General features: G+C 44.4%; 1 protein-coding gene across 8 annotated transcripts; it reads left to right on the top strand.

The window, feature by feature from the left end:
* The first annotated feature begins 18,928 nt into the window (after window positions 1-18,928).
* On the top strand, window positions 18,929-34,116 carry LOC136525879 (glutathione reductase, chloroplastic-like). 8 transcript variants are annotated; one of them, XR_010776528.1, is made up of 12 exons: window positions 18,929-19,598; window positions 20,341-20,566; window positions 20,673-20,953; window positions 21,057-21,233; window positions 21,331-21,384; window positions 21,504-21,652; window positions 21,788-21,851; window positions 21,940-21,996; window positions 25,822-27,606; window positions 27,716-27,762; window positions 31,677-31,748; window positions 32,692-32,736. XR_010776528.1 is itself a non-coding variant. In XM_066518736.1 (12 exons), the coding sequence occupies exons 3-11, from the start codon at window positions 20,699-20,701 to the stop codon at window positions 33,384-33,386; spliced, it is 1,002 nt and encodes a 333-aa protein (XP_066374833.1). In that variant the 5' UTR covers window positions 18,929-19,598; window positions 20,341-20,566; window positions 20,673-20,698; the 3' UTR covers window positions 33,387-33,408; window positions 33,710-34,116. The 8 variants fall into 8 exon arrangements, 4 of the variants coding, with proteins under 4 accessions (XP_066374833.1, XP_066374828.1, XP_066374823.1 ...); XM_066518736.1 differs by lacking the exons at window positions 25,822-27,606; window positions 27,716-27,762; window positions 32,692-32,736 and adding exons at window positions 33,116-33,253; window positions 33,351-33,408; window positions 33,710-34,116; XM_066518731.1 differs by lacking the exons at window positions 25,822-27,606; window positions 27,716-27,762; window positions 32,692-32,736 and adding exons at window positions 33,116-33,253; window positions 33,351-33,408; window positions 33,722-34,111 and having other exon boundaries at window positions 20,341-20,571.
* The last annotated feature ends 31,575 nt before the right edge of the window (window positions 34,117-65,691 follow it).

The raw sequence follows: 65,691 nt of genomic DNA on the forward strand, positions 1-65,691 counted from the left end.
GACGGAGCCCGTGCCCTTGGGGTTGGGTGACCTAGATCCCGCGTCCTTGAGGTCGGGCGAGACGGAGCCCGTGCCCTCAGGGCCGGGTGAGACCAAGATACGCTTTTGACCATCTGAGGGAGTTAGCGTCCGTGACCATTAGCTTCCTTCTTCTAGGTATCCCTGATACTGATACCCGACAAAAGGGATGCATGGCAGCAGGGTATTGGTTGTGGCAGGGCATCGGACCGGACCATAACTGGTCCGATGGTCTTGCCAAAGTAGTCTAGTGGCCGATTTATAGTAATGGCTAGGACCGGCTTGGGGTGCTATATATGTTTGAGGGCTGGCCTTGGGCGCCCTCTCTTGGCCATTTGACATCTCTTACATCCCCTAGAGCTAAGAAACAAGTCTCCCACTCATCTTCCTTGATTTGTTCATTATCTAGTGAGTTGGGAGAGCATCCAAGTGCTAATTGCTTTGAGTGATTGCATCTAGTGGCACTTGTTGTTGTATTAGCTGTGGATTTTCTTATTACTCTTGATGGTTGCCGCCACCTAGACAGCTTGGAGTAGTGCTGACCATTGAACGGAGGGTGGTGCTTGTCTCTGGCTCCGATTGGTGATTTGTGAGGGATTCTTGTGCCTATGCCCCGCGGGAGATTGCGAAAGGCAACTCTAGTGAATTGCTCATGGCTTCTAGATCCTCTCTTATGTTACTTCTTACAGCACCCTTGTCTAGGGCTAGGCGTGTGTCAACAGAATATCATTGGCAGTCCTCTGAGGGGTATCCCACGAAGGTAGATTGATCGGCAGAGGAGCGCGTGATCAAGAACAAGAAGGCAACAGAGACACATGAGTTATATAGGTTTAGGCCGTCAGTACGACGTAATACCTTACTCCTATGGTCTGTTGGTTTGTATTAGCTATCGTATGATATGCCGTGATTTTGGAGGGGGTCCCTGCCCACCTTATATAGTCCGGGGGGTAGGGTTACAAGTCGGTTAGATCTGAGAGATAACCAAAAAGTAATAACAGATTACAAGCATCATGGGATCATACGTATCCTAACATATCACAGTAGCATCTTTAGGATATCTTCCCCATGTCTTATGGAAGGCGCTGAGCAGAGTCGTGCCCCACGAGGCTTCGTCTTGTGGGCTGGGCCGCCCCTGGGGGTGCAGCCCATGTGGTCTGCCGTGGGTATCCGGGGTTGTACCCCCCCACAGCTAGTCCCCGAGCACCTTGCATCCTTTATGCAACACCGTCTTGAGCTTGTCCGAGCAGGTGCGATCAAAGCTGAGCAGTCGAACTCATGGTCCGACCACTGTGATGAGTTGCCAAGCAATTGTGAGCAGTTGCCATGCTGCACATGCTATTACCGAGTAGCACAAAATGCAACCAAGCAGCATAACCCAAGCATGGCTTGCTATAAGGGTGTAAGGAGCTCAAGTTCAGAATCAAAAATTTCCTCGCAGTAGATGAAGTGTGCCCACTTAAAATCCAACCATGAGAGGAGGAATTAGTCTTGTTCAGCTTCAACAGGCATCGAGTCTTCTAGGAAAAAACAAGCACATTCACCACGAGGTGAATTGTGCCCACTTAGTCCCCGAGCCTGACAGTAGGTGATGGAGTCATGTGATGCCAGGGTCCAAAGTAGAAGAACAGAGGCCCAGCCGAGCAGGCAGCCAGTCCCCACGCATAGACCTAAAAAACACATTCACCGCCAGGTGAAGTGTGCCCACTTAGTCCCGGAGCCTGATAGTAGATGACATAGTCATGTGGTGCCAAGGTCAGAAATAGAGAAATAATGAAAAACAGTCGAGCCGGCAGCCAGTCCCTAAGGCCAAAGTGAAGATATCGGAGAAATCAAACCATGGAGATAAAATCGGAGGAACAGCTGTACAGTAACCGTTACTGAGCATCATTAAATGGCAGAGAAGTTGGCGTTTACTCGGCGAGTAGCAACTGACGGTAGCAATAAATAAGCAACGTGGGCTGTGGTTGCGCGAAAATCTAGGTAACGGCCCAATAAGCCGCATCAGAGAATTCAGAGCGGCGCAGATCGCGGGAATGGTTTCCCAAAAACCCTTGAGTCATAAAAGTGGGGAAAGTGCTTTATAATAGTACCGCCACCCCCCATTCTCCCACCCTTGCCACTTCGCCATTTCATCTTCCTCCTCAGCCACCACACCTCCAGATTCGCAACCACACACGTTGTCGACACCAGACCGCATCCAGATCTAAGTGATGGCGCCGAAGAGGAGAGCCGTGAACCTGAAGAAAGCAAGCCCAAAGAAGGTAGGTGGCGGAGCCAGTCGCGATGAAGAGTGGACGCCGTCGCACACTGGAGAAGTGGAGCTCGAAAGAATGGTAACGGCGGGCATGCTTCCTGACCGCGTCACCGCCGGATGGCGGCCAGCCAGTGGTGAGCCCTTTCCAATGCCTAACACCGATGAAGTTGTAGTCTTTGAAGATTATTTCTCACGTGGATTGGGGTTCCCTATTCATCCTTTCCTATGAGATCTATTGGTATTTTAGTCAATTAGTCTGTGCAATCTCCACCCCAACGCTATATTGCACATCTCGATCTTTATTCACTTCTGTGAGGCGTTTCTTGGGATTTTGCCGCACTTCAACCTATTTAGACACCTATTTTGGTTAAAGAAGAAAGGCGGCGGTGGCTCCAAGGTGGTCGGCGGTGTATATCTGTAGCTCCGGGATGGAATGGCCAGTGATTATATCAGCATACCACTAAACACTTCTCTGAAAGGGTGGAATTCCAAGTGGTTCTACATGAAATAGAGCCACCCGGTCGTCCACTGCGACGTCCACCATATCCCGGAGAACCAAAGAAGCTAGTCGGAGAGACCAAGAAGTATCGACATGGAGCAAGTGAAGGAGCTCCTTGACTTGATTCAAGGTGTGGAGTTGAGAGGTGAACTTGTGGCAGCAAACTTCATAGTACGCCGTGTCCAGCCTTGCAAGGAGAGGTCCTACCCTGCTTTTGACTTCAAGGGCGATGACGATGGGACCCAGGAGAGACCTTAACCGCTATCAAGGAAAGAAGTAATAAGCCGCGCCATAGAACTATTCACCTCTGGCGCCTCATTTAGCTGGCCGAAAGAAACAAAGGCCTTCAACTGTACAAACCTGCCTCCTCAGGTAACCATCTTAGTTTGCATTGTTCAACTGTCGATTGCTGAGCAGGGAACTAACTTACTTATGCAAAGATCCATTCGCAGGACAGGGCAGTGTATTTTTTGGACATGCCGAGAGCTGAATGGCCGCCGGTGGTGGACGTCCGACCAACAGTACACCCTGAAGAAAGTTCCATCGGTATCTCATCAGAATCCAGAGATTCGGATGTTGATCACACGGTGTGTCCCCCCCCCATTATCAGAGAAATCCTAGGGGAAACGGGCAGCAGCAGATGAGCCGGCCCAGAAGAAGAGGAAAACGGCGACTGCTGCTCCCCGCAAACCGGGCGATATATCACTTGGTGGCGACCAGACCACTCGACCGCGGAGGGCCACAGTGATCAAGTGGTCTAATGATGATGAAGATACAGTTGCCCCTCCTCCGAGCGTGCAAACAGCTTCACGCAACACACGTGTGGAGGAGCAACCAAGGCGAAGCGAAGAAGTCCCCGAGCAGCAGGCAACAAAAATCCCTGTGGAGCAAGCGACGGGAGTCCTCGAGCAACAGGCAGAGGTAAATCCAGAGTTATGGGTGGTGGAAACACCGGAACAACAGGCAGAGCAGTGGCCAACTGTAGAGGAGGACAGACCTCCACCCGAGAGCACGGAGGTCGACCCCACAGCCGCACCTAGGGGCTCGAACAGGCCTCGCCGATTCAAAAAAGTGCACCGGCAGATCGAACGGTAAGTATCCTCGTGTTGGTGTTGTTTTGCTATTTTATCTTAGCTTTTTGGGCGATTGACCAAATGTTCTAATGTAGTGCAAGGCACATGGAGGATCCGAAATCGTCCACCCAGACTGACGAGCAGCCTCGGGCTAATCCCGAGGCAGAGGTAACGCCTGCGGCCCCTGTGTCAGGGTCCCCCAGTGCTCGGTAGCCGGCAGAAAAATCAACGACCACTATGGGTGGAGCTAGAGACAGCGAGGGGTCGGCATCAGCAGAGGCTGGCTCGATGACAATGCCCGAAGCAACGTCGGGTAGCACCGGACCCTTGGGAGCTGAAACTGGAATTGCCAGCGAAGCAACAGAGTCTAGGTCAGTGAGACTAGGGGTGCCTGAGGAGCTAATGGTACCCCTTGAGGCATCGCAGGTCATGCTCGGACCCACTGTCTGGCCATAGAGCCCCCCAGCAGTGACTCCCACTGCTGCGGAAGAGGAGGACGAGGTGTAGGAGATCATTCGTGATGAGCCTCGAACCCAATCCGTCTGAATCCTCTGCAAGCGCGGTGACAAAGTGGTAGTTGTCGAGGAAGAGGACACCCTAGAGAAATGAGGAGGCTGAAATCCACCCTCGGTGGAGTAATAAAACAAATCGAGGTTAATACTGAATCCTGAGTATTCTTCATTGACATTGGTGGTGTCCTTCCGTCATTGTCATTGTGCAATTCTAGGGGATAACTCAGACTGTCGAGCACCGTTACCAATTGATTAAGAGGATGGAGCCCCTCGCCGAGGAGAACAAAAAACTCAAGGAGGCGATGAACCGTTCGGAGAAAAACATTCAAAGGGCCCAGCGCGAGCGAGACCTTGCTGAGTCCAACGCGCGGGACCTAGAATACTAGAAGGGGGTCCTATCTAAGCACCTGGCGACTGCGAAAGAACAACTTTGGAGCAAGTTCGAGCAGCTGACCACTGCCTTTACACAACTTAAAGATGCTTCCGAGTAGTTGGAAAAGCTACAGAAAATCTCCGAGCAGAAGAAAGGTACATATGATCCATAAAAATGCCTCACATAGTTGGATATGATTACTTTTGGTGATGAATGATGTACTTGTAGAACAAGACGTGGAGCTCGGCCAACTACGCCAGGCCCTCGAGCAACTCCGAGAGGAGAAAGCGAAGGAGACAGGGTGAGCGAACAAACTGACCGAGGAGCTAAACGGTGAGTACCCCCTGGTTAGGTTTTCTGCTGAAGTAATTGTCTTGCCTGATGGAACTTCAAAATACATGCAGACTACCATCAGAGGGTCAAGGCATAGTTCGATGTGTTGGAGCAAGACACTTAGACCCAGAGGAACAAATTTGACACCGTAGTTGCCGGAATCAACCCAGTGCTCGACTACGTTGAACCGAAAACTGCTCCTCAGCCTGACGGCAGGCCGCCGCACCTGGACATCATCATCGAAAGATGCAAGATGGCGTGGGAAAGCTTTAAGAGCTTCAACCACGACGCCGTTGTTTCCGCCGCTACCCATGCCCTTGCTGTTGTTTGGTCCCACTATCCAGCCATTGACCTTGAGGCGATAGGGGGCGGGTACACCGAGGGGCTGAGCGAAGCGGAGACCCAGCGGCTAGAGGATGAGGTGGAAGACGTGGCGAAAAAGTTGGCCGGCGATATATACCTGTTCGGAGAGACTGACGGCAGTGGTGAAGCACAATGATCTCCTTGGTGATATCATCTGTAATTTCTGGATAGTATAGTTAGAATGCGCGAAAGCATGGAAAATACTTATACAGATGATAACTGTTATGAAGTGCATGCGTATGCAGTCAGAATGTATTTTGGCAAAAAAAATCTTTGTAATTACGACCATAAGGTATTTATACGGAGTATAAGTAGAGTCCGAGCAGTTAGTTCGCTACTGACCCCCATGGCCTCAGCTAGCCCATAGTCCATGACATCGAGCGCGGAGCCCGTGCCGTGTAGGAAGAAGAGGCGTGACTAAGGAACTGCAGCCGACCACCCATAACGCAGAGCGTGGAGCCCATAGCACGTGTAGGGAGAGATCAGAGACTGGGTCTTCTCCATAGAGAGAAAAAAGCAAAACATGTGCTGCTCGGCGGTTTATCGACATAACTTGGAGATATGGATCGTATAAGCGTAGTCCGAGCAACTAGTTCTGTGCTGAGCATTTGGCCTTAGCTAGCCCGTAGTCCATAATGTGGGGCGTGGACCCCATAGACGTGTAGGATAAATAGGCGTGACCAAGGAACCACAGCCGGCCACCCATAACGCAGAGCGTGGAGCCCGTAGCACGTTTAGGGAGAGATCGGAGACTGGGTCTTCTCCGAAGAGAACAGAAAAGAAAGTAAGCTGCTCACTGATCGGCGAAAGGTCTTGGAGATTTGGAACAAAGTGTTTGGCAACTTGGAGCAAACGTGTGGTGAAATACGTTGGTGGTTTGTGGAAAACATATTCGGCGACTTGGAGAAAACTTATTTGGCGATTTTGGGCGAAAATTTGTCAGCGTTTTGTTTGGCGAATTTGGAAAAATCATTCGGTGCTAGCTTTGGAGAAACTTATTCGGTGAAATCATTCGGCGATTTGGAGAAATCGTTCGGTGATTTGGAGAAATCGTTTGGCGCTAGCTTTGGAGATTTGGAGAAACTTATTTGGCGAAATTGTTCGGCGATTTTGGGGTAAACCGTGTGGCATTTTCATATTGGAGATCATTATGGAGTATTATGATGCTTGGCGACCATACATGGAGATTAAAACAAAAGGGGAAAAGGAATATAACCAAATTATGGAGATCAAAACTTTATTCATCACAAAGTGGAGAGTACATATCTGGAACGTTTCAAGGGTAGAAATGTATAAGGTGCTCGATGAGCCACGAATTGGGAACATCAATTCCATCTAAGTCACATAGGCGATAAGAGCCTGGTTGGGTGACCTCTTTGACAACGTAAGGTCCTTCCCAAGGGGAGGAGAGCTTGTGCAACCCCTCGGTCTTTTGTTTTCTACGAAGAACGAGGTCACCAACGGTGAATGAACAACTTTTTACGTTGCGGTTATAGTATCTCTGCAAGCCTTCTAGATATTTGGCTGTGCAGACGCAGGTGATCAGACATTCTTCCTTGGCCCGGTCGACGTCCTCTGTCCGGATAGCTGTGGCCTGCTCTTCATCATAATTTTCCACCCTAGGCGCTCGGAAGGTAATATCTGCTGGTAGTATGGCCTCTGAGCCGTAGACCAAAAAATATGGAGACACACCAGTATTGCGACTAGCTTGAGTGCGTAGTCCCCAGACCACAGCTGGCAGCTCCTTAAGCCATCTGCCGGGATGCTTTTCTTCTTTCTGATATAGCCTCTTTTTGAGTGCGTCAAGGATCATACTGTTCGCCCGTTCAACCTGGCCATTGGCTCTAGGATGGGCAATAGAGACATATTTAACGGAGATGCACCAGTCCTCGTAGAAGTCCCAAAAATGATGGCTGGTGAACGTGGTTCCGAGGTCAGTGATGATGTTGTTTGGGAGACTGAATCTGTGTATGATATCTTCAAAGAGCTCGACTACTTTCTTAGCAGTAGCTGAGGCGAGCGGTTTGTACTCGATCCATTTGGAGAACTTATTAATGGCGACGTATACGTACTGGAAACCTCCTGATGCTGGCTTGAAAGGCCCGATCATGTCCAGTCCCCAGCATGCGAAAGGCTAGGAAGCTAGGATGGTCTGAAGTTCTTGAGCAGGCACGTGTATTTGTTTGGTGAAAAACTGACATCCTTCACAGCGTCAGACGAGGTCTTCTACGTCGGAGATGGCTGTGGTCCAGTAAAAACCAGCTCAGAAAGCTTTGCCGACCAGGTTTCTCGAGCCCACGTGGTTGCCGCAGGAACTAGAGTGAATTTCGAGAAGTAGCTTGACCCTTTCACCTTAGGTGATGCATTTTTGCAGTATCCCTTCCTTGGCACTTTTCCTCATCAAGTTGTCGTCTGCCAGCACGTAATACTTGCTTCGGCGAATTAAACGTTCAGTTTCGGTCTTGTCGGCGGGTACTTCGGCGCTGGTGAGGTACTTGATGAACTGCTCCCTCCAATTGGCGACCGGCGAAGGTACAGCAAGTACTAACTGCTCGGTAGGGGGAACCTCTACAACTTCCTTTTCTTCTTTAATGGATGGCGCTAAGAGATCTTGAACGAAGACCCCTGGCAGAACCGCGGCGTGAGAAGAACCTATTTTTGAAAGCTGGTCAGCGATCTGATTTTGATCTCGTACCACGTGGTGGTATTCGATACTGTAGAACTTCCCTTCAAGCCTCCTAATTTTGGCGTAGTATGCGTCCATCTTCTCACTGGAACAAGACCAGTCTTTGTTGAGCTGGTTGATAACCAGCGCAGAATCCCCATACACCATGAGGCATTTGACGTTGAGCTCAACTGCTATACAGAGACCGTGGAGACATGCTTCATATTCCGCGGTGTTGTTGGATGCCGGAAAGTGTATCCGGAGGACGTAGCGGAGCTTATCTTTAGTCGGTGTAATGAACAAAATTGTAACAGAACCGTCCAATTATATGAGATTAAGTAAGGAAATCTTTCACCGAAGCAGACAATTTAGCAAACTTAAGCCCGTATAACCCGGTAGTCCATGAAACCATGAAGGATTTCAAACCAATCGACATACAAACCAAGATCCTACAAGTTTAGCAATTACTGTCACATGCTACATAAAGTTCGCAATGACAGTTGGATACATCAGAGTTTAGAATATAAAGTTATTACAACCCAAGTTCAAACTGAAATAGCAGAAGCAAATAGTTTTAAAGCCACACACACACTTTTGGTTCAGATACAGTGCCAATAGGTAGTCATCTCCAACAAAAGTATCAGATGAGAGATACGGAGAGACCATTGCCCTTGGTCCTAGTTGTCACCCATCATCGGGTACAGGCAGTTAATGCAATAGCCGTAGTACATTTGACCATCTGCAACAACAATGGGAACAACGCCCTGAGTACAAGAAGGTACTCAGCTAGACTTACCCGTCTTAAACCAAAATGAAGTGACACCAAGGATTATGCAAGGCTTTCTTTAGTGGGCTAGCTGACTTGTTTGCGAAAAACATAAGCTTTCATGAAGAAACCATTTTAAGTACTTTGCATCATCTTTATTATGACCTATCCATCTAGGTAAGCACCTGTACTATAACAATCACTTGATTAACCAATAACATTCAGTTACCAATTTAGATTTAGCATATCCCATACCATCCAGATAACCATCATTGTTCCATCATAATTACTACGATGCTGTAGCTCGAGTCAAGTGCTCACTATCTAGGAGCGATATCGATTCGAATCAATTCCTAACCAGCTGGTGATTTATTCCTCATGCAAACCACACTCATCGATCAAGTAAGCTACAGATCACCAATGACACTTTCCAAGTAGCCGCAGGATAACAGTCATAGACCGCACTACCCAGGGACCGCCCGACTGCCAGGACGCACCTTAGGCTCACTCTTCGTGTCCCCGTCATACCCCCTTCAGCACCAGTCTGCCAATCCAAGTTTATCCCGGCTCGAATAGTGTCACTAGCTTCGCGGTCGAAAGGTACTTTATTCGGCCAGCTAAATGTGAGGCATGCGTTCAACATGACAAGAGGGACGAGCAACGATCGGTCCTTAATCGACACAGACAGAAAACTAACAGCACCCCAGAACCCTGTTTGGTTGCCTCCAACTTTTCCGTCCGGTCTCCAATTATCCATCACACATGGTTAATTTCAGGATATCATTCTTTCCATAGCTAAATTCTTCCAGTAACCACCTATAAATATCGGTGACCGAAAATCACCGATCGCTACCGGTCTAAGCAAGGCTAAGCAGTTATTCGATGCCGACCTAACAGGGTAAAAAGGTAATAAGGTAGGCAAGGATAGTAATAAATGCATCAACGGTTTCAATCAACTCCTACAACTTAATGCAACAATATATAAACTCATATATATAGAAAGAATTGCTTTTATAAAGTAGGAGGCTTAGAATGCTTTGGGGCTTGCCTTGTTCGAACGAACTAGGTTGATGATCCACGCACTCGGGCAAGTCCTCTCCTTGCTCCTCTTCCTCTGGCACCTCCTGTGCCTAGACTTCTTGTGGATCTGTCCCGGTCTGCTCTTCCTGAACTACTACTAGCAACTCCTCCTATGATCCTGTATGATGCAGATGTATAAGTGCTAATGCATAGGTGCATCGAAGAGATGACATGTAATGATCATGATGCATGAAATGTAGATGAACATGTTTAACTTTATTGAACATAGTAGAAGTAAAGCTCTTCTACAAGGTAGCCAACATCATCTAAGAACATGAACTACTATACTACTACTACAACCACTGTACTAACATGCCAAGTCACCACAGCAATCTAAGATGCTTCAAAGATACACCAAAGCAAACATTATTAACTAATCATGCATTAAAGAAGATTAGTTTATTTCATTTTTAAACTAGGGCTACAACAGCAACATATATTTATGGTGCTCATAAAATTATGAGAAAATTACAGTAGCTTCCTTAGGCAATAATTAGTCTACCATAAAATTTTCATTGTATTTGGATAAGTATAACAGCCTACACAAAAATGACAAGCTATGGTTGATAATTAAGCATGAAAATACTTTGTACTATGAAAAGTGTCAAACAATAGATTTGGTATTTTTCCCATGATCTAAATAGCATAAAATCACTGTATAAAAAGTTTCACCTACATGTATTATTCATATTTTTAGCCCTAGAAATTTTACCAGAAATCAGCAATTAATACACATAAAATACCTAGCCATATTTTTCCACATAACATGCATGTCATATATTTTTTTCCAGAATGTACATCACAACGCTAGACAAACAAAATATGAATCACATATTTCTGATACATATAGGATTTACTAAACATTTTACAAGATATCAGCAATATCAAGAATTAAATAAAGCTCTACATTAAAGTATCTCAAAAATGATATGCAATATTTTTATCATGTAGATCTGATGACAAGGAACACAACAAAATTTGTTTCATCAATTTTGGAGCAATATAACTTGAGATATACATTTTACAAGCTTTTTAATCAATTTTTGAAATCATTTTAGAAATCCTTTTCTTTAAAACTAAAATTCCACCGAACCCTAATATGCTAGGTGCACCTAGTGCAGTGCACCCAGAGGTGCTGCCACGCGGGACCCATGGTCAAGCCGGGCCCACGCGTTAGCCGGAGCCGAGGCAGGGGTCGTCGTTGACCGGCCGGCTTTCGCCGCCGGTGAGCTCGCTGGCGGTGAGGTCACCACCAGCGGCTTCCCGCTACGAGGCGGACCCGATGCGCCAAGAGCGGGCACTGGAGGAGCTCGAAAGTGAGCTCGCCGGCGCACATGGCGACATGGCGGCGTGGCATGCCCACGTGCGGGCACTTTCCGGCCACAGCAAGGCATGGGGAGGCGCACACGAGGTTCGCAAGGGCAAGGCGGTGCAACGTGCACGAAATCGGAAGGAGAAAGGGAGCGAAAAGGGGGAGGTCCATAGAGCCGTGCTGCTCCGGTGATATCGGTCGTGCTCCGGCGAGCAATAGCGGCCGGCTCAAGCCTTACCACGTCGAAAGGAGACGAGCAAAAGCTGCGCGATGCCAGGGCGAAGGTGTGGCGAAGATGTAGCGAGCTCTGGTGGTCAGGCGTGGCCGGGACGGCTACTCCAGCGATGGCGCGTGGCGGAGCGAGTGTGCTGCGGCTGCTGCTTGCGCTGGCGGAAGAGAGGGCGAAGTGGAGGGGCGAGTGGGGAGAGCGGCGCGGTTGGGCAGGTGAAGGCGAGCGCGTGGGCGCACGCGGGGGCCACCGGGACGGCCAGGTCGGCAGTGCCGCGCGGCGAGCTCGCTGGCGCATGGCAGCCACGCGGCTTGTGCTTCTTGGCGTGGTCGGACGAAGGCGCATGCGTGCGGGTGAGCGGGCGATCGAGCGTGGAGGCAGGCCGGGCCGGCCTGTGCTGCTGGGCCGAAAGGGAGGCGGCAGCCCGTTAAGGAAAATAAAAATGATTTTCTTTTTATTTCTTAAATAAATAGAACTAAAATTCCATTTTGAACCATTTAAAAGAATTTTCACAAGTTGGTGTAAAAATAAAAGTTGTTCAGAAAAAAGTACTCTACAACTTTGTCAAAAAGAGTAAGGCCAAAATCCAATTAGATTTTGAACTATAGATTTAAAGTTAATTTAAATCAAAAACCCTATTTTAGAAGATTATTTTTAAAAGCAAAATTTGGGAAAATTTGAATACCAACCTTGCTCCAAAATGCATGTGAAACATTTCTAAGTCATTTGTACTCCCAAACAATCATGTTAAACATTATTACTAGCACAAACATGACTCATGTTCATTTAAACAGTAATGCAACATACATGTTTCAGGAGCATGTTTCAATTCTATATTTCATGTCATGCTTATGAATGCATGATGGTGATTATGCTCATGATTTGCAAAATGTTAATGCATGCTTAACACCGAGGTGTTACAAAAATGCCCGCACCAGCACCGTTGATGTTAAGGGCGCCGTCAAAGTACATCAACTAGTGCTCGGGGCAAGTGGCGGCAATGGGTTCTTGGATCTCGGTCCACTCAGCGATGAAATCAGCGAGCGCCTATGACTTAATGGTAGGTCTGCTTCTAAATTCGATGGAGTAAGTTCCAAGCTCAATAGCCCACTTTATGATACGGCCATTGGCCTCTTTGTTGCGGAGAATGTCCCCTAGAGGGAACTCGGTGACCACGGCGATCTTGTAGTATTCGAAGTAGTGTCGGAGCTTACGCGACATAATCAGAATTGCATATAACATCTTTTGTACCTGAGGATAACGAGTTTTTGGCTCATTAAGTACTTCGCTGATAAAGTAGACCGGACGTTGCACCTTGTAAGCGTGCCCAGCTTCCTCGCATTCGACGACGATAGCAGTGCTGACGACGCAAGAAGTAGCGGTGATGTAGATCAGAAGAGTTTCATCTGGTCATGGCGCAGTCATGATCGGAGGCCTTGTTAACAACAATTTAAGCTGCTCAAAAGCTGTGTCCACCTCTTCCGACCAAGAAAAACGCTCAGAAGCCTTGAGGAGTTTGAAGAAAGGTAGCCCTCTCTCGCCGAGGCGCGATATGAAGCGGCTTAAGGCCGCCATGCAGCCTGTAAGCTTCTGTATATCCTTGACACATGTCGGTCATTTCATATTGGTGATGGCGGAGACCTTGTCAGGGTTAGGCTCGATGCCACGAGCACTGATGATGTAGCCCAGCAGTATGCCGGATGGAACTCCAAAGATGCACTTTGAAGGGTTCAGCTTCCATCGGTACTTATTCAGGTTGGTGAAAGTTTCTTCGAGGTCGGCGATAAGGTTGTCAGCGGTCTTGGTCTTGACGACCATGTCGTTGATGTAGGCTTCGATATTGCAGCCGATCTATTGGTCAAGGCACATCTGAATGGCCCTTTGATAGGTAGCCCTGGTGTTTTTGAGTCCGAAGGACATAGTTGTGTAGCAATATGCCCCAAAAAATGTGATGAAAGACGTTTTGATCTGGTCTTCTTCCTTGAGGGAGATCTGATGATAGTCGGAGTAACAGTCAAGGAAGGAGAGCAGTTCACCGCCAGCCGTGGAATCTACAACCTTGTCTATCCAAGGAAAGCCAAAGGAGTCTTTAGGGCAGTGTTTGTTAAGATCAGTATAATCAACACACATTCTCCATTCCTTATTCTTTTTTTTGAACGAGAACAAGGTTTGCTAACCAATCTAGGTGATACACTTCTTTTATAAATCCGGCCGCTAACAGCTGTTTTATTTCTACCCTAATAGCCTCCTTCTTGTCTGGCGTGAATCGATGGAGTTTCTGCTTGATCAGTTTGGCGGTCGGTGAGACATTCAAGGAGTGCTCGATCTTCTCCCATGGTACCCCCGGCATGTCCACAGGTTTTCACGCAAACACATCGGCGTTGGCACGTAGGAAGGAGACGAGCGCGCTTTCCTATTTGGGGTCAAGGTGAGCCCCAATCTTCATGGTCTTGGAGGGGTCATCGAGGCCAAGGCTGACCTCCTTGACTTCCTTGGACTTGGCGGAGGCACGAGGAAGTTCTAGCTCTAGGATCTCCATGTCATCGGTGGGCACCATCTTGGCTTTGGCGACCACGCTAGCCATCTGGATGGAGAGGTCGGTGGCTTCGGCGAGAGCGAGACTCTCTGTCTCGCAGGTGTAGGTGACGGAGAGGTTGGCCCGCAAAGACAGGACTCCTGCAGGCGAAGGCATCTTCATCACCAGATATGCATAGTGCGGCACGGCCATGAACTTGGCCAGAGCTGGCCAACCAAGTATGGCGTGGTAGGCAGTGTCAAAGTCAGCGACGTAGAAGTTGACATGCTCGATGCGGTAATTGCTTGCCATGCCGAACTGTACTGGCAGAGTGATTTCTCCAAGTGGTCTGGATGCCCTGCCAGGTACCACACCCCAAAAGGAGGAGTCCGAAGGTGTTAGATCTGTTATCGCGAGTCCCAACTCCCTTAGAGCCCCGGCGAAGAATAAGTTCAAAGCACTGCCACCATCGACAAGAAGATCCTCGACAACCCGGAAGAATAAGTTCAAAGCACGGGCCGTCGAGGATCTTCTTGTACTACTCGTCATAGTTGCGCTTGGCGCGCGGCTCATTGACGTTATCAACAAAGTGGTCTGGCCAGCGGCGGCGATTCTGACTTGGCTTGGATCCTTCTGGCCGATCACGGCCGATGTCCTAGTGGAAACTTTGTTCGTCATAGCGATGGTCGTTGTGGCGCCGGTTGTCAGGGCGGTCATCGTAGCAGTGAGGCGGGCAATTTGTGCCCGCGTCTTCATTGAAACGTACTTCAGCTTCCTCCGCGTCAGCGTACTGGTTGGCCGTCGTGATCATCTCGCCGATGCCTGTAGGTGGCTTGCGGTTGAACTTAGAACAGAGCTCGCGGTGATGAAGTCCCCGGACAAAGGCGGTGATGACCTCGGCTTCCGTGATGTTGGGGTTAGAATTCCTCATCTCGGAAAAGCGTCTGATGTAGCTGCGGAGGAGCTCGGATGGCTTTTGGTTGATGCAGTTGAGATTGTGCTTGGTGCCCGGCCACGTACATGTAGCCATGTAATTATCAGTGAAGACTTTCTTCAGCTCTTCCCAAGATCCGATGGAATCCGAGGCAAGGCTTGTAAACCAGCTCATGGCGGCTGGCGTGAGCATGACGGGGAGATAATTCGCCATGACGTTGGTGTCTCCTTCGGCGGCGCGGACAGCAGTGGCGTAAGCCTGCAGCCACTGAGTTGGGTTCATCCTTCCCTCATAGGGCTCGATCCCGGTGATTTTAAAACCACGGGGCCACTGGAGTGTTCGGAGCGCCTTGGTGAAAGCTGGGGGACCTTCCGGGTTGTCGGCGTCGTTGTCTGCAGCGTTGCCGGCGGCGATCGGCTTCAGAGCTGAGTCTGGATCACCGTACTCTCGCTCGTACTCCTGGCGGCGGTGTACTTCATCTTCATGGCGGCCGAAGCGACGCTGCTCGATACGCCGTCGTGCATCCTGAAGGTTACGGAGGTGCACTCGAGCGTCCTGTTCGACCTCCTGGTCGTGCTGGCGATGATGCTCGGCTCGGTGGCCCCCGGCTCCCCCCTGGAGAGGTAGTGACTGGTCGGCGAAATGGCTTTGACTGGAGGGGTCGTCGAAACGGCCTTGGTTGCTCCTCCACGCGTGTGCTGCCTATTAGCATGTGAGTCACCAAATGAGTGTATCGTCACAACGAGGACGTAGGTTGCTGGCAAGCAACTGAACCCAAGGATAAATCTTATGTCAAATTGTCTCTTGGTATTCTCACTGGACACTTGCCCGGTTCGGTATACATCTCTATCACTTGCAATTTACATTCATAGCATATTTGTGTAGGGGTATTTGCTTGCCTAGCTAGTTGAGTAGCTCATAGTGGTAATTAGTGTAACTAGTTCTTTCACTAGCTCACTTGTTGGTGTAGTTGTAACTTAGCTTAATTGTTTGTGTGACATACAACCTAGCAACTAGCTTTCGGTAAGTGGCTTGCTTAGTGTTTTATAGAGCTAGAGCAAGACCGCATTATGTTCATCTTGTTGTCTCACACTTTGCTCTAGTGTTCTTGTAGAATTTTTATTAGGTTATCCACCCACCTATCATATCTTATTTGGGAGATTGACCCATCCTATGTAGGATCACCTGCAAGGATGACAGAGTTGTTTGCCTCGGTCCTACGCGTAGGTGTAAAAAATGAGGTTGAACTGAATGGAAAGTTTCCTATGTTTTTCGTATAGAATCAGCCATGTAGGAGTTTTTCCTCTATTTTTCCTATGGAGCGTTCCTATGAACCAAACACTGCTACAATACTTCAATCCTAAGGAATCTGAATCCTATATTTTTCCTTTGTTTCACCTCCATTTCAAAGGGCCCTTGTTTTTGTCCACTGCCGATACTCTTGTCTGTTAGCATGCACGTTGATTGACATGGTTTCCAAATCGCAATTCGGTTACAAACTTTAAGGCTACTTTTGCCACCTGTATTGATTTAGGTGGTCCTATATTTGTATGTGTCAGTGGTCTGTGGGATCAATCATGATTGCTTAGTTTTTTTTTGGCAAATTTATGTTTTAGTTAAGAGTCTTGGATGTTCTTGCCTTCTTTTCTCATGCATATCCAATAATCTATTGAATCACTTCTAAAAAAACTATTGAATCAGGCCTTTAGGTGTCTACAGAAATGTTAATCCAATTCTGGAATGCCTGTGAATGATCCTCAAATTTGTTTAGGGACTGTTTGGATTCTTTCATTTGGAGGAATATGAATTTACTTAATAAATTAAACTATTTGGCTTAGAATTTGACATTCCACCACTTTCGAAAGTTCACATATAAGCCTATTTCAAATTTATAGGGTGGGAGATGGAAATTGATTCTATAGATTATCATTCTATGTTTCTACTTTGTAAATTATAACATGCTCTTTAAATCACTCCCCTATGGTAGAAATACAACACATAAGTATTTCTCTCATATAACCAACAATAATATACAAATATAATCATATACAACCATATTAGCTTAATTAGTATGTGTCTAAAATGTGGTGTTCGATGATTGGTGGGACAGATTATGGCATGCTGCTCCGGAACAGCAAAAGAAATGTCTCAATTCTCTAGTTGTACTAGGTGCTTGGGTTCTTTGGACTCACCGCAATTCTTGTGTTTTTGACGGAGCTGCTCCTAGCATTGCAAGGCCTCTTAATGTTACCAACGAGGAACGACGTCTTTGGGAGATAGCAGGTGCACGAAGCCTCTCTTCCTTGACTACACCAGCACCTTTGCTTTAGAGTGGCCTGGTTGTTTGGTTTTTGTGGTCGTCTTTTTATGTTTAGCAGACGAGAATGTAATCTAAATCTTTAGTTTGGCATGTGTAGAGTGTGTTTGTATGTGGGTGTTAGGGTTCTTATCCCGTATTTTCTTCTTAATAACTCTCCTGTGTGTTTCGAGAAAAATATTATGTGTCTAAATTATGATTATTAAAATGAATTCAATTCCAAGGATCCAAACAGGGCCTATTCTTGCTTTGTCTAGGGGCAGGGGTAAAAAGGACATTTTACAGCCCTTCTCTCATCACAAGTTAGAAATTAATATTTTATTGGGCGGAGTGTTCACCAGCAAATTTGTCAAGAACCATAGTGTCCTCCAGCAAATCGCTTCATTTTGCATGTCCAGCAGCAAAGCGTTGTCACTTTCAGTGTCCAGAGCCAATTTTCCCTTATTTAAGTGTGCCCGGTATCCGCCATGCCCGTGGCCACGCCGGTCGTCAATCTAGCCGCCTCAGCCATCGATCCAGCCTCCTCGGCCGTCGATCTGGCCACGCTAATCACTGATGTGGCCATGTCGGCCGTCGATTGTGTACGTTCTTGGCTGCCTCGACTCCAACCTTGCCGCGTCCTCGGTCGTCTCCACCCCGGCTGTGGCCTCGCTTCCTCGGCCGCCTCCAACCCTACCTTGACCCTGCGTCCATTGCTACCTTCGACGACTGCCGCGACCATGCATCCTCGACGTTGATGAGCAGGCTTCGGTGGGGGGAAGATAAGATTTGTGTCTATGGCATGGTGTGAGAAGAGATGAGTGGAGTCGGGTGAGAGGAAAGATAGGAGGGAGGTTTTTTTTTATCTAAGAGCTACCTTTTAGCTGGGATCCAAACAGGCAAGGGTGAATTGCTAGTTGGCTAATTTTTAGTCACAACTAACCATTAGCACTAGTCTATATAAACAGATCCTAAGCCCTTATCTCAAGTCATCAACGGTTCTGACATTCCGTGACAAAATTTATGCGGGCCGGAATGGTACTCTGATTATTGGAGCATCTGAGTTCATGGACCCATGGGGTGTTGAGATTAGTTGACATTATTCGCCCTGTTCGTTTGAGCTACTTTTCAATCATGGAATATTATTTTTCTCTCACAATATTTCAGCATAAATATCAGTATAAATTAAATTTCAGCATAAACGAACAGGGTGATCATCCCAGCTCGGCCCATCCTTTCCCTCCACAAAGTTCATGGTTCAGTGCCTCAACGGTCACCGTTTTGTCGAAACTCGTAACTACGTGTCTCAACAGAAGAAAGCGTAATCCTAAGACAATTACGCCAGCGGCTGGATGCCACCTCACGCCTCACTGAAGTAAAGCGTCGCCGCCTTCCACTGGGCCCCAGGCGGCGCGCCTCCAAGCGCAAGCTGCAAAAGGCGGGCCAAGAGGCGTTTCGGTTTGGGTACCGTTCCACTTGATTTTGCAAAATTATTTAAGATTTTTCGTCAAATCGAATCTTTAGACGTATATATGAAACATTAAATATAAATAAAAAATAAAATTAATTATATAATTTAGACGAAATTCACGAGACGATTTTTTTAAATCTAATTAGATTATAATTGAACACTAATTATGAAATAACAGCTACGGTAGCTTTAGTCAGAAAATTTTGCAACGCCGCCGCGAGGGGAAGACCGACGGCGCACCACCGCCTCCCTCCTATCTTTCCTCTCACCCGACTCCACTCATCTCTTCTCACACCATGCCATAGACACAAATCTTATCTTCCCCCCACCGAAGCCTGCTCATCAACGTCGAGGATGCATGGTCGCGGCAGTCGTCGAAGGTAGCAATGGACGCAGGGTCAAGGTAGGGTTGGAGGCGGCCGAGGAAGCGAGGCCACAGCCGGGGTGGAGACGACCGAGGACGCGGCAAGGTTGGAGTCGAGGCAGCCACCGCGAGGGGAAGACCGATGGCGGCAGCGACGCTCCCATCCGCCTCCGCCAAGGTGGCGGTCCGGAATCTAGCCCGCGCCGTGTCCTCGCGCCAACCGCTCCTCCTCCTCCACGCCTCCTCCCGCCGCGGCCGCGGCCTCCACCCCCTCCCCCTCGCCGCCTCCGCCGCGTCCCAGGGCGCCCACCTCCGACGCGCGCTTTCCGCCTCCGCCTCCGCGACCGCTGGAGGGAACAATGGCGCCGCACCGCGCGCGGCAGAGAGGGAGTACGACTACGACCTCTTCACCATCGGACGCGGGGAGCGGGGGCATGCGGGCGTCGCGCGTTGCGTCCGCCCTCTACGGCGCCCGCGCCGCCGTCTGCGAGATGCTCTTCACCACCGTCGCGTCCGACGCCCTCGGCGGCGTCGGTGGCACGTAAGCAGACGCCCCTATCCCACCCTGTAATCAGTAGTTCAATACAATTCATTTGTTTTGACGGCGAATGTTTGGTTCGCCTTATGCGTTTGTGCTCAATACACTTAGCTCCATGAATGATCAGTTGCTTTGCGATCGTTAATTTAGTATGAGTGGAGACGATGGCATGACCTTTAAGCACAATCTCTTCCCATCTATTTTTATGCGCATCCCGATCGACGATCAGGTGACCACTATATGAATGTCAAAACTGATCAGTACATTCACCACTTAGAGCACATGTTTTCGGAAGCCATTAACATCATAGTATCGTTGCATTCAGAGATACCATAGCTATATGCTATGAAGGAAAAAAAAAAGAGAAAACTGTAGAATGTGTACGAGCTCAGCTGGAGACAAAATTTGCCATACATCAATCGACAATGGCAGGTTGCAGTGAGCAGGTGCAGAAGTGACAAAGAGCATACATTTTGCAAACTACTATGGACTGTTGATTACTGCCATGATGTACTGAGTTAGCATGACATTTTACTGCTATTAGCATCCTATTGATTGATTTTCTTTTTAACTGGTTATGCTGTTTCATCTCCCTCCAACTTGAAGACAGGCTCCTCGTGCTACAATACAAATAATGTTCATAATAACTATGTTTAATTGATCGGTCTTTCCTTGAACTCTTCTTAACTCATTTTGGTGTCAAAACTTTTCATATAAGATCGATGTTAGTTTATTTGTATTTCAGATGTGTGCTTCGTGGCTGTGTTCCGAAGAAACTGTTGGTGTATGCATCCAAATACTCTCATTAGTTTGAAGAGAGCCGTGGCTTTGGGTGGGTGTATGAAACTGATCCAAAGCATGATTGGAGAACTCTGATAACCAACAAAAATTTGGAGTTGCAGCGCCTTGTGGGAATTCAGACAAATACACTGAAGAATTCAGGGGTTACTGTAATTGAAGGCCGCGGAAAGGTTGGGTAATGTTTTAATGGAGATTAACTTTCTACGAATAACTTCCTGTTGAGGGATTCATGCAATAATGATAGCAATTGATACATAATCTGTTTAAATTATGCAGATTGTTGACCCACATATACTGTCAGCATGGATGGCAAGCTTTACACTGCCAAAAACATACTTGTAGCTGTTGGCGGTCGGCCGTCCAAACCAAACATCCCAGGGATAGAGCATGTCATTGATTCTGATGCAGCATTGGATTTGCCTTCCAGACCTGAGAAGATTGCAATAGTGGGAGGTGGATATATTGCTTTGGAATTCGCTGGTGTTTTCAATGGCTTGAAGAGTGATGTTCATGTTTTCATCCGCCAAAAGAAAGTGCTGAGAGGCTTTGATGAGGAGGTGAGAAAGTATCATAAAATAAAATACTTGGATATCAAAATTGAAGGTGCTAATCTGAGTTGAAGATCTATGCCTTGAGTTATATCCTAACTGCTTTGTTTAGGTCAGGGATTTTGTTGCAGAACAGATGTCTTTGAGGGGTGTCAAATTTCATATAGAACAAAGCCCTGAAGCAGTAACTAAGTCAGATGATGGTTTGCTGTCTCTGAAGACAAACAAAGAAACTGTCAGTGGGTTCTCACATGTCATGTTTGCAACAGATCGAAAGCCAAACACAAAGGTTAATATCATTTTACCACGTCATTTCTGCTTATGTTTTATGACATATATGTAGTATTCTCTTTGCATGCATCTTGATACAAAGCGTATGTTTTTAGAATTTGGGTCTGGAGGATGTCGGGGTCAAAATGGATGAGCATGGTGCTATTGTGGTACGTATGTAATATAATGAGATCAAATTTTGTGCATTTACTTGGACTTAAAAACTTTCCTGACTGTTGATCATCATTAAATGGCATTGGGAACTCATGGAATAAATCTGTCATTCTAGGTTGATGAGTATTCTCGGACTTCAGTTGACTCAATCTGGGCTGTAGGGGATGTCACCAATAGATTGAACCTGACGCCAGTTGCATTAATGGAAGCTGGGGCAATAGCAAGGACCATTTTTGGCAATGAACCTACCAGAGCAGATTACAGGCACGTTTGTATATGATGTACTTCATGTTAGTTCATGAAAACCCATATGCCCCAACCTTTTACTGAATGTCAGTCATGTAAACTACTTATGGCTATAAATTTTGAAATAAATTTGTACTTTGTGCTTTTTGATAGTTCCGTGCCATCTGCTGTGTTTTCTCAACCGCCAATTGGGCATGTTGGCCTTACTGAAGATGAGGTAATATAATTCACAATTATATTCATTTGAAATTCATAACTTCTTTTTGTCAGTCTATGATTAATTGAGTAAAACATTACGCTTGCAGGCTACTGAAACATATGGTGATATTGACATCTACATATCAAATTTCAAACCTCTCAGGGTAACTCTTTCTGGTCTACCTGATCGTGTGTTTATGAAGGTTATTGTGTGTGCCAAAACAAATAAAGCCCTTGGAGTGCACATGTGTAACACCCTAAAATTTGCATGGTTTTAAAATAGGAGAAAATGATTTAATCATGCATTTTGTGAGCATTGAAATTTAGAAAAATAATAACTTTGTTGAAATTAAAATCAAATATAGGTCTACATACATGTCTATGCATTCATGCTGCTGCATATTATTTTTGAATTGTGGTTTGAAATCAAACTTCAAATTGATTTGAATTTGTATTTCAAAATTGGTTTGTAAAATTAGAAAAGAAAAAGAGAAAGGATTTTTCCCCTCCCCTCTATTCGGCCTGTTGGCCCAGCTCCCACGCGGCCTGCCTTCTCTTCCGCTTTGGCCCGCCCCGCAGGCCCAGTTCCTCCGCATCTCCGCAGCGGCCCTGCAGCGCACCACGCCCCTCCTTCCCCTTCTCTCATGCTGACAGCCAGGACCGCCCTATTAGGGCCTTCTTCCTCGCGCGTGTCCGCGCCCAGACTCCGCCGCGCTGCTGGGAGTCTACGCCACCCACGCCTCCCTCCTTGCCTTGCGCCCCAAGCCGCTCCTGGCTATAAAAAACGGATGCCCGCATCGTGCCGCTCCCAGTCCCAAGCTTCGGAGCCGCAAGCTGCCCTCGCATTGCGTCGACCCACACTAACCCTAGCACCGCCGCCATCTCCGCATGCCTCGCCGAGCACCACGCTTCTCTCATTCGCTTCACGTCGAGGTAAGCTACCTGGTAGAGCTCACTGTCATCTCCTCTCTCTCCCGGTGCCCTTGTTTTGCTGTTTCATGGTCCGTAGACTGTATTCTATGAACGTCGCTTGTCTCCGGCCATGGCGCCGCCTGTCGGGGCTCGCCGCCGACCACGCTGGCGTCTTTCATCCCCCTCTGATCTGATCTGATCTGCGTCGTCCGATTCCGATCCAACGGTCCAGATCTTAAGATACCGCTTCGCCTGTCGTTTTGCAAAAAGGCTCCTTATAATTATTTGGATCCCAACCCGCCGTCCCTGCATTTATTCTAAAGAGCCCCAGTATTCCTTCGTTTTTATGCCCGCAGTCCCTATTTCGGTTTAAAACCAGATTTTAATTATTTTAAATTCAAAAATCAAGTTTCATCTATTTACAAAATTGCAACTACCTTCTGTAGGCCATAAAATATTCGTTTTAACTCCAATTTGATCCGTTCAACTTGCTTATGTTCGTAATTCTATAATCTACATGTTCATACTACTGTTAAGTATGTTTTGAACTTTTAAAATTCGAGGTTAGATTTAGTCTGTTATTTTACTAAGGGAAATCTTGTTTAATTCATAACTTCTTCGTTTTAACTTCGATTTTTGTGATCTTTGCGTCTGTGTGTTCATAGCGAGACGTAGATTCGTTTTACAAATCTTTTCATCTTGATTTTATGCTTATTGCTGTACTGTTCTAATCAATAGCTTTTGTTTGCTATGCATTTTGTTTGCTATGCATGATTGCTTTTGGATGCTTGTGTGTTGCTGTGATTGTTGAGTATAGACGGTGAGCAATTCGTGAGTGATCAAGGGTACTACTTTGACGAAGCAAGGATCAGCAGGAGCACTTTGTTCAAGGCAAGTATAATATGAGGCTCCTTGTTACCTATTTATTTTAATGCAATCTCAATTCATATGTATATGTTAATGAACTAGCTTGGAGTCTATTTACCTTGATATTGATTATCCTGTCCTTGATTTACCTATGTGTTTTGCATGTGGGTAGTATAATCAGTTTGCTCTAACTAATATTGATTAAAAAATACAATTAAAGATATATGCAACATAGTATTAAAAGATGCTTTTTAGCAACATGGAACCAAGGGGGCTAGAGCATTGGGCCTTTCTTAGGGTGCTCTAGTTTCTCTCCATAAGGACTCATCTTTAAGTGGCAACCTAGGACTTACAGTACAACCATGAGGACCAGCATGGCTCTGGTCTTAGTCTAGTACCTTACTCTTTCTAGTTTGTAGCAGTTTACCGAAAGGGCAAGAGGGGCATACCAGGCTGGGTATGGGCCTCATCCCCAGGGTGTGTACTATGCTGCGAGTATTAGTGCCATTTTTGGAGATGACTCCATAACACTTGGGAGATGGAATCCTTAGCGGCGGCTCCTAATTAGAACGACTGGGGAAAAGCTTCGTAGTGTACCCTGCTCACCTTGGAAGTATTTTGGGAGTAATTAACTCGGGCATATGGGTAACACGACTCATGGTGAAAGTGTACAACCTCTGCAGAGTGTAAAACTAGTATATCAAGTCGTGCTCATGGACACGAAGCGACCTGGATCCTTACTGAATAGTTGGTTACTCGGATGGTTTGGGTTATGATTAAAATTGACGATATCTCTAACTATTCATATTTGAGAGCCTAAGCATGACTTAGCAACTTATGATTAATAATAAAATATGTCCAACTAAAAGTGCTTACCGCAGTTCAGCCGTGTCAAGCCTTTTGAGTCTACATCTCCTCATGTTATGCTTGCTAAGCGGTAGTAGCTTACTCTTGCTTTATTTCGATACTTTGGCAAAATCCTGGATGGGTACCAGATGGAGGTTCTTCAGTGGAGTTTTTCAAGAGGTGTTAGGCTTGTGATCAACCAGTTGACGATTCCTGTGGTGTTGGAGGTTTCGCCAGAAGAGTAGAGTTAAAGTATATATTGTAAAGTAAGACTATATCATTTGTAACAAAAATTTATGCGCTATGTAATTAAGGCATTGTCTTTGATGTTACCCCTTCATTTATAACTATATGTGAATTGAAATCCTAGGCACACATATGGGATGTACCTAATTTAGTTCTTAAAACTGGGTGCGACAAAGTGGTATCAGAGCAATGTTGACTGTAGGACGCAAGCCTAGCTAGAAAATGGTCATTTTAAGGTTCAGAATTTGCCATGAAATCCTTGATCTATAAACCTTGCTATTTTCTTCTATGCTATATTCTTGTTTTTGCTGTTCATCTCCTCCTTGTTGCTACAAATTCTTGTCCCTATCTCCATCCTTGCTTTGAGTTTCTTTTAGAGCTATCACTTACCACAATCTTGCGCAACATCAAGATGGAGCCTTAGAGTTTGAACCCTTGATACAACAAGAACGCTAGTAACATGAGTAGAGTCATTGAGTCCTATTGCTTGAATTGTGAACCTTTAATGTTTGAATGGTTGTCTTGATGTTCATGCTTGATTTGGATCTTTGTAATGATTGTAATGATTTTGTGGGTTATGCTCATAATTTCATTTAGTTTACATGATAAGGCATAAGGACCAATGATTAGATAGTTGGGTTGATTTTTCTCGTCTCTGCGCGTGCTGTTTTCTGAGCAGTCAGTGTTCATCGGGTTATATCTCCAAAGGTAGATGCCCAAAAGTCATGAGAGTTTTATGGATGAAAGAAGACTTATGTATCTTTCATATGCCACTAGGAATCACCTTCATATCTATTATGGTTTGGGAGTTATGACCTCTACAAGTGAAGTTTCTGCACTGTCTGGGAGTCTAAACAGTTTCGGTTATGTTCTGTTTTCAACTAACTTAACCTCAGAATCTAGCAAGGTGGTTTATACGAAAGTTGTAGAGAATTTCATAAGCTTTCTAGCCAAATAAGGAACACCTTCATATGATTTCTGGAACTTGAGATATGGCTATCTTTCTGAACTGCTACTAGTAGTTCTCGTCTAGAAAATTTCAGATCGATTGTTTTATCATGTGAACTACTTCTGGATCATGGATTACAACCAATAATTGTGCTAAATGTTGCAAACAGATGGTTTCTACCAGGAGAAGTGCTTCTTGTGATGCCAGAAGGAATGCCCCCAATGTTAATCCATCGCCACCAAATCCTCCAACTATAGAGCAATCTATGATGATACAGACTCAATTGTTATAGACCTTTGTTCAGAATGTATGCATCAACCCACATCAAGCACCACCAAGAGACAAGCGTGGTGAATTTATGAAGGGACATCCGCCGACATTCTCATGCAAGCGACCCACTAGAAGCTGATGACTAGCTTAGAGCTGTGGAGTAGCTCAGTGTAATGACCATCAGAAAGTGCTTTATGCCTTCGGTCAACTTCAAGGAGTAGCTTCAGACTAGTGGGAACTATTTCAGATTGAGAAATATGTAAATCAGATTTATTGGAAGATTTCAAGACTGCTTTTAGATCTTATCATGTTCTAGAAGGTTTGGTGGAGATCAAGGACGAGGAGTTCCTCAACTTGAAACAAGGCTCCATGACAGTGTGTGAGTATCGTAACAAATTCACTCAGTTGTCACGTTATGCTCCAAGAGAGGTGGCTAATGATGCCAAGAAACAAAAATGCTTCTTGTAAGGATTGAATAATGGACTTCAATTGCAGTTGATGACTGTTGTGTATCCTGACTTCCAAACTTTGGTGAATAGGGCCATTTTGATTGAGAACAAGCATCAGGAAATGGAAGAGAAGAAAAGAAGAATTCAAAGCCAATTTGTAGGTAGCAACACATGCCGTCACTACACTCCCCAACAAGAATTTCAGCAGAGGTACCAGGAACCAACTAGTCAGTGGGATTTTGATCCTCCTCAACAACTCCCTCAATACCAGCAAGAGCAGCAGTATGTAAACCAGAGTCCACCCTAGGAACCTCTCATCAACTCTCCAATGAAGGATAGTGTGCCCAACACTCCCTTCAGGCAAGAAGTGCTACCGCTTGTGGTGAACCCAGTCACTATGCAAGTCAGTGCCCGAAGAAACCGAACAAGCAGCAGCCCCAGAATGTAAACCACAAACAGCGGAACCATGTGCAAGGCAGAGTCAATTATTTGACAATAGAATCTGCACAAGAAGCCCGAGATGTTGTGTTTGGCATGCGTCTAATCAACTCTAGCCCTGCATCAGTTTTATTTGATTCTGGAGCTTCATATTCCTTCATTGCACATCAATTTGTTAAGGAGCACAATATACCAAAGTGTCCTATGAAGAAACAGATGTTAGTTGACTCACCTTGTGGGGATATGCAAACTACTCTAATGTGTCCCAATGTAAGAGTTGAAATAAGGGGGTAGAGTTTTTGGTAAATCCGATTGTGCTAAAGTCTTCAAGCATAGATGTAATTCTTGGAATGGATTGGCTAAATCCACGAAAGGCTATTATCCAATGTGAGAATGGTACAGTACACTTGACATCCAAGTCAGGAGAAGAAGTTATATGCAAGGCAACTACAATGACAAGATAGGTGTGCAGTGTTAATCAGATGAATGGTGCAACCATAGATAAGACCAAGGTTGTTAATGAGTTTCTAGATGTTTTTCCTGATGATTTACCGGGTATGCCGCCAGATCATGATATTGAGTTTATTATTGAGCTTTTGCCTGGAATTGCACCTATAGCCAAGAGACCATATCGGATGGGAGTCAATGAGCTAGAAGAACTTAAGAAACAGTTAAAGGAGCTACAGAATAAAGGTTTCATACGTACTAGTTCTTCACCATGGGGAGCCCTAGTTATATTTGTTGATAAGAAAGATGGTACATAGAGGATGTGTGTTGATTATCGCTCTCTTAATGAGGTAACCATCAAGAACAAGTATCATTTGCCTAGAATTGATGATATGTTTGATCAATTACGAGGTGCCTTGTGTGTTCTTCAAGATTGATCTTTGCTCTGGTTATCATCAGTTGAGGATTCATTCATCGGACATTCCCAAGACTGCCTTTACTACTCGGTATGGATTATATGAGTACACAGTTATGTCTTTTAGATTGACTAATGCCCATGCATACTTCATGTATATGATGAATAAGGTGTTTATAGAGTATCTCGATAGGTTTGTTGTGGTCTTCATTGATGATATTCTGGTCTTCTCCAAAACAGAGGCAGAACATGAAGAGCATTTGAGATTAGTTCTGTAGAAACTTAGAGAACATCAACTATATGCTAAACTAAGTAAGTGTGAGTTCTGGCTGAAGGAAGTCTCTTTCATTGGGCATGTTATCTCTAATGGTGGAGTAGCTGTGGATTCTAAAAAGGTTAGTGATGTGTTGAGTTGGAATCTGCCTTAGGATGTAAGTGAAGTCTGGAGTTTTCTAGGAATGACTGGATATTATCGGAGGTTCATTGAAGGTTTTTCTAAGATTGCCAAGCCTATGACATCGCTACTTGAGAAGAATGTTAAGTTTGTATGGACTAAGCAATGCCAAGCTAGTTTTGAAGAGTTGAAGAAAATGTTGACTATAGCTCCGGTGCTGGTACTACTAGATCTAAACAAGAGTTTCTCCATCTACTGTGATGCATCTCGACTTGGTTTGGGTTGTGTTCTTATGCAAGAAGGACGAGTAGTGGCTTATGCGTCTAGACAACTAAGGAAGCATGAACTAAATTATCCCACCCATGATTTAGAGTTAGCAGCTGTGGTTCATGCATTGAAGATTTGGAGACATTATCTTGTTGGGCATAAGTGTGAGATCTATATAGACCACAAGAGTTTAAGTATATCTTCACTCAGTTAGAGCTGAACCTGAGGCAATGACGTTGGTTAGAGCTAATCAAGGACTATGATCTAGAGGTACACTATCACCCTAGCAAGGCAAATGTTGTAGCTGATGCTCTGAGCCGAAGGAGCTATGTTAATGCAGCTCTAGTGACATAGTTACCTAAGGAGTTATGTGCTGAATTCGAGCATCTTAATTTGGGAATAGTTGCTAATGCGATGGAATTGGAAGTGGAACCTACATTTGAACAAGAGATCCGCAAGGGTTAGTTGGAAGATGAGAAAATCAAGGAGATAGCAGAACTTATCACAATTGACAAAGAACCGGTTTTTGATTGGATGATCAGGGAACAATGTGGTTCAGAAAGAGAATATATGTGCCAGAGACAAAGTCCATTCGAGAGATGATTCTAAGAGAAGCTCATGACTCAGCATATTCCATCCATCCAGGTAGTACTAAGATGTACCTAGATCTAAAGGAGAAGTACTGGTGGTATGGTTTGAAAAGAGATGTGGTCGAGTATGTAGCAATATGTGACACATGTCAACGAGTCAAGGCAGAACATCAAAGGCCAGCAGGTTTACTCCAACCTATGAAGATACCTGAGCGAAAGTGGGAAGAAGTTGGTATGGATTTCATTGTTGGATTACCATGCACTCAAAGTGGTTATGACTCAATTTGGGTAATAGTAGATCGGTTGACTACGGTTGCTCATTTCATACCGGTCAAGACTACGTATATAAGTGCAAAGTTGGCAGAACTATACATACAACGGATAGTATGTTTGCATGGAGTTTCTAAGAAGATTGTGTCAGATAGAGGTACTCAGTTTACATCACACTTTTGGAAGAAATTACATGAGTCTATGGACACCAAGTTAAACTTCAGCTCGGCTTATCATCCACAAACTGATGGACAAACAGAGAGAACCAATAAGATCTTAGAGGATATGTTGAGAGCTTGTGCTTTGCAGTATGGCATGAGTTGGGATAAGAGTTTGTGTTACTCTAAGTTCTCCTATAACAATAGTTACCAGAAGAGTCTCAAGATGGCACCATTCGAGGCACTATATGGTAGAAAGTGTAGAACCCCGATGTTTTAGAATCAAACGGGCGAAACTCAAGTGTTCGGACCGGATGTTTTAAAAGACGCAGAAGAGCAAGTAAGGATAATTAGGGATAACTTGAGAGTGGCACAATCTCGACAGAAGAGTTATGCTAACACTCGGAGAAGAGAATTGATTTTTGAAATAGGGGATTATGTTTATCTAAAAGTATCACCTATGAGTGTGAGAAGGTTTAACATGAAAGAAAAGTTAGCACCAAGGTATATTGGGCCTTTCAAGATTTTAGAGAGACGTGAAGAAGTAGCTTATCAGTTGGAATTGCCTGAGAGTTTGTCAGGTGTACACGATGTGTTCCATGTGTCTCAATTAAAGAAATGTTTGTGTATAGCAGAGGAGCAGATACCGTTGGAAGAGCTTACAGTTAAGGAAGATCTTACAAATGAGGAATTTTTGGTAAAGATTTTGGAGACGACAGAAATAGTTACAAGGAGCCGGGTTATAAAGATGTATAAGGTTCAGTGGAATCGGTATACAGAAGATGAGGCTACTTGGAAAAGAGAAGAGGATTTGAGAAAAACATACCCACAGCTTTTTGAGTAAGCATTGTCCGAATCTTGACATTTTAAGGGGGTAGAATTGTAACACTCTAAAATTTGCATGGTTTTAAAATAGGAGAAAATAATTTAATTATGCATTTTGTGAGCATTAAAATTTAGAAAAATAATAACTTTATTGAAATTAAAATCAAATATAGGTCTACATACATATCTATGCATTCATGCTCTGCATATTATTTTTGAATTGTGTGGTTTGAAATCAAACTTCAAATTGATTTGAATTTGTATTTCAAAATTGGTTTGTAAAACTAGAAAAGAAAAAGAGAAAGGATTTTCCCTCTCCCCTCTACTCGGCCTGTTGTCTCATCTCCCATGCGGCCTGCCCTCTCTTCCGCTTCAGCCCGCCCCGCAGGCCCTGTTCCTCCGCTTCTCCGCAGCGGCCCAGCAGCGCGCCGCGCCTCTCCTCCTTCTCTCACTGACAATCGGGACCGCCCTGTTAGGGCCTTCTTCCTCACGCGTGTCCGCCCCGGACTCCGCCGCGCCACCGGGAGTCCGCACCACCCACGCCTCCCTCCTTGCCTCGCGCCCAAGCCGCTCCTGGCTATAAAAAACGGATGCCCGCATCGTGCCACTCCCGTCCCAAGCTTCGGAGCCGCAGCTGCCCTCGCATTGCACCAAGCCACGCTAACCCTAGCACTGCCGCCATCTCTGCCTGCCTCGCCGAGCATCACACTGCTCTCGTTCGCTTCACACTGAGGTGAGCTACCTGACCGAGCTCACCGTCATCTCCTCTCTCCCGGTGCTCTTGGTTTGCTGTTTCATGGTCCGTAGACCGTATTCTATGAGCGTCGCCTGTCTCCGGCCATGGCGCCGCCGTCGGGGCTCGCCGCCGACCACACCGGCATCTTTCATCCCCCTCTAAACTGATCTGCGCCGTCCGATTCCAATCCAACGGTTCATATCTTAAGATACCCCTTCGCCTGTCGTTTTACAAAAAGGCCCTTATAATTATTTGGATCCCAACCCGCCGTCCCAGCATTTATTCTAAAGAGCCCCTGTATTTCTTCGTTTTCATGCCCGTCGTCCCTGTTTCGGTTTAAAATCATATTTTAATTATTTTAAATTCGAAAATCAAGTTTCATGTATTTACAAAATTGTCACTACCTTCTGTAGGCCATAAAATCTTCGTTTTAACTCCGATTTGACCCGTTCAACTTGCTTAGGTTCGTAATTCCATAATCTATATGTTCATACTACTGTTACGTATGTTTTCAACTTTTAAAATTCGAGGTTAGATTTAATCTATTATTTTACTAAGGGAAATCTTGTTTAATTCATAACTTCTTCGTTTTAGCTCCGATTTTTGTGATCTTCGTGTCTGTGTGTTCATAGCGAGACGTAGATTCGTTTTACAAACTTTTTATCTTGATTTTATGCTTATTGGTGTATTGTTCTAATCAATAGCTTTTGTTTGCTATGCATGATTGCTTCTGGATGCTTGTGTTGTTGTGATTGTTGAGTATAGACGGTGAGCAATTCGTGGATGATCAAGAATACTATTTTGACGAGCAGGATTAATAGGAGCACTTTGTTCAAGGCAAGTATAATATGAGGCTCCTTGTTACCTATTCACTTTAATGCAATTTCAATTCATATGCATATGTTAATGAACCATTTGGAGTCTATTTACCTTGATATTGATTATCCTGTCCTTGATTCACCTATGGGTTTTGCATGTGGGTAGTATGCTCAGTTTGCTCCAACTAATATTGATTAAAGAATACAATTAAAGATATATGCATCATAGTATTAAAAGATGTTTTTTAGTAACATGGAACCAAAGGGGCTAGAGCATTGGGCCTTTTCTTAGGGTGCTCTAATTTCTCTCCATAAGGACTCATCTTTAAGTGGCAACCTAAGACTTACACTACAACCATGAGGACCACATAACTCTGGTCTTAGTCCAGTACCTTGCTCTTTCTAGTTTGTAGTAGTTTACCGAAATGGCAAGAGGGGCATACCAGGCTGGGTATGTGCCTCATCCCCAGGGTGTGTACTATGCTACGAGTATTGGTGTCATTTTTGGAGATGACTCCATAACACTTGGGAGATGGAATCCTTAGCGGCGGCTCCTTATTAGAACGACTGGGGAAAAGCTTTGTAGGTGTACCCTGCCTGCTCACCTTGGAAGTGTTTTCGGAGTAATTAACCCGGGCATATGGGTAACACAACTCATGGTGAAAGTGTACAACCTCTACAAAGTGTAAAACTGGTATATCAGCCGTGCTCACGGATACGAGCGGCCTGGATCCTTACTGAATAGTTCGTTACTCGGATGGTTTGGGTTATGATTAAAATTAACGATATCTCTAACTATTCATATTTGGGAGCCTAAGCATAACTTAGCAACTTATGATTAATAATAAAATGTGACCAACTAAAAGTGCTTACTGCAGTTCAGCCGTGTCAAGCCTTCTGAGCCTGCATCCCCTCATGTTATGCTTGCTAAGCGGTAGTAGCTTATGCTTGCTTTATTTCAGTACTTTGGCAAAATCCCGGATGGGTATCAGATGGAGGTTCTTCAGTGGAGTTTTTCATGAGGTGTTAGGCTTGTGATCAACCAGTTGACGATTCCTGTGGTGTTGGAGGCTTCGCCAGAAGAGTAGAGTTAAAATATATATTGTAAAGTAGGACTATGTCATTGGTAACAAATATTTATGCGCTATGTAATAAATGCATTGTCTTTGATATTATCCCTTCATATGTAACTATATGTATGAATTGAAATCCTGGGCACACATATGGGATGTACCTAGTTTTATTCTTAAAACTGGGTGCGACACCATGTGTGGTGAAGATGCACCTGAGATTATTCAGGTTTGTGCGTGGTGTTGATTTTCTAGTGATTTATATCTTCATATCCATTCTTTAGTTAATTTATTATGGATGTACATTAATATACAGGGTATTGCAATTGCTGTTAAGGCTGGGTTGACGAAGCAAAATTTTGATTCCACTATTGGTGTTCACCCAACAACTGCTGAGGAATTTGTCACAATGAGAAACCCAACTAGGAAGGTCCGAAGAGATACTACTGCTGAGGTATGTTAATTCCATATTACATTGTAGAAATACATTGTTTAACTCTGCTCAACTAGTATGTTCTTTGTCTACTTACCTATTCATCTTACAACTTCAGGCAAAGACTAAAGACGAGGCTGCAAGTCAGAAGTAGCTCTCTCTCATTTTACAGTGAGGTAAGCATTTGAAACACGAATATACGAATTTAGAATCATGTGGCATGATCGACTTCTTTCTAAAATATACTGGAGAGTAATAAATTGCTCTTTGTTATTATCCTGTACCTCACCAACATCATCCCAAAACTGTGCTCTTGTAGTTTTGTTGACAAGAGCTATCTGTCGCATTGAAACTTTACAATGCAATGGGGTTTTTCTACAAAGTAACATAAATGAGCTTTTGTAATATGTTTTTGACAACTCGCAAATGAATGAATGCGATTGTTTTTATTCCTCCATTTGTTTGACTCTGATGTAGTTTTGCTTGCAGGCATTCAGAGGCAGCACATCCAAACCTGGTCAGTATCTAACTTTCGGAACAAGAGGCGGGTAACTGTATAGTAGAGTAGCATTTGGTGAAGAATCCACGATTGCAGCTGCTGAAGAATAAAGATGTATTGTAGCAATGAACAACTATCTCAAATTGCATTACTTTCGCAACACGTTGTTGAACACCTAGTGTAGAAACTGTATTACTTTTGCAGCGCTTTGTTGAAATAGATACTGAAGAAGTGGAGATCTTGGTATAACCGCATAGAGTATATTTAGATGGTTTTCTTCTGTTGGGGTATATCCACTTTACTGGCTTATATGCATGCATATGCATCAACCCTTTTTTTTTCTTCCTCCCAGACACGCTGAAGTAACTATTATCTGAGTTTTTTTTTTTTTGCTGTAAATGTTGTCATGGTGCCTTCCCTTGTGTATATGTTTTTCTCGAAACAAACTCTTTCTGTATATGTTTTCAGATAATAACGTGTCAGCATATATCAAATACCATACTTGGGCCACTCAGGAGACCAACAAAAGGTTGAAAAATGAATGATTGTGATGGTTGAAGCCTATAAATAAAGTGAATGATTTTAGAGTTAAGGGTTGCAAAATCATTATTGGAGTGGTTGTTTCACCACAGCCTCGAGCCTACGACTGCGCTCCGCGGCGTCTCCCGCCCGCCTTCTCTCCACTAGGCCTCCCTCTCTCCATCACGCGCTCCCGCCCGCCTTCCTCTCCACCGCGCCTCCCGCCTGCCTTCTCCACCGGAGCGGCCTGCCACAGCCTTCTCGACCAGATCTGTCACGGCCTTCTCCACCGGAACGGCAAGCTCTGCGCCACCGGTGAACTCCACATGCTGACGAGCATCCATTCTCCCAAGCGGCAAGGAGATGTTGCACTGAAAGCGCATGTTGCAGGCGTATATTTTAGAGGTATGTTGCAAGTGGTTCATATGGATGTTTTAAAAGTAGATCACGATGTTGCACATGTTGCAATGGTTGTACATGTATGTTGCAAGCGTCTGTTGTAAATGTTTTATCTGTTTTTCAGACGTATGTTGCAAGTGTGTTTATTTAGATGTTGTATATGTTTCACACATTTCTTGTAAGTGTTTTATCATGGATGTTGCATATATTTGGCAATGGCTTTTTAAGTGTTTTTATGTGTTTTTTTTGCAAGTGTTTCAGACGCATGTTTCAAGTGTTTCATCTGTCTTCGGACATATGTTGTAAATGTTTCATCTGGATGTTTTAAAAATAGATCAGATGTTGCTGCTGTGGACCCACCTCCACAACCGCCTGCTGCAACTACTAGGAAATGGATGTCCGGGCGTTAGCACTGCTGTTACTTATAACCCCTTGCACTCTCTAGACTGATCTTCACTGTTAATCAAGTACTCGGTCAGTGCAACTGTTACTACTATTGCTATATGTGCATACAGTGAGAACTAGGAACTTTGTGCAATGCCCTTTTGATATATATACAATATAAAATTAAAACCGGAGCATTGTTTCGCTGTCAGCAAAAGAAGTTATTCCCGGCCGGGAGGGGGCTCTCCTACGTGTCAAAAAGACGGCCATGCCCATCTCTAGAGTTGGGGGCATATATCCTTTGATAGGATGAACAAAGTAGCTCCTATCCTAGCTGCTAGTAACATAACATAACATAACATAACATAACACTAACACATAACATTATGGGTGCAGAAAAGGCTGTCCCATTCTCAAGCCATGGATGGGCCGGGCGCACGTATCTTTATTGGAATTTTCAGTATACAAAACCTTGATACGTGGTCGACGAATGCACCTTGGAATCTCTCTCTCTTTATATGTAAAGTCCGCCTGCTTTAAAGGACTGGAGTCTAGATAAGATAGGACGTCCATTTTTTGCTTCAAATTTGCACCGGCAAGGACGATGACGTCGTATTCGTAGACCCTCACGGAACAGCAAAGTGAAGGTTGAACAGTTGAGTGACGAGGTTGATCCATGCATTGTCCACTTAAAGCAGCCGAAAGCCCCTATTTTACATTCATCTACAGCTTCAGCGGTGGCACAGACTGCTACACCGTCGGCATGGGTGACACCAGAGAACATCTGTTGTTTCTATAATTGTGGTGAGAAACAGAGAAAGTTATATTCGAGTCAGCAGCTAGCCCATCACATAGCTGTGTGCTAGATGTGATATATATGATCTAGTGTGATCTACTCTTTAGTAGGCAGAGGCACGCATGCGTCCCCTTCGGTCCTGAGATGCGATTGAACTTTTCTTCCTCCGGGCCGAGCAGCGAGCACAACTCTGATGGCGATCCATCGAGCTTTCCACCGCCACGCCTCATGCATCTTTATTTTCCTATCCACATCTCTCCAATACAACGTGTTAATTCTTGTTCCGTGGACTACACCATATTAGGTGGGCCATTGGATTCGCGGCCTGATCAGGGGTGCCCAACCGTTCCATGGTTGGTGGGCCCCCGTCGCACAGCGTCATAAAAAGGAAGGTGGGGCCGGGACACAAGGGACGAAGTTCACCTGAGCCGCCAGACGCCCCACCTACATCCCCAAAATCCTACACCGATCTAAGTGAGGGGGCGTTGCCAGCGACGGGAAGCACTGCCACCGGCCAACGCCGCCACTGCACCACCGCCCTTCACTGCAGCGCCTCCACCGAATCTTCACCGAGCACAGCGATGGCCAGCCCGTCTTCCTCGAAGGCGGCCGATGGTTTGCACCTCCTCCACCCCTCTCTCTCACTCTATCTGTTAATCCCATACTGGTAGAAGCTCTAGGACTCGCTGTTTGTTCCAAATGCAAGTACACATGCTAGATCTATGGCTAGTGATCCTGTTTATTTCTATCAATGGTATCAGTCGCCTAACTAGGCGTACATCTAGCCTATTGGAGAAGAAAACCGAGTAGCAGCATTTAGAAGAAGGTGATAGATCCGTTTTCTAATCTAAACAGAGGATTCATCGAACCCTAAACCTAAATTGGGTGAAGAAAAGAAGTAGGAAAGGGTCTCGGTTTTGAAAAGGATCTCAAACCTAACCCTAACCCACGTAGACACCTCGGGGAAGAAGAACAGTAGTCAACCCTAACCCTAACCCTAACCCTAACCCTAACCCTAACCCTAACCCTAGAAACAGATTGGACGAAGGAGAGGAGGACCTACCCGGACTCTTCCGCCGCGCGTTACCACCGCCGTCGCATGGGTTGTCTCCTGCCGTCGCGTGGGAAGGAGCTCCGCCGCCGCCTCATCGGCGTGTGGGGAGAAGCCGAGCCGTGCTCACCGCCTTGTGCGTGAGCCCGGCCGAGGGCACCGTCATAGGACCACTCGATGGCGGCGTGCTCACCCACTAGGGAGCGCGCGCTCCGACGTGGGGACCTGCGGCGGCGCCGATCAGATCTAGGGTTTAGGGAGCTTCTCACTACAGCGCGTGTGGGGATTAAGGCACCGTCGCCTAGACCGCTCGACAGCGGCGCGCTTACCCGCTGGGGAGTGCGCGCCGACGAGGGGGCAGGTGATGGCACCATCACCTCTCTTCGCTCTCGCTCTTTCACTCGACCGCTGCTGCACTAAGAGAGGAAAGGGAGGGAGTCAAATGAGTATAGGGTTCGAGGATGGACGCCGCGCGCCGGTTTTGATCCACCGAGGAGCGCGCTCGACTGTCGATCCACGACGAACAGCCGAGAGCAAACGGGCCAACATTGGGCCTAGGCGGGCGCACGCGGTGGGCGGCTTTGCCAGCCCAGGCCCAGGTTGCGGCCTGGGAAGGCATAGCGCGCGCGAAAGCAGAGCAAGCTGGGCCGTTTTGATGCTTGGGCCAAATGAACAGTGTTCTACGAGTTTAAGTTTTATTCTTTTTTTAGAAGCAATTTTTTATGATATTTGTCTAGTTTAAAATCTCTGTCAAAATTTGAACCAACGGGATAATTTTTCAGAGAATAGTTAAGAAAAGTTAAATGCTTCTGAAAAATAGATAATGAATTTTTTCATGTTTCCGCTATAATGTTAAAGTTTATCATCTTCTAATTAAATTCGAACCAATGGAAGAATTTAATTTGAAGAGTAGTCATTTTTAGTCAATAAATTATAATATTGTTATTTTTCTGACCAATGTTAATAATAGCAATATTATAATGTTTATTCATAAGTTTTCCATGCATTAATTCTATTTCTGCCCAACGGTGCTGTAGAATTAGTGTATAAGAATGTTGTATGTTTTAATTTTGACCAACGTTAAATTAAATCATACAATTATGATGTCATATTTTCTCACTATCTTTGACGATGTTTTTCAGGACTCAACCCAATAGCTTTTATCTTGCACATACCGCCTCTTGATGGGGGCAACTATAGGGTATGGCGAGAGAAGTATTGAACTAGCACTTGCGCTGTCTGAAAATGACCTAGCGCTTACCTCTCCGTGTCCCACTGAGCTAGTGGACCCTGTGAGGAAAGAAAATGAGTCTAATGCTGATTTCACTGCTCGGCAGCGAGATCATACAGAAGTGTGGATGAAGTATGATCTCGAACGCAAGAAATGGGACATTTCCAACCACAAGTGCTTGATGGTGGCTAAGTCCACAATCTCAGATGCTATATGGGGGTCTATCCAAGATTGTGATACCTCCATGGAGTATCTTAAGAAGGTGGAGAGTCAGTTCATTGGCTCTTTAAAGGCTTATGCCAGTACCTTGATCAAGAAATTGTTTAATGAAAAAAATACTGGTGGCGGTATCAGAGAGCACATACTAAAGATGAGCAATACGACTTCGAAGCTGAAGCCAATGGATTTGGGGCTCAAGGATGAGTTCCTAATTCATTTGGTTTTTGCTTCCTTGCTAAAGGAATATGAAACCTTTGTTGTTAATTACAACATGCAGCCTGATAAGTGGGATATAGAGAAGCTCATCGTAATATGTGTTCAAGAAGAGGAGAGGCTAAAATCCTTACAGGTTGACTCTGCTAATCTTGTGAAGGACAAGTAGAAGAATTTCAATAAGAATGTCAAACCTCAAGGGAAAGCCCCTCAGACTGAGCATCATTAGAAGAACAACAATGCTCAAGTTGAAAAGGATCAGTGCAAATGGTGCAAGAAGCATGGACACTACCAGAGGGACTGTCCAGACTTCATGAAGAACCTTCTGAAGAGAGGTGATGATTTCATTACATTCATAGATGAATCCTTGTATTTAAGTTATGAAAAATCTACTTGGTGGATTGATTTAGGTGCAACTGTTCACGTTGCAAATTCATTATAGGGATTCCGTACGAGGAGGACCCTACAAAGAGGAGAAAGAAGAATTAAAGTAGCAAATGGAGTTGAAGCTGAAGTTGAAGCCATTAGAGATCTTTCTCTAGAATTAGTTGATGGTTTTCTACTTAAGTTTTCAGATGTTCTATTTGTACCCTCTTTGCGAAGAAACTTAATAAGTGTTTCACATTTAGATGATGATGGATATGATTGCCATTTTGGTAATGACAAATGTCAGATTGTTTATAATAATAAATGTGTTGGTCTTGCCTTTCGACAAGACAAACTTTATTTATTATCACTTTCTGAGAATGTGAATGATGTAAGTACTGAGAATGAGAATGCTTCCTCATTTATGAATGCAACAAATAAGCGGAAGAGAGTGCATGATGTATCTTCAAAATTATGGCACTGTCATTTAGGCCATATTTTGAGGGGGAGAATAGAGCAATTGATTAAGAAATCAATTCTTCCACCTTTAGAATTTTCAGATTTAGAACAATGCATAGATATCATAAAAGGAAAGTACATTAAGAAAATAAAGAAAGATGTCAAACGAAGCACATGAATTTTAGAAATAGTTCACACAGACATCTGTGGTCCTTTTCCTGTGAAGAGCGTAGATGGTTATGATTCATTTATAACATTAATAGATGACTATTCTCGTTTTGGCTATATTTATCTAATTAAGGAAAGATCGAAAGCATTGGATAAATTTAAAATATTCAAGGCTGAAGTAGAAAATCAGTACAACTTAAAGATTAAGGTAGTAAGGTCCGACCGTGGGGGAGAGTACTACAGTCGACATACCCCATATGGCCAAGTTCCTGGACCCTTTACAAGGTACTTACAGGAAAATCACATAGTAGCCCAGTATTCTACACCGGGCGAGCCTCAGCAGAATGGAGTAGCTAAAAGATACAACCATACCTTAATGGATATGGTGAGAAGCATGATAAGTTACTCTACCCTACCGATAAGTTTATGGATGGAGGCGTTAAAAACCGTCATTCATAAACTTAATCGAGTGCCAAGTAAGTCGGTGCCCAAAACACCGTATAAGTTGTAGACAAGAAAGGAACCCTCACTAAACTATTTATGTGTGTGGGGTTTTCCAGCTGAGGCAAAAGTATTTAACCCAAACATAGGGAAGCTAGACTCCAAGACAGTCAGTTGCCATTTTATTAGCTATCCAGAAAAGTCAAAAGATTATCACTTCTATTGTCCTGACAGATAAACAAAGTTTGTAGAAACAAGACATGTTGTCTTCTTGAAGGATGATATGATCAGGGGGAGCATGGTAGCGTGTGAAATTAGTTTTGAAGAGAAGCGGGTATATGTGCCCACTCCTATAGTTCAGGAGCCATTCTTCACGCTACTGTTGTTGTTGTACCAACACTACAAGACACTGTAGTTACAACACCTGTTGTTAGTTCTCCTGTGGCAACAATGAATGAACATGAGGAACCTGTCCTTCAGGATCCCCAAGAACCTGTTGTCACACATTATGGAGAGCAACAATAGCCTCAAATAGAACAAGCATCATCTAACAAAGCCCCTAGAAGGTCTCAAAGAGTTAGGAGATCAGCCATTCCTGATGACTATGAAGTTTATGAATTTGAGGAATTTCAAATGGAGGGTGATCCCACCTCATTTGAAGAAGCCATGAGAAGCGTTCACTCATCCAAGTGGCTTGAAGCCATGGAAGATAAAATAAAATCAATGAAAACCAATGGTGTTTGGAACTTAGAAACAATTCCTAAAGGAGCCAAGATAGTAGGTTGTAAATGGGTCTACAAAACTAAACATGACTCCAAAGGGAATATAGAAAGGTTTAAAGCATGACTTGTGGTGAAAGGTTTCACGCAAAGAGAAGGTATAGATTACAATGAGATATTTTCTCTAGTCTCATGTAAGGATTCTTTTAGAATCATAATGGCGCTTGTAGCATATTACGACTTAGAATTATATCAGATGGATGTAAAGACGATATTCCTTAATGGGGATCTAGAGGAAAATATTTACATGGCATAACCGAAAGGTTTTGTTGTGGAAGAAAAAGAACATATGGGATGTCGCCTGAAGAAATCCATTTATGGATTAAAACAAGCTTCAAGATAGTGGTATTTGAAGTTTGATAGTACAATAAGAAAGTTTGGGTTTCAAGAAAATGTAGAGGACAATTACATTTATGCAAAGTTCAAGAATGGGAAATATATTTTCCTAGTCTTGTATGTGGATGACATCTTGCTCTCTAGCAGTGATGTTAATCTACTACTAGAAACAAAGAAGTTCTTGTCCTCAAAGTTTGATATGAAGGATCTCGATGAAGCTTCGTTCATCCTAGGAATAGAGATTCACCGAGATAGAGAAAAGGGGGTTTTAGGATTATCACAAAAGGCATACTTAGAAAAAGTTCTAAAGAAATACAGTATGCAAAATTGTAAGTCTTCACCTGCTCCCATAGTGAAGGGCGAGAGATATGGGGAATTTCAATGTCCTAGGAACCAATGAGATCGATCAAATGAAAGTGGTTCCATATAGTTTAGCTGTCGGAAGTTTACAGTATGCTTAATTGTGTACTCGCCCTGACTTAGCATTTGTTACGGGGTTGCTTGGCAGATATCAGAGTAATCTAGGAATAGAAAACTAGAAATTAGTAAAGAAAGTTTTGCGTTACCTGCAAGGTACGAAGGGTCTCATGCTAATGTATAGAAGATTTGATTCCCTGCATATAGAGGGGTATACAAATTCTGATTATACGGGAGATGACAGAAAGTCCACGTTAGGATACATATTCACTCTCGTAGGAGGAGCTATATCGTTGAAAAGCTCAAAGCAAATCGTCACTACATCGTCCATAATGTATGCCAAGTTTGTAGCATGTTATAAGGCCATAGGGCAGGTGAATTGGATGAAGAAATTCATGCCCGGGTTGAAAGTGGTAGACGACATACATAAGCCACTCATGTTATACTGCGTTAATAATCCAGCAGTATGTTATGCTCACAACAATAAGTCAAGTGGTGCTGCCAAACACATTGACATAAAGTATTATGTTGTGAAAGATAAAGTCTAGGATCATATAATTAGTCTTGAGCATATAAGAACAAAAAAGATGCTCGTGGATCTGCTTACAAAAGGCTTACCACCCAGTGTGTTTAGAGAACACTTAGCCGGCATGGGTTTAAGGGAAAGCCTATGATTCCTGGACAATAAGGGCCTTGTTGAGAATCTGTTTCAAAACAGAGAGGTGCATTGTAGCTATTTAATCTAATGGCAACTGACCGTGATGATGAGGCACGCTCTATGCACTAATCTGTGATGGAATATAAACAAGATAAAGTAAGTAAGTTGAGTTTAAGTCATAAGGTAAGATTAAGGGGAAGAATATTAGGTGATCTCCACCAATTGGTCCAATGGCCAATTGGGCCATTGGATCTATGCCCTGATCGGGGGCGCCCAACCGTTCCATGGTTGGTGGGCCCCCATCGCACAGCGCCATAAAAAGGGAGGTGGGGGCCGGGGCACAAGGCACAAAGTTCACCTGAGCCGCCAGACGCCCCACTTACATCCCCGAAACCCTAAACCGATCTAAGTGATGGGGCATTGCCAGCGACGGGAAGCACCGCCACCAGCCAACGCCACCAATACACCGACGCCTTTCACCGTAGCAGCTCCACTGAGTCTTCACTGAGCACCACGATGGCTAGCCCGTCTTCCTCGAAGGTGGATGATGGTTTGCACCTCCTCCACCCCTCTCTCTCTCACTCTATCTATTAATCCCATACTGGTAGATGCTCTAGGACTCGTTGTTTATTCCAAATGCAAGTACACATGCTAGATCTATGGCTAGTGATCCTGTTTATCTCTATCACACCAAGCCACCTATCTGCTCAGATTTTGTCTTTCCATCCTACTTTTAGTTCTTGAAGTATGTGGTAGTCTAGTCTACAGGTTGATAGTCACAGGGTGTCTTTTTTTTTGTCGACTTATGGATGTATATATCATCAGGGAATTAAATACATGTCTTTCATAATAGTATTATAATTATATACGATGACTTCCACCAATGACCAAATAAATATTCTTAGAAGACAGAGTTTATTGGCTACTATGCGACTGCGATCGAGCTATCGACGGCCGACCGTGTGAGATCGAGACCACTCAATCACCGTCGTCCTTTTTGTAGATGTTGCCAAAGACAATGTGTAGGGGTTAGTTCTAGAAGTGACTGCTTTTCATAAGATCTTCATCTATGACAAATATATGAGATGAGATCCCAACTTGGACCCACATATATATCCAAATTTAGATAAAGCAATTCTTGACGAGACAACTCAAAAAGATCTTCTCTGTTCTAGCCCCCCAAACATTTGCTATATTTCCCAGCATTTGCTATGATATTCTCCATTCATGTAGGAATGTAGTAGTCTTCATGTCACAAAATCCAGCAACTTAACTTTAATTTGTTTCAAGATGAACACCAGCTGAAACTTTTGTCGTAATTAACGGATTAGCCATTGTGGTCCTACCTTTGCCTCTACCTATATCACTACCACAGGTCCGCACATCAATGTCGTGTCTAGAATGGGTATGATCACTACTGTAACTAGATCTAGTAGAAGGCGATCAACGGTAGGTGATGGGGTTCATCTATCACTATAGGTTCTCATACCTGATAGTGATACGAAGATATCATTGTCAGAATCACTTGTTCGGTCTAGCCTCTACTATACATCGATAGCATTGGGGTCAGTGTCGGGTCTAGCCTCTTCTATACATTGATAGTGTTGGGGTTAGTGCTAGTTTAATAGCTTCAACCGACAATGACATTCATTTTCCTATTTTTATATACTTTATTTTGCTTGGGAGTCAAGTCCCACAGGGAATATAAATATAGGGCTCATGTAACCCTTTGAATTTTAAGCAAGAATTGAGCCGTTGCTCTTCCCTCTATACCTCTACATCTCTCCTTGTGCCTCCTCCCCTCTCCCTGCACCTGCCCTACCCTAGCCTTCGCCTCCTACTCTAATGGGGGCAGGGTTCCCGATCTTCTATTATGTGGAGATAACTATTGATTTGGTTGGAGAGAGACACACCGATCTGGCTTTAGATTATAAGACTTGAACCATGCAACCTTATCACCATGTCTCCTCTAGTTATCAATCGTGTCACAATCTGATTGACCTTACCAAGAAGACTAATCCATGCTATGAATTGAACACAAGCAAGAACACGATAGACACAATCCGAATATGAGTGACAATTAAGGATGTATGAATAAGCACTTGAATTTGGAGTCTCACAAACCACCTCTGGAATATTGGTGACCGATTTACACTAACGACAACCTTGAGCTAACCATCGATGTAAGTGAATTTACACGGTTGATCACTACTATAGATTAATTTATCACTATCACTACTTTCATTGCCGTAGCGATAGAAGCGACCGTGTGATACTTCCACCGTCGGTTGGAACGATGGCGAGGCCTCCTAGGAATAAAACCGGTAGTTCAGACTTCTACACCGATGGGTTAACGTTAGATGCGGCAGTGGTATTGGGGTTGCATTTGCTTTGTTGCATGAAAATCCAGGCCAACTAGGATACGGATTTTGTCCGCCGGCCCTAAACTAGCGTGGTCAAGCGGCAATAAATCAGCGTGAGTGTTGAATTGTCTCAACTTCCAAGACCATCAAATCACCTTTACTTCCACCACCTGAAGCCTAAGAGTCATACCCACTGCGCTACATATACTTCAAGCCTGGTGCCCTCTAAAACCACCACTCTTCTTCATCCATCATCCCCTTCTCTTCCAATCTACAAAGAAAATGTTGGACAGCCCCATCAAGTTTCCAAGCAGCCCATCGTCCAGCGAGGATGACTTACTAGCCCACCAGCCCTCCGAGGACTAGAGGCCTTCTAACTATAGTCCTCCATGGAGATCCAAGAAGGAGGACCTAGAGGAGGAGGAGGAGGATGACATCGATGCTGACACTAAAGATGACGCCAACTCCAATGACTCTGACTCTGACAACTCCGACTCTAACTCCAACTTCGCCTCACCTCCTCCCAAGCGAACAAGGCGAGCTATGTTTAGATTAAGTAGTTTATAGTTAGTATAAATAGTTTTAATAGTTTATGTTAGTTATTATGCTTCCGGACGAGTACAATCATGTACTCGTCCAAATTGTATCTATATGCTACATATACATAATGAATCAATGAAAAAAATCTATTGCGCAGATTTGATCTCTTCAATGCCACCTTTTTCTATATGAAATGCAAAGCAAGTTCTTTCCAATACTACTTCCAAAATGGCAGTGCACGGATTTGATCTCTCAACGAATGTTTTTTTGTTTTTCTATATATTTTTTGTGAATGAAAAGGGAAAAATAGTCATGTATGGTTGCGTTTGTTTCTAGGAGAATCTAAAAGTAGTTTAACCACTGACAATCACCGTATTATAGCATTGGATTAGCGTGGCAATGGTCAACTTAATACAAACACTATTTAACTTATCTTGTGCCGTCTGTTCTCGCTGCCGATCAATCTGGACCGTCCGTTTGGCAAGAAACCTAGAAGCGTCCGGCCCATTCCCAAATGCCCTCGGGTCCTATAACACCCTAGGTGTTGGGCTTGCATAATTGCACTTGCATTGCATGAGCATAAACATCATTCATTCATGCATAAGCATTTTCATATGAAACATGTGAAACATACTATTGTTCTTCTATGTTTCATTGTATGTATGCTTTATGATCATGTGTGGCTAATGCTAGTGGTGATGTTTGGTCACTAAAACACCTTAGCTACACTTAGGATGCCTAATGGAACAATGTTCATGTGGATCACCTTACCTAATTAAGCTCCTAAGTGATGACATGCTTAGTTTGACCTAGGAAGTACTTATGTGTGACCAATATATGAAATGCTTGTGGGACCTTAGGGGTACCTTAAACATGTTTAGAATGTCATATGGAACAACTTTGGTATTCATGACTTGGACCAATTTGGCCTCTAAGTCATGGTTATAGTGAAAGTTACCATTTTCAAGTTGTATGTTTGACCTAAGTTGAACTATAGCATAGAGTGTTTGCATGATAGTGCATCCTTAAGCAAAGTTGTAGTACTTGACTAGAGGAACAACTTTTATTTTTGGGTCAAGAGCTAATTCAGTGCCTAACATGGTCAAATAAGGCTCACAAGAATCAATAAAGTAATATTTTCACACTTAGAAAGTCTTAAACCGGTTTTCAGTTTCCAAGTGACATACTTTGAAGTGTTGCAACTTGCAAACCATGATGAATTAGATGTTACTCCCTAAAGCAAAGTTGGATCTTACATGTAGCTCTACAACTTTTATTAATGGAGTTTTTGCTAACTCGCCACGAATTAGGAGTACTAACGGCTTAAACATGCGTTGTAAGACGGCCTGATGCCGGATTTGAACTAGCGCCGCGCGCCATCAGTGGCTGACCGTGTCAGGCCATGGCTGCCATGTGGTGGCCGTACACCGGCGATGGCCAAGCTGGTCGGGCAGCAGCGCAGTGAAGATGGAGGCGACCCCACTACTCCACTCAGTTTCCACTCTCTCCCTCTCGCGCGCCTTCCCTCTCGCCCGCCAAGCCGTAGCACCACCATCGCCATCGCTATCGTGAGTTCACTGGGCTCGCGCGTAGCCATCACCGCTCTAGTGTCCAATTGATGTCTAGCCAGAACACCGAGAACACCATGCTCTGTGCGCCGCCGCAGCAGCATGCACGCGGTCAGAGCTCACCGTCGCATCGCCGAATCCCTAACCGCGGAGCCGAAGGCTCATCACTAGAGCAAATGGTGGCCAAAGACCACCAGCGCACCACCATGCATCCCCCGCCGTCCACCATTACCGCCGTCGAGCATGCTCCGGTGGACCTCCGACCAAACCGAGGGTACCCCTAAGCGCGGGAGGTCACGGGGAGTGCAACGGTGGTGACCTCACCGCCGGTGGCTTCCCTGTCGACGAGTAGTGGCTGGTCAACCACCTTGCCCTGCCTCTGTTTGACTGACAAATGGGGCCCGTTGACCTCTGGGTCCCACGCGTCAGCTGCTGTAGCTTTAGGATTTTGTTTTATTCTTTTCTAGAATTTTGTGCTAAATTTGGAAAATCATATCTGGAGATATAGGTGTCCAAATTGAGTGAACCAAATTTTGTTGGATTCCTCATAAAGTGTAGTATTTGATAAAAATATGAAATGCACTATTTCTTGTTTTTTCTAGGAGATTAAAATGGAGCTAGATAAATGCTTTTTGAATGTTTTCAATCTTATAAAATGCATAACTTGAGTTTGGTACATGCTAAAAATGTGATTCTAATTTTGTTGGTCTTGTATTGTCATGTACTACCTGGGAAAAATATTGGTTGCATAGTGATCTTGCTGCAAATAGGAGATTGCTATTTATCTTGAATAAATGCTAGATTATGCTAGATTCTTATACTATTTTTCATGGTAAAAACATGTATCCAATGAGCATGAAATTTATTGCATAGTGTTCTTGTGCTATGATGAAGCTAAGAAAAATATGAATTCTATTGTTTGACACTTTTTAATAGGATTTCCTATTTATGCTACTTTATGCCCTGCTAGCTTGTCATTTTTGTGTAGGATGTTGTACATATTGAAATGCTATGAAATTTATACAGTAGCCTACTAGGGGCATGTATAAGCTACTGTAATTTTATCAGAATTTATGGTGCACCTTTGTTATATTTTCCTTATTTCACCTTAGTGTCTAAATAAATTAATAAATGCATTTAAATAATTTACTTGGGATTGACCATCATATTTTCTACAGTGTATATGATGACTATGAACTATTGGTACCATTGGTTATGCCCAAATTTGATTTCTTGTATGTAGTGAAATATTAATTGCTTTATAATTTAATTTTAGTGACTGTTTGGGCAGTTTCGGTTGTGAAGTAAATTGCATGGGTAAAACGATGTTTGCTGTGAATATTGTCAATAACAAAGTTGTAGATGACTTACTTATATTGCTTGTGTCAAATTTTCATGGCAATAGAATAAATGGTTTGAGAGTTATAGCTGTTAGAAGTTGGTCTCCAGAAATGCTCATTCTCTAAAAATTTCTGGATAGACCTGGAAGGTTTATCTATTTTTACTAGGATAATGGTTGAATCACCTTTTGGTGATTAAATGAAAGTTGTAGGAACTTTTATAAGATTTCCATAAAGTCTAAGATCATATTATTTGGTTGAGTGGAACTCTGGATATAACCAAATTACACAGTTGTTGTTTACAGCAGGAAATGACTAAGTCAATTGTTGTTGTTTGTCTTATGTGATGCTTGTGTAGATGTTTAGGTTAATTGAGATTAGTTGTTAGCTGCAAGTTCTAGGCCTCTTACTAATGATGAACAACTTTACCTTAGGTTGCTAAAACTTGGTGAGTGTATGTTTCTTGTATTATAGGAGAGATATGCACCTACTCAGTAAAAATCAACTAGAAGAAAGTTATACATCTACTGGGTCAATGAGTGTTAAACTTATCATACACCTTGCGGATAACGCTGCTCATGCATACACAATTTATTATATCATCTCGTCTCTTATGCATTCCTGGTACTCATTTGTGCATATGCATGCAATAGGTTCCTCGGAAGGAGTGACGCTTCTCAAGTTTGAACCCAAGCATCAGGAGGAGCAGCAGGCAGTCCAGGAGCAGGAAGTTCAGGCATAAGGAGGAGTCAACATAGAAGATCTCCCTAAGTGTCCTAACCACCAACCTTCCTCGTTCTTGAAAGGCAAACCCAGAGCATTATAAGCCTCATATGTTTTTTTACAAATATCACTTGTGTCCTTTATGATTGATGCATTAGATTATAAGAGTTGATTGGAACCACTTGCTGCATATACTATCCTTGTCCAGATAAATATATCTTGAATCCTTGGTAGGTCTAGGATTGAATATATGCTTAGCCTTGCTTAGTCCGGTAGAAGTCAGGTGATTTCCTGTCACCTAGAACATATAGGTAGATAACTTATCACGGTTGGCTAAAATTGCTATCGTGGAAATAACCATGTGTTGATGAATAAAAAGAAGACCGGGCGGGATTATGATAGAGAAGCACAAGGCAAAGAGGTCTTGGTGCCTATCGATCCCCATCTGTGTTGGTTAAGGACCAATTCGATGTACATCCTCATGTTATGTTGAACGTATGCCTAGCACTTAGTTGGCCAGATAAGTCATTCTGACCGCGAAGCCGAGTAGCTCAATTCAGGCCAGGCCCCGGTAAGTGAAAGTGCACACACTAGAGGCAGTAAGGATGTGTGAAGAGCTAATCGCATAAGTCCAAGGGCGGGTTTGAGTCCCGATCTTTTTGGCAGATTTGTAGAATCTCTAAGGGTGCGGCGATGACCGACCCACAAAGTTGGTTCCTAAGTTGTACCAAAGGTGATCCGATGCGACCCTGATGGGGGAAGTATGGGTTTGTGTTAGGAATAGTTCCCCCACTGGGTAGGAATCGATTCGAATCATTGTCTCTCCTGGATAGTGAGAACTTGACTGAGCAGCGCCAACATAGAGTAACTTAATGGATAATGGATGGTTATGATGATGCTCAAATTATTCTTATAACCAGATATGGTTACTAATGCTTGTTAGCTTAATCAAGTGATTGCTCTAGTACAGGTGTTAATCTAGAGATGCTTAATTGAATAGGCATTCAAATTGATGCTAGAGATACTAAACCTTCAAGTTATGTTACTTAAGCTTTTATGCAAAATGTTGTCAAGCTAACTCCACCAATAAAGCCTTGCATACTCCTTGGTGTCATACTGTTTCTGGTTTATGACGGGTAAGTCTAGCTGAGTACATTCTCGTACTCAAGGTTTATTCCCTCTTGTTGTAGATGACATGATGTATCATGGGTACTGTAAGAACTACCTTCATCCTGCCGTCGATGAGGACTAAACCATGGGGCATGATACTTCTGAGTTATCCCCTTTGATCTGCTTTTGCTAGAATGACCATAGCACTGGCATGTATTTGAACTAAGTGTGATGTTGATGTGAAACTACTTTGCTTCTGCTATTTGAACTTGGTTTGTAATAACTATATGAACTCTGATGTATGAGAGATACTTGCAAACTATTTGTGAACTGTGATGTAACATATGACTGGTTGTATTGAATCATGTACGATCTTAGTTTATATGTTGGTTTGTTTGGGATCCTTCATGATTTCATCGGACTACCGGGTTTATATGGGCTCAAATATGACGGTTTGATCGCTTTGGTGATTGCTATTATACTTGTGCTCTTATAAATTGGACGGTTCTATTACAGGTCCTGTCAGTGCCTTGGTGGTGGTTCGACCAACTAAAAAATCCCAATATGAAACCATTAGTTCTCCCCACCCATTGTTGCTTCATCTTCATTCTCCCCACCCATTGCTTCATCTTCATTCTCCCCACCCGTTGCTTCATCTTCATTTTGACCTATCGCCTGTACTTGCTCTGCCTCAAGCACCTTGCATTGTCATCGTGGACAACGCCCCATGAAGATTAGATGGATTTGGTCACCCCCCTGTTTGCATTTGGTTCCAATTGGTTTGGGTTTGGTATCAGTTTTGTTCATATTAGGAATTTGTTCATTGCAACATATGTCTTACTTCGGAAAAAGCCATTTCACTGCGAGCAACCTTGTGTTTTGGTGGCTAGGGGTGGCACTAGGACCCTAGATGATGTTGTTTGCTACTTGTGGATGGAGCATTCACCCGGACCGACTGTTGATTGTTGAAGCCGCTGTTTGTCACCTTCTCGGACCATAAAATTTGACAAGAATCGTTCAAGACCCTGTTTGTGGAGAGATTTCTGTGCTTTGTAGGACTAGACAGGAAGTAGACATACTTTATAGATACAATGTGTTCAGTGGACAGAGATGTTGTCATCTTCGCTATGGTTCACTACCTCTAGCTTTTGGGACTACATCAACCAATTGAGTACCTTAGCAACTGCCTACCCATCCTGACATTAAGTCTTAGAATTTATGAAACTTTTATGTTAATGAAGTTTATATGTATTGATGAAATCTTTAGATTAGTATGTATGAGTACTGCATAATCATTGAACTATTATTTTGGTTGAACTCTTAATGGAATTAGTTGGTCTTGATTGTGGTCTACGTGTACACCTCTATGTAAGCATAGAGGATCCAAAATAGGTCTTCTTCTATAGGTGGATAGTACCCTGAACCGGTGGTGACACATCATTTTATCTTGGTGGGAATGCAGGGGGTTTTGAAGGACATTTTGGCGCCTTGGTAGGAGGCAAAAGTGTAGAAAAAGACCGAGGCCGACCTCTTCACTCAGAGTGTGCTACACTTTGAACCCTAACTGCTACATGGCTGCATCTAGCTCCAACTTCTCCTAGTGGTCGGCACCATCCTAGGGCGTCATCGCGAGAAGAACACCGGCTTCCAGTAGAGGAGGCTACAACGGGAGGGGGACGCCCATCCTGTGCCTTATCGAGAACCACCCCTACGCATACTAGCCAACACTTTTGTGTCGCTACGGCTTGAAGATGCCTTGGTGGATTTCATGGAGTGATGGAAACCTAGGACGTCGGTACCACAGATGCTGCAGGGCAAATAATGTAACTCGGTTTCTTTCTTTCATTCTATTTTTGCAATGCAAATGCTGAAATCCCACTTACTTATGGTAATTTGGTATTTTCATAGCCCGACTTAGATTATGGCTTCTTTATGTGGCACGATCCCCCATATAGAAAATTTCTGAAGACTTTGATTTTAGATTTACGTAACAAGATTTGGGAGCTGAAGGCGGAGGCCAATGTTACAACAAATGAAAAACATCTGTAGGAGAAGGAAGAGATTATGCCACAGATTGAAGAAATGGCTAGGGTTCCAACAAAAATGTTGGAAGATTTTGTTCCTTTGAGAAAGAAATATGCTTCATGTTCTTCTTTCACCTATTTTGTACTTTCCCTAGTTCTTAGCATGTTCATTGGCAAGTTGCTTAGTTCATTGTAGTAGATTCAAGTATCAATTTATGATGTATCGGACTAAAATATGTCACTTTTGTATAACTATTGTTAAACTAAATGCAAGGTGATTATCTAGGTCTTCAATTTTTTGAAATGTAAATGCTAGTACATCCAAGTATCAATTGATGTGTCAGACTAAAATCTATCACTATTGTACAACTATTATTGAACTAAATACAAGGTGATTAACCAGGTGTTCAATTTATTGAACTATAAATGATAGAGATCCAAGTATCAATCGATGTGTTGGAGGCATCCTACTTCCTTGGACACTAGGCCCTAGTATAGGGGCAACCAATTTCTTGAATAGTGTATATACACTCCTATGGTCCTACCACATCCTCCCATCCTTCCCCACTCTGCTGCCTTGCTCTACTTCACCCTGCTAGCATCGGATGAAAGGCAGCCTCTCATGTGCTCACTGGTCCTTCACCTCCAACCTCGCTGGCACACAAATCTTCAGCGCGCCATCCCTGTTTCTCTGCTCCATCCAGATCTAAGGTAACTGCATTGGATCTGCTCCTTCATCGGATTCTATATTCCTTTGTATTGCTCTCTCATGCTCTTTGCTCCTTCACCTCCAACATAGCTACAGAAATTTTATTAGATCAACAGATGAAAATGCATCTTCTCATTCTAGAGTTTGTGCCTTATATATCTGTGGAGTGTAGCTTATGAGCCTTATTATCCTTAGTATTGGTTCACTGAATCAGTGCTTTGTGAACAAAGTTGACGAACTAAATGAAAGTGTACCAATGGATGTCGACAGGGTTGTAGTGGTCAAGGCTCGAGGTGACATGGAGATTGATAATGATCCCATGGAGGTCGACAATGATCTGCAGGATATTATGGAGATTCACAATGATCCCATGGAGGTTGACTAGGATCTACATGGAGAATGATTAATTATGCAACCAATGATGTACATACGAAGGCCTTTTAACTTTTGCATAGTGTCGGCCTAATTAGTATCTGCATTTTAGCTTTCACATGCTTGTTAGTTTGGTAGTGTCCACCAACTTATTCGGTATGAATGTATGGAACTCAAGTTTGATTCCTTTCAATCCGAGAGTACTGGCATTGTGCTTTCCTTTTGTTTTCTAAGTGTGCAGTTTGGCTTTCTTTCAATGTAAAATTTTGTGCCTTATTATTCACTATCAAACTCAAGTTGGCTTCCTTTCAATCTGAGTACTGGAATTGTGTTTTTCTTAGTTTTCTAAGTGCGTAGTTTTGCTTTGTTTTAATGCCAAATGTTAAGATTGTGTGCCTTAGTGTTCATCACCGTATCATATGGTGGTCTCTGAGTGGTAATAGGACCCAGCCGCCGGTGATGGTACTGTGCATTCACCGCTGCTTAGTTGCAAAATTTACAATCCCATGTTTGAACCCTCCCGCGCGGAACTGATTAAAGTTCAATTCCCACATCACGTAAAAGTTACGCAGAGAGCAAGCAACCCTTGCCACAACATCCCCCCTAACCCTTCCCTTCCCCCACCGCCGCCCCCTTCACTCCCCCCACACACATAGCTTTTCTTGTCCTCATTGTTGTTGTACGTCGTTGCCGCCCTACTCATCACCACTGCTAAGCTCTTGCTCCACGTCGATGCACATCGCCGGCTTGCCCACACAGATCCACCGGCACATGAACTGCTACTGCTGCCACCGGTGTTGCCACTCGTGCTCACCACCGCAAGATCCAAAAGCTAAGTGTAATAAGGCCTTACTTGCATCGCCATCCCTTCTCCTCAAAACTCATCTCCTTACTAATGTTTATTGATGCAATTCCATGGCAGGGCGGCCTCATCTCTTTAGCTGGTGGTGTCCTTCCAGATGAAGGAGGCCCATAACATGAGGAATGCAGTGGACAACCTCTCAGATGATGTGCTTGCCGACATCTTTAGCTACCTCGTCGCCCAGTCCTTGTGCTGCTGCAAGTGTGTCTATCGCTCCTAGAGGCGCGTCATCTCCAACTTCTATTAACGTAAGAAGCTTTCATAGACTGTCATCGACTTCTTCTATGGTAGCTGGTGGAAGGGCAATCGCCACTTCACCAGCATCACCGGTGAATAGCCCTCCTTGTCCTTCTTGCCCTTCCCCCTTAAAAAAGTCCTAGTCTCAGATTGTTGCAGTGGCCTCATCCTTGCTAGTGTGCTAGGCCTGATGGATTATGTCGCTATGTTGTCTGCAATCCAGCAACCAACAAATGGCATGTACGGCCATGCAGCATCCATTCTATTGGTCAGGCTCGCTTAGGTTTTGAACCAACATCCTCACACTTCCATGTGATTGAATCTATTGAGGTGGAGGGTGTGTGCATAGGTGTGGAGATCTACTCATCTAAAACTACAGTATGGATCTTTAAGGAATCTGAATGGGGTGAGGGTAGTATTATTCTATGTTCAAAATCAAGAAGTGTTTTTCTTAATAGTTTTATGCACATGGTTGAGTACTCTACGATAGTTGCTGTGGATATGGAGGGAAAGACATGGAGGATAATTCATAAACCTGGTGGTACTGAAATGTCCATCCATCAAGCTTAGTGTCACCTATGTGTGTGCTGTGCTAATTTTCTCAATAGGTCTTGGCTTTTAGTGTGGATACTTGAAGACTATAGTACTGATAACTAGAATTTGAAACATGTTGTGGACATGGAGGAACTGTTTGGACGCATGAATATTAAAGTTGGTTCTGAGCTTTGTGATGAGGATACAGAGTGATTATAGTTCACCTAGAATGAAATTTCATTTTCCTTGTTGGAAAGGATAGAACATTGATTGCATATGACATGGACCGCAGAAAGGTTCATGTCATCCGTGCCCATGTCATCCACTTTTGTAGATCAAGAGGGCACTTCCATATGAACATGCCTTACTATATTCCTTATGTTCCCTTGTTCATGGAGTCATTGGCAGAGCGGTAAAGGTGCATTTCCTACATTTTGTCGTCATGATAGTTCCTTGTTCAGGTAGGCAGTTGTTTTCATTCTATGTATATATGGCCAATTTTGGCTTGTTAACTAAAGGAATAATATGTTCAATATTATTAATTCTGCTGCTTTGTTCAGGTTGTGGATTAGAGATGAATAAGAGGGGTTCCATGGTGCATTAGCTACCAATTTGAAGGATGCACTAATTATATTCATTTTGCCTTGCAAGCAGGAGTGCCACATATAAGGAGCATAGTTACGTCATTTTTGTTATGTAAGTCTATATAGATCAGTACCTTTAGTATGCTCTATGTACCGCTTGTGTTAGGACATCAGTTGAGAAAGATGTTTTGGAAGCATCCATTATTATTGTAAAATGTACTTTTGTTTGTGAACATGCTTTATGGATGTAATAATTATATATCTGTATGCTTTGTGTTCATCAAGCTATTAAGGGCCTAGCTGAATTAGTAACTATTGTGAAACAGGATGAAATTCTGTCACCGTCGCTATAGGTATGATGCGGCAGGGATCAAAAGTATATCACCGCCAAATCCTCTAGTAACCTGACACCGACTAAACGATCATCAAAGGTGGATCATGGTGCAAGGCGACGGTGACCATGACCTTTGTACTAGTGGATCATACACTGAAGCGATGGTGGTGTTAACCTCTACACAGGCGTCTCGACCGTCGAATCGATGTGAACCTGCACCGCTGATAGTCAGGTCAACGTACAAGGCGACGGTGCTGGTGACCACTCCATAGGCAGTTGATGTGCCCACACGACAGTTTTGATAGCCTCAACACAGTCGGATCATTTGCTAATGTGGCGGTGCTAGTGTACATCCACACCCGGGTCGTGCTCAAATGCGACTGAAGTAAGGACCTAATCATGGATAGATCATAAGCCAATCGGTGGTGTTAGTGTACACTGCAGTCGGTCCTAGATGGTGATGGTGAAGGCTATGACCATCACTGTCGATAGCTCACTGCCGAGGCCAAAATTAGACTGTGATGTGGGTTACGACGTGGCTGCGAAAGGTGCAAGTGTAGTAGTGGATGAAATATCATCATTTCTACCGACATTTCAAACTAATTGTTCACAAGACTATAAGTGGAAATCCAAGTGTTCTCTATACTTGTGAACTTCGACTAAGGGCTTGTTTGGATTTCCTCCTCCAAACTTTAGAGCTAAACTTGTGGTCTAAATTTAGCTTTAAACTTTAGCCCACCTCACATTAGAGCTTTGGAGCTCAAAAGTGAGCTAAAGTGCTCACTTGCTAGCGCCTGGATATCCGATCCGAGGCTCTAGTGTCAGACGGTACCTGCTCAATGATGAGCGAGCACCCCAATGCGTCGTGCTTGCGGGCGAGCGCTCCAGCAGTAGGCCCGCGTAGCCCCAGACGTTGCCCATGCCGCCTCGCACGTCACTCGCGCTGCCCTAGATGTCGCCCGTGTCGCCAGCCGCTTCCCACGCGCATCCCATGTGCAACCTCCAATCTACTTTTGAAACATCCAGATGCAATAGTTGCAACATACAAAGAAGACATACGAAAGACTTGAAACATGCGTGTGAAACACTTGCAAAAATACCTGATAAACACTTGAAAACCATTGCAAACATATGCAACATCCAGATGAAACACTTGCAAAACACCTAAAACCACTTGAAAAATATGTTTGCAACATGCATGTATATGCAATATATAGATCTACTTTTGCAACATCCAAATGAAAAATACTTGCAACATAAGTCTGATATAGATGAAGCATTTGGAACATACACTTAAAACATACGAGTATAGCCATTGCAACATGTGAAACATCCTGATCCACTTTTCCAACATCCCGATATACTTTTGCGACACCGATACGAAACACTTGCAACATAGTTCTAAAACATTTGAAACACCTAAAACATATGTTTGCAACATGCACTTTCAGTACAACATCTCCTTGCTGCATGGAAATGGAAGCTCGTCGGTGTGTGGAGTTCACTGGTGTAGAGCTCGCCGCTCCGGTGGAGAAGGCCACGACAGGTCTGGTGGAGAAGGCCATGGTAGGTCACTCTAGTGGAGAATACGAACCAAAGTGGGCGGCCACGGTGGGCACGAGGTGCCATGGAGAGGGAGAAATATGGGCAGCCGTGCTGGGCTGCGGTGGAGATGCCGGACAGCATGAAGAACGCCGAGGCGGTGGCGTGGCAGAGCGTTGTCACGGCGCTACGGTGGAGAGCCTTCTAGAGAGGACGAGTGCACGAGAGGCTTCTGGAGAGGAGTGGACAACATAATATGATGTTAGAACGTTGGGCTGTGTGTAAGCATTTTTGTTTTTTATTTGTATGTTGCTATCTAATTCTGACTGGACGTAACGCTCTAAGCCTAGCATTTCTGAAAATTTAGAGAAGAGGATCCAAACAAGCCCTAAGACTCGAGTGCCTCCCTCCATATACGACTTAGAGACTCCAACACGATTACATGCGATTCGGACTCAAATTGGTGAGGACACTGGCTTGACATATCTATATCTATATACTCTTAAAAAGCTAAACCCCACTAGATAATTTTTCTCTTCATACAAGGTGTCCACATCATTTCCCACTAAGCGACTCCACTAAATGTTCTATCTCTTCATGCTAGGTGTCCACATGGTTTCCCACTAAGTCCATTCATCTCATATTAATTACAAAAAAATTCCACGTCATCTCTATCATATGCAATATTTTTAATCTTTAATCTATTAACATACAAGTCATCTACATATGCTATTTGTTTCATCACATATTCCTCTATAATGTAATCGAATATTCTATTGGTTTTTCTTGTATTAGCTTCTGTTTTTTTTACCTGATCTGATATAATAAAATAACATGCAAGTCAAATTCATATATATACACAATATCCATAATACCATATAGTAATGATGTGTATCTAACATATTTATTTTTAAGAAAATCCCGTAGCAACGCTTGGGGTATGTTTCTAGTAATAAAATATGGCTAAAACTAACGCAAGTCCGTATATATATAATAAAATAAAGGCGGGCAGATGATAATCACGTGTCTGCATCAAGGCATCTGTATATGTAATGATGAAATACCACCACCTCTCCAGGTATATTTCTCTAAGGCAATAGTAATTGAAGTCATCTTAATTTGTATGTAGCCTATAATTAAACACATATTTTCTTGGCTTCTTATTTTCTTATTTCTATAATGTTGCTCCACTAAATATGATTATTGATGAAAGTCCACCGGGAGTAAATATTCCCTTCTTCAAGATATATTTTTAATTTCACCACAAGGATCATTGCCAAACTGAATAGGACAATTTTCATAGTGTTATCTTCTAAATATTTTGAATCAATGCACTTCTTCATACTACTACTACACAATGGTAATGATACAAGACGTCCTGACGGATGGATGCCTCCCACCGCTTACTCCCGCACACGCCGCTCGTCCAGTGACCCCATCCGCTCGTCTCGTCCACGCGCCCCAATGCTCCCTACGCCATTTCCTCCCTGCATCGCCTTGCCCATCCGCCCACAACACTCCACCTCGCCGATGTTGGTCCCCTGCAGCGCCGCGTCGCGCCCCATCCCCTATGTCCTCCTCCACGCTGCCTCCTCTGCACCGCATTCCCCACCAGACCCAGTCTGCCTCGCCCGCGTTCCACCGCACTGTCTCCTCGCCGCGGCCGGCCCGCTCGCCGTGACTGCCTCCATCGAGCTAGTGAGCCGCAGTCGCCTCCATCGAGCCGGCGAGCCTCCACGACAGATGCTCTAGCAAGTAGGCGAGGGGGACAAGATTCATGTGACGCCGCGCCCGCCGGTGAGTTGTCGTGCCATTGCTGCATAGCGAGGTTCAAGCGCCGTCGTTGACCTTCGCGCCGGCATACCTCCATTCGTCCAAGCAAAGCCCATGTGGCAAGAGTATGTTTCAAATGTTTTAGATGTTTCATATGGATGTTACAAGTGTTTTTACCTTGATGTTGCAAAAGTAGATCAGAATATTACACATGTTGCAGTGGCTATATACGTATGTTTCAAGTGTATGTTTCAAATGTTTCATCTGGATGTTGCATACGTTTTCACACATATGAAGTATTTTCAAGTGTTTTTTCCAAGTGTTTCATACACATGATTCGAGTGTTTCAGCTGTTTCACACGTATGTTGCAAGTGTTTCATCTGGATATTTCAAAAGTAGATCTGGTGTTGCAACTAGTGTTTTAGATGCATGTTTCATGTATTTCATCTGCCTTCAAACATATGTTTCGAGTGTTGCATCCGGATGTTTCAAAAGTAGACCGGGTGTTGCATCTCTGTCTTTGCTTTTCTGCTATCTCACCTTCGCCTGAGTGTCTCCTCCTCCTCCCGGCGCTAGATGGGCATCCGCCACCCCCTCCCCTCTTCCAGATGCTGGCATAGCCACCTGCTGCAGTTGCTAGCCGCGTGCATGCACGTGAGAAGCGGAGGGGGCACGAGCGGGGACTCCCCACGTGTAGTCGATCGGGTCGAGCGACGCGGGCCCCGTGTAGGCAGGCGTGGAATGCAGGTGCACGGAGGGAGACAGAGTGTAGACGCGGGCGTCCGTCCGGACGTCCGGGCGCTAGCACGGCCGACTACACAAAGATCATTTGTGTAGTGATGCAATTAGATCCATAAAAGCTAACTCCAATGTCATCAAATACTGGGGTTAGTTCTTTTTTCAGATTATTAACGAATACACAATATTTCATCCCCCAGCATTATTCAACCGTGAATGAGTATAGCCATTTGAAAAAAAAAAACACTCTTAACAGCTAGATCACACTTCACCATAAAAGTGATAGAGAAACTTTAAATACAAGTACTCAATAAAGAGATTCAAGCTTCCACCCATTTCTATTTCCCCAATCCCCATCCAAATTAAAGTTGAAGAGGTCTATCAACATGATCCGTGGGGTTATCTACCTGATGATGAAGTTTGTTGCAACTACAACCATATCCACATCAGAACTTGTTCTGAAAATCATGGCTTCTCTGCTAGAATCATTAGCAACCATTTGAAATCTGACGCATATCCACAATGAACCAAGAGTTGGCACCAGATCCACATCAGAACTCTTCGGCGTAGCAGATGCAATGAACCAAGAGTTTGCACCAGACGAAGCCCACATGCTCATGCTCGCGTGTGTGTGTGCGCGCGTGTGTGTTTGCACCAGATAGAAGAAGCCGGTGGATGTATCATGGTCATGGATGACGCATCTCCATCAGGTGCAGGTACAGCTCATGTGTCATGCATGTGTGCGCAGAAGCCAGAAGGCGTGTGGCTACACAGCCGAGCCGAGTTGAATACAGACAATAACCGAATCAGAACCTGGTACTCCTGTCGTGCCCTGTTCCACCATTTATCTTCTACTAATAAATAACTAATAAAACTAATAGTATATACTCCGCGTTGTGCATGTGCTTGTCTTCAGCTGGGTTTTGGTTGGGACTCGGGAGCATCTTCTCCTTGCACCGGCGCGAGATGCTTTTAGGTACGACGGTTACTGTATATTTAATTATTCAATCAAGGTCCCAGACTAGCTAGACTTAGCAATTAACATGTGTGTTTATATTTTTTATAAATTTATTTCATATTCATAAAGAAACAGTGGTAGGCAACGATGCTTATTAATAACGGGGTGCATGAATTACCAACACATTTAAAGTATACTCTTTCCGTCCCTGAATAAATTAGCTATTCTAAATTATTTTTTATCTTTAACCGAATTTATAGAAAAGTATAAATATTTGTGACATCGATGAGCACATTATAAAAATATAGTTTATGGTGTATCTAATAATGATACTATTTGATGTCAAAAGTCTGGGTGTTCTTTTCTATAAATTTAATCCAACATAAAAAATTTAACTCAAGAAATTTGTAAGAATTGTGAACGAAGGGAATACATACGTTCAAAATAGGTGAATATAGGTGTGTGTACATGAACTTCTGAGTATATGCTATGTTTTCTATAAAAAAATGCTTTTGTGTTCATTTTCTTGAGCCCATTTGGATACCAAGAATTGGAACATTTGAATTTTGGTTCCATTTCTATATGAATCAAAAGCAATGGAAATTGGATTTAAACTCCAGCGCTTCTATTTGTTAATATCTATAATTGTGAGAAGAAATAAACCCAAAATCACATCTTAGGCCATGTTTGGTTGGGCTTTTGGCTTTGGCTTTTGGCCCCAAAAGCTAAAAGCCCAACCAAATGGGCTGCTTTTGGATGGTGCTTTTTCAGAAGCAGCTGCTTTTTCGTAGTTCATTTTTGAAAGCTGGTTTGACCCTGCTTTTGGCTTTCTGCTTTTCGAAATTGGTGGAATAAAAAGCTCTTCCATAGTTGTTTCAAGAGAGATAAAGATAAAAGATATATTTTATACTTGTTTAACCAAACAGCTTTCAGCTTTTCTATAGCTCACAGTAGCTTTTCCACAGCTCACAGCCCACAGCAGCTTTTTCCCACAGCCACAGCTCAACCAAACAGGGCCTTAGACGAAGCGCATGACGCTAAAATGGCTTGGTGATCCATTTGCACCAGCACCCTGACCTGGTGCACATGTCACCGAACATGGCTCCTATGCCATATCCTTTTGTGTTTTTTTTTGTCAATAGAATTAACATATGTACTCTGTAAGATGTGCTAGATATATTCATTAAGACGGTACGCATGGATACAAGGAAATAAGTGGAGTGAATTTCAAAAAAATAAACAAACTCAAACCAAATAAAATAAAATAGAGAAAACAGAGCACCAGACAGTCGGCACATGAGAGAAAATGAATGTGCTGGACAACAGGGCTTATTTGGAACACTGGAATTTCACAGGAATCACACACAAATTTTATAGAAATTCGTTCAGTTTTAGAGGAAAATGTAGAAATAGAAAAAAAATTCCGCGTTCCAAATAGATCCTCAAGAGACGGGCAATAACTCAAGGTATCTTCCCCTGAAACTATATTTAGTTGTATGCACGAGCTAGTTTAATCCAATGATTAAACTGATGAAAACGATGAGCAATTTGCTTATATTTCAACAAGACAAACTAAAGAAAATACAATTTATTTTTTTATTAGGAGAAATAAACTACCCACATATGTTGCGTCCCCTTTGAAGGTTTTTTCCTAAACAGTTTATAATATATTTATGATGTGTCATCCGAGAGAATAACCATGAAACCAACATCTCCAAATAAAAACTCCTTGTGAATAAAATAAATAGAGATATCTATTTTTACATTTCTCCAGTAATCTCCAATAGTTAGGGCACGTTTGGCAGCGCTCCTCTGCGCGTGCTCCTTACGCAGAGCCAGAGCCCTCTGGGCTGAGCCAGTTTTTGGCGCTCTGGCTCTGGCCGTCAAAATAGCTCGGGCTCCAAACGGTATTGTGGGCGCCGACATTTGTCTAACAGTGTTGTGGGCGCTGACATTTGCCATACCAGGCAAACACGGTAAAGCCTGCCACATGCATCTGAACATCAATAGTGTTGTGGGCACCGATGACCGTCTCGTACCTGACAGCGTGGGCAACAAGACTAGGTAGCACACGTATACATTCTCTCTCTCTTGTAAGGGCTCATCCCCTTCGACTATAAAAGGGGATAAGCTCTCTCCTAAAGGAAAGTTTTTTCTCGATCTCATTATTCGGACCTCAATAGCTCTAGAACTCGAAAGCTATATAGAGCATACGCTCTAATACTTAGCACACGTTAGAGCTCATGTCACTCTCAGCCCTTCGGTTCAGAGTCCGATTGGACCTTTAACACCCCTTCTTATTCCTATTCGTTTGTAACCCCACAGCAAACTTCGAACATCTAGGCTCAGGAATAAAGTCACCAATTGGCCTAAACTAGATGTAGGGCACGTTGCCTGAACTAGTATAAATCCTATGTCATTGAGTGCTAGGCCACATCCGATCACAACGCACAGCAAAACTACAAATATTTACTTGTTGGTCACTTTTCGCACCGACAGTTGATGTCGTCCGTGAGGACGTCGTGTATTCACGCTTTTGGTCATCGAATGGCCCATCTTTCCACCATCTTCGACATAGCGGGCTCAAGCGATACGATTCGCTTCGGCTCGCTGGAGTTTCCCACACTCTCACCTGTTGGGATATGGGTTCCTCCCGTCTGCAAGCTGCTCTAGACCTTCCTCTTTGGAAGTCAGGACTTTGTCGCCGACCAGCTCGACGTACTCTGCCTCCGTGAGGAGGCACCTGTCCTGGCGCCCACTGGAAGAGGAGCGCCCTCTGCCGACCCTGGGCCACTCGATGACCTCAACATCGAGACACATGCGCTTCGCTTAGAGCCCATGCTGGGCTCAAACTCCACGGTGAGTAACGTACATATTGTTCTTTATTCACTATTTAACACCTTCCGCCGACTCTCTAGAGGGGCCCCGTTGTCCTCACCACAATTGTCGTACGATCGGTTCCCCTACGGCTTCGCGTCCCCTATAGACGCGTACGCGTGGGGCTCCAAAGGATGCTGACGTCGCCCCCTCTCACATCTAAATTCGTGGGGATGGTGGGCTACGCACCCGCCTCCTTTCACGACCTCGTGGATGACGAGGTCGACAGCGATGGCTCCAGCATCGCCTGGCCACCCTCTATCCTAGGAGTGTGCTATGGCGGACGCTCCGGGACAACCACTGGTGGTAGCAGAGTCTCTACAGACTCACACCCCTCCTGACCCTCGTGCGGAGGCCCTCGCGTGTGTGTAGAAGCATGGCGAGGAGTTACGACAAAGGCGATAGAGCCAACAGCCACCTGCGCTAGCACGCTCGGCACAGCACGCTGTGCCACGCGCATGTAACCTAATGAGTGGCACCCGGGGTCATGCCTGTCAGGTCCAGCGCAACATCCTAGATGGGGGAATGACCCCCCTCAGTTCGCTCAAGCTGGCCAGAACATCACTACTACAGTGATGCTTCTACGTGGCCTCCCTGAGCCGGTTGACCCCTAGGAGCAAGCAATCCACCAGAACCTCCGGGCGCTGGTGGAGACCGCCACCGTTCAACAGGCGGAGAGCTCCACGTTGCGACATTGACTCGTGGCCTCTTGTCCAACCAGAGGACTAGGGCTACACCAGTCGAATCGCTCCGTCCACTCACCACTGCTATTGCCGGGTTGAGGCAGGTGGCCGCAGTTGCACCACTGCCCGACCTGGTGCCCGCTCCACACCGACCACCAGTGCGCGAACGCCTTGGGTCGAACTATGATGCTCGTAGCCTCATCAATAATCGATGCCATGCATGGCACGATGATGACGCCTATCAACTGGCAGCGAGAGCAGGCGATACAGGCCCCAGCCTAACCATTGAGGAGTGTGAGGACATGCCCCCTAGGCATGGTGGCCGACCAAATGGCTAGAGTCCTAGCCCAGATAGCCTAGGACCACGGGCCTTTGGTCGTCGTATCCAGAGAGTGTCATTCCCACAGCGCTTCCGACCACCCACCAACATCGCCAAATACATCGGGGAAATGAAACCCGGTATATGGCTCAAAGATTTCTGGCTCGCCTGCTGAGCTGGAGGAGTGGATGATGACCACTTCATCATTCAGTATCTCCCCATCTGCGTGGGGGAGCATGTTCAAGCATGGCTTGAATTCCTCCCGCCCAATAGCATCCACGACTAGGCAGAGCTCAAGAGGGTCTTTGTCGGAAATTTCTAGGGGACATATGTCCATCGTGGAAATTCCTAGGACCTCAAGAGCTACCAATAGAAGCCCAATGAGTCCCTATGGGATTACATCCATAGGTTCTCAAAGCGGTGCAACTCACTTCCTGATGTCGTTGACGCGAACGTCATCAATGTGTTCCTCTCTGGGACCACCTATGAGTCCTTGATCCACAAGCTCAGCTGTCTGAAGCCCTGTATCACCCGTGACCTGCTCGACGTCGCCATGAACCATGCCTCCAACGAGGAGGCGGTCGGGGTGGTCTTTAGAGATGACCAGGACTAGGGCAAGGCCAAGCATGAGGACCAAGGTGAAGGCACCTCCACACAAAGGGGCAAGAAGAACAAGAAGGATCGGCATCGACCGTCCAACCTAGCTTTGGTCGCCACAGCCGATCATGTAGGCAAGTAGCTCCAGCAAGGCCAACATGACCACTTCGACAAGCTCATGGAGTGTCCATGCACCAACCACGCCTACCCCATCAAGCACCTCTATAAAGACTATGAGCTCCTCAAGCGCTTCCTGCGATAGGCTTGCAAGCCAAAGGAAGAGAAGGGCAAGGAAGAGGCAGCCAGGAAAGGAGGCATGGCAGGCAAGGATGATGATAGTTTCCCTAACCCCGAGGAATGCCTCATGATCTTTGGGGGGATCCGATGCCATCCACTCCAAGGGATAGCAGAAGGTGCACTATAGAGAGGCATGTGCCACCGAGATGGTCGTCCCCTCCTTCCTTCACTAGTTAGACTCTCCGATTACTTTTGATCAGAGAGACCATCCTTCCCACATCGTCCGATCAGGTCGCTACCCGCTCATCATCGACCCCATCGTCCGTAAGAAGCTCCTCACCAAGGTGCTTATGGACAAAGGCAGCGGCCTCAACATTCTCAACATCAACACCCTCAACGCCATGCGCATCCCCCGGTCAGAGCTCCGCCTAGAGAGCTCTCCCTTCCATGGAATGATCCTAGGGACAAAGGCATACCCGCTTGGGTAGATCGACCTGCC

This window comes from Miscanthus floridulus, chromosome 2 (assembly GCF_019320115.1).
Source record: "Miscanthus floridulus cultivar M001 chromosome 2, ASM1932011v1, whole genome shotgun sequence".
Taxonomy (NCBI): Eukaryota; Viridiplantae; Streptophyta; class Magnoliopsida; order Poales; family Poaceae; genus Miscanthus; species Miscanthus floridulus.

Excerpts from the sequence above, each read along its gene's own strand:
- LOC136525879 (XM_066518736.1), top strand. The coding sequence starts at position 20,699 with ATGGATGGCAAGCTTTACACTGCCAAAAACATACTTGTAGCTGTTGGC. Across the intron at positions 20,954-21,056 it reads TGAGAGGCTTTGATGAGGAG|GTCAGGGATTTTGTTGCAGA; the intron begins GTGAGAAAGTAT and ends TGCTTTGTTTAG. Across the intron at positions 21,997-31,676 it reads CAAATTTCAAACCTCTCAGG|ACGGTGAGCAATTCGTGGAT; the intron begins GTAACTCTTTCT and ends TGTTGAGTATAG.